The sequence below is a fragment of the Panulirus ornatus genome, chromosome 46 (assembly GCF_036320965.1).
Source record: "Panulirus ornatus isolate Po-2019 chromosome 46, ASM3632096v1, whole genome shotgun sequence".
NCBI lineage: Eukaryota > Metazoa > Arthropoda > Malacostraca > Decapoda > Palinuridae > Panulirus > Panulirus ornatus.
This window is the reverse complement of record NC_092269.1, coordinates 676122-748210: the sequence shown is the minus strand read 5'-3', so window position 1 is coordinate 748210 and position 72089 is coordinate 676122. Positions and strand designations below refer to the sequence as shown.

Sequence of the window (72089 nt, the reverse complement as noted above, 5' to 3'; positions counted from 1 at the left end):
AAGATCATTGACTGAGGTTCACTAGTGGGAGAGAACCATTAACACCATAGACAGTGGCAAAAACTGTGAACCTCACTTTTGAATTAGATGAATCAGATTTATTGACTGGATACATACATCAAGTTGTGCTTCTCACATATCATTCAGGTTGAACAATCCAGGAGAGTGTCTAAGATACCGTAGTCCAGAAACAAACGTAGAACTCCTATGTCCTTGACCAATACTAAAAACGTTCTGATATTTCCTCATCTCCCTCTCAGCCAAGCTCTCACACTCCCTCAAGTGTTTACACAAACCTGCATTTCATCAGGCATGGGACAGCCAGAGATGCGGTTAATGTTGGGAAACGATCTACCAGGAACCTCGTCTGTCACGGGCGGTGCTTGTGGAGGGAGGCTGGATGGGCCACTGCCAACCCTGGATCCTCAGGTGAAAATCCTCCTTGGGAGCGACGCGTCGATAAAGCAACACATCTTGAGAAATATTGGCCTCAAGAGGATCGTCCTTCGGAGGATGCCAGCCTCGCCAGGAATGTTTGTTATAAGGAGCGTGTTACCTGAGCTTGAAGAGGAATCCTTTTCGAGTATGTGTTGTATCGAACTGTCTGACGCTTTGCTTATGGCTTTCCACAAAAATAGTGGGCAAAACTAAGGCAGGGTGGCGTAGATACGATGAAGTAATTGTCGCGGGTGAGTTACATTTATATCTATTGTTAGTCTACCACGAACCCTTTTGACGGAGCATCTCTCTTGACCTATGAACTCCCATGAATAACCATGAATTCTTTCAGACAAAATATCCCTCTTGAACGATGACCTTTCCGGACTCTCTGTGAAATCATTTACACAAAGCCCATCTCTTGACCCATTTTCTTCCTCCTGACCAATTAAGGCAACTTCCTGACCAAGCTTCTCCATGTGACCCATCATTTCCCGTGCCTAGCGTCTGTATCATCGAAGTTTCTCCTACCAGCTTCTTCCTTGGACCTGTCTTTGCTATCGTTCCGATCGCTTTCTTACGCTGTATCTCCTCCTGCTCTGGGATTATTTTTTCTTGGCCGCACTTCCTCCTCCTCCTCCTCCTCCACCAGGGGAAGTCCAGCCTCCCTCCTCCGCCAAACCCAACAAAAAGCCTCTCACTCACGGAGACAGTTCAGACACACCGAACCTCCGGCACTGGCCGAACTAACTCGCCGTTCAAAGACAATTATGTATCTCTTCTTGTAAATCAAAACCATCTTTATCTAATTCGACGAACACACACACACACACACACACACACTATATATATATATATATATATATATATATATATATATATATATATATATATATATATATATATATATATATATATATATATATATATATATATATATATATATATATATATATATATTTTTTTTTTTTTTTTTTTTTTTTCTTTTTTTGCTTTGTCGCTGTCTCCCGCGCTTGCGAGGTAGCGCAAGGAAACAGACGAAAGAAATGGCCCAACCCACCCCCATACACATGTATATACATACACGTCCACACACGCAAATATACATACCTATACATCTCAATGTACACATATATATGCACACACAGACACATACATATATACCCATGCACACAATTCACACTGTCTGCCTTTATTCATTCCCATCGCCACCTCGCCACACATGGAATATATATATATATATATATATATATATATATATATATTCCATTCTTTACCAGGTACTACCGGACACTCCCATGTACTGCCAGGTAGTAGCAATGTACGTATAGTTACTCCCATGTTAAGTAACCTTGGCTATCCCGCATGAGGGGTGTAAACAACCCTGGGGAGCTATACTGTACTGATTACCCGTATTGCATTATTTGTTAGCAATTACCTATTTGTAATTACCTCTTTGTATTGTACGGGAGGTCTACACTCGTGTTACCTTGTCTCTTGAACTCATTTAATATTGTCATACAACTCTTTAAACACTAGTATGTTAGATATAATAGTACGTTGATATGTTAGGTATGATAGTATGTTAGTATATTAGGTATGATAGTGCGTTAGGATGTTAGGTATAGTACTGACTTTCAAGTCCCTTTTGCACACAGGGTCTTGCAGTTAATATTCTGCTCAGGAATGCTGTCAGAAAACTTGTACTCATTCCTTTGCATTTACTCGAATCAAATTTCATCAACTTTGTATCAGACAAACTTTGGAATTTGTTTAAGTCCCGCTGTATGTTGATGCAATTCTCGCACCTCTTTACCTCCTCCATGACTGACATTATCCACGAACATAACCAGGTATGACCGAGGCGCTTCGCAAGATATTACTTTTCTAAACGGAGAAGGGTAAATCCCAGATTTTTCGCTTGACTCATATGATTTTGTTGTTTGACATCCTTTTGGTATACTCCAAGAAAATGTTGCTGACTTTACAACCCTGTTTCTAACTTGCTTAGAGAGAGAGAGAGAGAGAGAGAGAGAGAGAGAGAGAGAGAGAGAGAGAGAGAGAGAGAGAGAGAGGTGTACCTACCTATAGATACCTACTTACAGGACTTGGCTTTAGGTAGGATTAGCGCGTGCTGTCAAGTGCTATGTACTGGCCGGGTGTGTGTGTGTGTGTGTCAGTGGACAGAAGACCTGCAACCCAGGCGTATGTGAAATACAATGAAACGACAGCGACCTGGGCCATGGAGGGAAATTGACAGTCACTGAAGTGTTGACAGAGGAAACAATTACCTAACTTATGAATGAGTTTGATGAAAACGCACATTCTCTTCAAGTAATCCCATCTGTGTAAGTCCTCTCTAACGTGAGTGCCATAAGCAGACCTGGAAAGTGCTTGGCTCTGGGTACGATGACCCATCCACTTGTGCTCAGTGATTCACTCTCTCTTGATGATCACGACTTCCCTTCGTGAGTCCTGCAGCCGAACCACCTGAGAAAAACGTTTTGCAATCCACACTGATGAAGCAGCAAACTATATGTGACAGGTAAACGCAGTGGATCTGATAATAATTCATCGAGTGTTTAATGCCTAAAACCCACTTAATTACGACAACTTCACCTCCTGATAAATTATCAATTATAATCAATTATCATTATCAAGGAGGGTATGTGGCAGACCTTTTTCATAAGATTCTGAAACAAAACGTTTCAAATTCTGAGAAATAAGTGAACTATCGATGAATAAACCGTCCCCTGAGTTTCTAATCATGGTTCGTGACCTCAAAAATGAGCAAAACTGTGTTCAAAACTGTGGCCTCCAGTGCCTGTGATCAACATGTTGTAGGGGAAAGATAGATATCCATATAACTATATAACGTGTTCTTGATCATATAACATGTAACTCTATGACGCGTACATAATCATATAACAACATGTAACTTTATAACGTATGATCATATGACATGACATGTAACTATACAACGTATACATAATCATATAACAACACGAGGGATAATACAGCAGACAACTGAAACGTTGGAGACAGAAGAGCCAATATGATATATGTAAATAACTTTGCATGGTAGACAGAGGATCAGTTAATAGCACAGATTAACCCATTACTACCAATGACATCTGCAGTGCACACATGAACTACCAGTTCTAGTCCCTGTAAACGTTCTTACAGTAAGGATAAGCCGAGCAGACTTCCTGCTCTGCTGGACGTAGCTCTTGCCTCGAGGACGTGGCAACAAAAGGATTATGATGAAGCATTAAGTTACGACCTCTTGCATCTTGGAACCTTAAACATTCCCTCCTGACCACTGTACACCACCTCCTTCGGTAGACATGACGAAAGTAATGGGCAGAAGAAATGCAAGCTTTTAGAGCGTGATAAGATAAGACATTTGATGACTTCACGGAATGCGAACTGACCAATGAGATCAGACATTACAGGAAGGAGTGACTGCTGTTTCCGCCGGCGTTTCTAAGATATAATTCAGAAGTTCTCGTAATGTGAGTTTACTACATGCTAAACTTTATTGGTTTTCCGTCAGAGGCCGTCTAGGATGGTTGATAAGCCAGGTTATATATCAAGACTCAGTATGCTGGAGTATCATTGTAAGGCAACATACCACATGTCGACATCCCATATGATATTTTGACGTAGTATGTCGACATAGCACATGACGCCATTCAATGTTATGTTCCTATTTCTGTTGCACAGGTGTGACAATGATTACCATGTTGGAAATACTTGTTATTGCCGAGTGTAGCTCAGCAGATCAGCAGACACTGATGTAGCCTTGACACCCATCACAGGGAAGGGTGTAGCCTTGACACTCCCACACAGGGGAGGGTGTAGTCTTGACACCCATCACAGGGGGGGGTGTAGTCTTGACACTCCCACACAGGGGAGGGTGTAGTCTTGACACCCATCACAGAGGAGGGTGTAGTCTTGACACCCATCACAGGGGGGGTGTAGTCTTGACACCCATCACACAGGAGGGTGTAGCCTTGACACCCATCACAGGGAAGGGTGTAGCCTTGACACTCCCACACAGGGGAGGGTGTAGTCTTGACACCCATCACAGGGGGGGTGTAGTCTTGACACTCCCACACAGGGGAGGGTGTAGTCTTGACACCCATCACAGAGGAGGGTGTAGTCTTGACACCCATCACGGGGGGGGGGTGTAATCTTGACACCCATCACAGAGGAGGGTGTAGTCTTGACACCCATCACAGGGAAGGGTGTAGCCTTGACACTCCCACACAGGGGAGGGCGTTGCCTTGACACCCCTCCAGCTAGAACAGTGTTCACAAGACAGTAGCTGCACGTTCGAAGTGAGGGAGGGAGGGACAGGGTTGTCTTGCTTTCAGACCTTCCTCTTCTTATATGTTACTAAAATAATCTATCGCGATACGATCTCACAAAACTGGCCACACCAACACAAGCGAAACACACACTAAGGCACCAGTTAAAGAATGGCGTGTTTACAGTACCATAATGTGGGCCAACACGACAGTTAATATGCCATTAGCATATTAAACAAAGCTTTTTCCTGATAAAGTTTTATATGGAATAATTAACATACGTTTTGTTTGTTTATATGATAACAAGGTTGACAGACATAAAGAGCTTATCTTCTTCTGTTGTGTCTATGTTAGATATGTTGTCTAAGTTAGTTTAAAAGGTTAGCATGAATGGTGTCTTCCTTTCTATACGTTGTTTTGAAGATGTTGGGTTCAAAATCCCTCACTTCTGTCTTCTAACCAACCCAGTACATGTACTTGTCATAATACACCCCTGATTACACAAGTATCCTGTGTATTACCAACCCTAAAATGTGTGAGACTGCAGCTCGGTCAGGGAGTCGAACGGTGTTAAACTTTCAAAACAAGATAAACAACGACAGTATTTACCGTGACAACTTTTACATAACTGTTATGTTCACATCAATGAACAATCATTGTATAAGAAGTTTCTATTACCACTAGTAACCATACTAATCACTACAATGGATCCAGATAAGAATTTAGATTCACAACACCATTACGAGGACAAAGCGAAGGTTGAACACAAAGAAAATGATCAACAACCGCTGTTCAGAGATTCCTAATTGCAATTTACCACAATTATCTAAATATGATGGTCAGCAAATATGATAAATTCTACACTTCATGAAAATGAACTTTATCGTTTACTTACCAGAAGTACGATCGCTTCTTGTCTGCTTCGAAAAACAACGACTTTTAGTTCGAATCCTGCGTCACTGTGGATGAACGAATCACTTTGTCTTGAACCTCCGCTTCTCACGTGTCAACAGCACTAAGGCAACTGGCTGTGGTGAAGGTTTGTATTGTTCCTCACTGAGATCGCTAACAACGCAATCTGGTAGTTGGGCAGGAAGGTAACTTATCATATCTGCGCAGGTGTTGGTGAAGGGAATTTGTACACAGTTCGTTTTCTATCGTCCTTACTCACTCTGGCGAGGATATATACATGTAATATATGATTATAGATGGTCTGGCACTTTGGGTTTTTAAAATAATTTCGATCCTGAACTAGGAAAAAGATTTCTTTCAAAACATTGTTACATATCAGGAGGAAGATGACACATAATCTTACCTGAATCTTGGGCTTATTTCCTTCTAAAATGTCACTGATCGACCAGAGTTGGTCGAGTGTTTCGTCTTCAGTTGTTCCTACGTTGCGGAGTGCATTTGTATCTTCAGTGATAAAGAGCACAACAGGAAGCCTGTCACTGGAACCTTAGGTTCTCACTACACGGGATCTGGTTCCTTCACCTTCTCCCACCCTCTCGTGGTTAACACCCCCCCCCCCCCCCCACATAACGTCGCCAGCATTCCTTTGTCTTCACTCGAATCCATTCACCTCCTGTGCCTCTCCCCATTCTGTTGTCTCTCTTCATTTCCCCCCCCCCCCCCCCCCCCCAGCTCCTCCTGGCCTTTCTTTCTCCCCACATATTCATTTCTCCTTCCCCAGCTTCTCTGCCTCCCACCACCACCACCAGGGGAACACATCCCCAGCTTCTCCGCCTCCCACCTCCACCACCACCAGGGGAACACAAGATTCATCAACGCAATCAACTTATCCTCTCACGTCACCTTGTGTTACTCCATAGTTCCCTGTTGCGTCTCACACCCGCCACACATCTGCCTCAGGATTTCAGTTAACGATCTGTTTCTTGGGATGTTTTGATGGTATTCTCATCTTCGTTTTTGTCTCCTGTTCAGTTTTCATCATTCACCTCCCCTTCCCCTCCTCTCCCAATGTGTTTTGCTGAATTTATCATTTTCTTGTAAGTTTCTCTGACGCGTAAGTGCTGTTCAGTAGTCACGCTCCGAAACAATATCTCGTCGTAGGTACACGAGCGAGGATGTACCATCTTATCCTCGTAGGTACTCGTAGGTAGGTGACCTCCTTTCACCAAAGACGCCCTTGCAAGCAGTCAGGAAAAGACGGATTTTGTAGTTATCATCAAGAACGATCCGGAGGCAACAAAACAAAAACAATTGCTCTCTATAACACGCTTGTAAGACCAAGTCTCGAACATGCATAACATTTCTGGCCTCCACATGATCAAGAGAACATAAACTGGTTTGGAAAAGTCCACAAATGGTGAACAGTGATAATACTAGAACTGAGAAGCAAACAAATTCAGATTTTGAAGAAGTTCAAGTAAATTTTTCATTCCCTCTCTCTCTCTCTCTCTCTCTCTCTCTCTCTCTCTCTCTCTCTCTCTCTCTCTCTCTCTCTCTCTCTCTCTCTCTCTCTCTCTCTTTCATGATCCGTCCTGGAATACGCAGATAAACAGACGGACAGACAGACAGAGAGATAGATGGAGAGAGGAAAGCCATCATTGCCCAAACAAAACTATTTACTCTGTCACTTGCTGGAGGTGATCATGATCAGACGCATTAGATCACTTGTACACACTGAGCGTCAGGTCCACAGACACATTGTCTCATACAGAATCAACAAGTCAGTAGAAACTGCAGTTATGACAGGAATAATAACAGTAGCGTGTTAGAGTCAGCACAAAAAAGAATAATGATGAAAAGTTTCTTCAGACTTTGACAGTATTTTGTTTACGTATTGGTTTTAGACGCAGTTCTTAACATTTCTTGAGAGGATGTTCCGAAAACAGCAACTGTATCGTGTAAAGGCATCCCGTGGGCAGGTCTGCTATCTTAAACCTTGCAAGACGAAGCAGTGAGTGGCACGGTGTTGGCCTCCTCCCAGGTTCTGCCAGGGCCTCACTCCAGATAAATCAGACAAGAAAATTACCGGGTTAAGTGGATGGGTCAACTTCTGACATCGGCAAGAGCTTTGAGAAATTGAAAGATTCCTGATGACTATTTCAGGCCCTCGACACATCTCTGCTTGTATATGAACTCTGAGAACTTAAGCTTTAGCGATGCAGTTTATCTTCCTGTATCAAGCTAAAAGCTGTGGGGAAGCTTTACAAAACGTTGAATCGGAAACATATAAAGTCTTCTTTTATTAGCCCGCTGAGAGTAGATGGTGAACAGCATAACAAGGAAACACAAGTTTCATCTTTTACTTAGAATATAACTTTCCCAGGGGCAGCGGGGCTCCCAGGTACAGTAGTGTGTGTTGTGCAATGATGGTGTAGTACAGAGGCCAGGATGGCTTCCCTCATGATCCAGATATTGGGAAGTTGTGCATCAGAAACTGTCATAACTTTACCTCGCCTGAATCTACAGACGCTGCTTTCTAAGTGTACCGCTAGGCGTATGGCAGCGTACACGATTGAATATATATTTATATTTATATATATATGTATATATATATATATATTGAATACTAGTTACACATGGACCGTCCTCCTGGAATTCGGGAAATTGTGTGTTCTAAATAGTGTGTGTACCTGTGTGTCCGCCTGGCCTGCCTGCATTACGGAACCAAATGTGAGAATTGAGCCGTAATGTATGGAGCAGCGCGACCTGCAGGACCCCATCACCACAACCACCACCACTACCACCACTACCACCACCACCACTACCACTACCACCACCATCACCACTACCACTACCACCACCACCACTACCACAACCAACAACACCACTACCACCAACACCACCACTACCACCAACACCACCACTACCACCAACACCACTACCACCACCACCACTACCACCAACACCACTACCACCACCACCACTACCACCACCACCACTACCACCAACACCACTACCACCACCACCACTACAACCACAACCACAACCACTACCACCACCACCACTACCACCACCACTACCACCACTACCACCACCACCACCATCACCACTACCACCACTACCACCACTACCACCACCACAACCACCACAACCCGCATCGGAACCAACCCACGGCTGCAGCTGTTCCTGTTGCTGGTCCCCTGCTTATGTGCAGCTCTCTCTCTCTCTCTCTCTCTCTCTCTCTCTCTCTCTCTCTCTCTCTCTCTCTCTCTCTCTCTCTCTCTCTCGACCTAAACACCCCTTCATGGGCTTCTGCAGTGCTAGGGAACTCAGCCACGTCTCTGTATAAGTGTCAGGATAACAAGAGAGGAACTACTGTCCTCTCACCAGATATTATTGTTGATAACGCCAGATGTTGTTGTTGATTTAATCACCTTGCATCTTTATGTTCATTATAACAAGGCATCCGTCACGGGCACAGGCGCCCACCCCTGGGCTACATAAACACAATCACAGGAACTTTCTCATTATCTACTAATAGATTTGTACCCGCGAAAACATACGATTGATTAACATGTAGGATCGTACACTCCTTTGGTGGAGTTCCGCTTACCACAATCTCTGTTCTGGTCACTCACTCACCACAATCTCCTCGGCTAAAGTCATGCACTCACCACATTAACCTCAACTACATCCACACACCCACCACACTATCCTGAGGGAGAGTCATGTACCCACCACACTCTCCCCAGGGAGAGTCATGTACCCACCACACTCTCCCCAGGGAGAGTCATGCACCCACCACACTCTCCCCAGGGAGAGTCATGTACCCACCACACTCTCCCCAGGGAGAGTCATGCACCCACCACACTCTCCCCAGGGAGAGTCATGTACCCACCACACTCTCCCCAGGGAGAGTCATGCACCCACCACACTCTCCCCAGGGAGAGTCATGCACCCACCACACTCTCCCCAGGGAGAGTCATGCACCCACCACACTCTCCCCAGGGAGAGTCATGCACCCACCACACTCTCCCCAGGGAGAGTCATGCACCCACCACACTCTCCCCAGGGAGAGTCATGTACCCACCACACTCTCCCCAGGGAGAGTCATGCACCCACCACACTCTCCCCAGGGAGAGTCATGTACCCACCACACTCTCCCCAGGGAGAGTCATGCACCCACCACACTCTCCCCAGGGAGAGTCATGCACCCACCACACTCTCCCCAGGGAGAGTCATGCACCCACCACACTCTCCCCAGGGAGAGTCATGCACCCACCACACTCTCCCCAGGGAGAGTCATGTACCCACCACACTCTCCCCAGGGAGAGTCATGCACCCACCACACTCTCCCCAGGGAGAGTCATGCACCCACCACACTCTCCCCAGGGAGAGTCATGTACCCACCACACTCTCCCCAGGGAGAGTCATGCACCCACCACACTCTCCCCAGGGAGAGTCATGCACCCACCACACTCTCCCTCATGATAATTAAGTACGTTTCCTAGAGAGAAATCAGTTGACTGATACGAGTACAATAGCCTTAAACCACGCAAGCCCGCGTTCGATTCCAGGATCGGGTAAGCGGTTCACAGACAACCCGGCTGTTTATCTTTCCATTCTGGACAGGACGATGAGCGGGTTCCTGACCTGCCACAGTGTGCGGTTAATATATCTCTCTTCATAAATCTATGTATGTATGCACCTAACCATCTCCGCTTCACTGTGTGTATGTAATGATGATCGATGGTTCGTTGGCTTAGCTGCTGTAAACATCAGAAAGTATACAGAGAAGTTGCCTATATCACAATGTAAAGGATTTATGAAAGGATGTGGTTGTTCTTGTAGCGGTCTGTATGAACGTGATTACTATGTGTGTGTTACGGGGAGAGAGTTAGACACTGGTATTACCTCGTCTCTGAACCTTGTACATATTTACCATGTCTTTACTTAAGCCAGGTACCCATTTAGCGTCTAGTCCCAAGGGAAGGATGAGTACCTGGGCTGGTGTGGACCAACTGCTTCAGCCCAGGATTCGAACCCATGCAGGCCCGGCCCTGGGCGTACTAGTGCTGACTCATGATCACTGTGTATTTGTGTGTGGTTATCAAGGAAAACAAAAGCTTCCAGGAGAACCTGCAGCAGGACGCTAGATGACCTCAGTGTTGGGTTTTGTTACCAGCGACAACATCAACTGTAATGTGCCAAGCTGTGGCTAGCTAGCCTCGCGTATCATGACTCCATAACCAAAGTCGAGATAAACATGTCTTCACAAGAAGATAAACAGCAACTGATAAATCTATTACAAATTTACAAATATTTCACATCCATAAGAAAGGAAAAACGATTTTGGGAGATGGCTGACCAGAGCCTCAACTGCAGATATTCACACTTGGCAACTCTAGATTTTAGTATAGAATGTACATTAGTACATAGAGGAAGACCCCAGAGGTCGTGATTATTTATTGTACGTATTATATCATTTCTTCCAAAAGCAACAAAATGTATTCGATTTCATGAACGGTCATATAAAGTTAAGATCGGAACATAACTTGTGCTTGACGACATACTGCTCTGCAACATGCAATAACGTCTTGCCTCTAAGGAAAATATTGCTGTGCAACATATAATGCCTGTTTTATTGCAGTCAACGTTTACCACACAATAAAGCTTGGCTTATGTACCGGTTCCTGCAGCTTACCATATATCAAATTAATCATTACTCAAGACTCGTGTCATGTAAAGCAATCTTACGTTTACGAATTTTTTTATTTTGGTTCGTAATACACCGCACGGAGGACGGGCCTTCCAGGCAGGTGGCCACCTTTCACTGATACACATAACACCATAGTTTCTCTGGCACTGTCATCGTCTGGCTGGTGGGGAAGGAAGCGGAAGAGGCAACATGAGGGAGCGCCAGGACAGCGAGAGAACAGATCAAGCTAGACGGGGGTGGATGCTGTACCCCCCCCCCCCCCTTTGTGTCACACTTGTGGGGCTAATACACTGGTCTTGTAAAACTATGTGGAAAACAAGGATGTCTATTGGAAGGAAGTCCCACAAGCAAGATTTGTGAAGTCTAGAATATGAGAAGAAAAGCTTCACATGCACGGACACGAATCAGTTTAATGATGACAAAAATAAAATAGAGTAGAGAGCAGAAAATGTCTTAAGAGTATTGAGCAATAATGATGTAATTTCTATAAACGTTCTGACGAAAACTTCTTAGAATATAAAGACAGATCTGAAACTGGATCATAACCTTTACACGTGTGCACAGTTGTCCACGTCAGTACCAAAGTGGGCTCTGAGAAGGGCAGCGGAAGGAGCAGCAGGCCATCTTATCATCCATCTCCTGGAAAACCTCATGTGTGAACCCACGGTGATGCAGGCTTTCGCAGAATATACATTTTGATGAAACCGGTTATTTCTATGCTTTACTAAAGCATCCTGGAGAATGACTTTTACAGAGCGTCGTAAACTGTCGTGTTCTGAGCATCTTACATCACTTGGATCAGAATTCACTAAAGTTTGTAAAGAAATACAGCAACGTTGCAGAGTTAGGAATATAAGAGCAGTTCTCCTGGGTAGGTGGCTGCAGTATATATGTGTGTTACCTACCAAACTCATACCATGCTTTCTGATGTTGTTGAGCTCAATCTACGATGCTGACACCTTTTTATTTACCGCCGTGTTATACACTATATCTGTGTTGTTGAAACGCTGTCAGGAAGATTATCTGCTCACTTCGTGTTTCAGTGTGAATCTTTAACGTTTGTGTGATCATATGACAGCCGGAGTGTGAATCTTTAACGTTTGTGTGATCATATGACAGCCGGAGTGTGAATCTTTAACGTTTGTGTGATCATATGACAGCCGGAGTGTGAATCTTTAACGTTTGTGTGATCATATGACAGCCGGAGGAAACGTGGCAGACTGTGGGAAGGTGAGCATCTGCTGACCTTCACCACAAGTGATATATATCACCAACGTTTGTTCAGGCAAGTTGTGGAGACTTATTATTATATTTTACCTGTTCATCTGAAGATGGCCAGAGGCTCTCACGATGATTCCGTGACAAAAGTTGTAATCTTATTAGTTTCATAAAGTCAAAAGACAATCTATTTTTGCTATGTTTTTGTGCGGGATTCACCAGCGCTTCTAGAGCCATGTTTGCTGGAGGTTTCCATCAACATTTTCCTGAAGCTTATAAACACGTGCACCTGGGTTTGCTCTGTGGAGTTCAGGATGCGTTACTCTGATGTAGATATCAAATTATGATGCCCCCTGCCCTCTCCTTACATCCCTTGCCAGTCACATGTGAAATGATATGTTTCTTGTTCCTCAAAATTCTTTCCCCATCCCTGTGTTCAGATGGCTTGGTTTTAGGATGGTTTATTTACATGAGTTTGATAAGGCTTGTGTTATTTGTAGGTCAGTGTAGGTTAGTGTTTTGTCTTCCAAACACTTGGTGTTGTTGATGAATCTAAGTCTCGTTACTCCTGTGCTGATGTATGATAATATTTATTCGTATTTCCACCGGAAAAGAATAACGTTAATTCATTTAGTTCGTCGAGGCGGTCAGCTCAAATGGTCAGTTCTAATACAAAAAAAACTTTGTTTTATAAGGCAGATTGTCGACTACATTTTGGCTCGAGTTTCATTTGACAGTAGTCGTAGCGACAGTAGTCGTAGCGACAGTAGTCGTAGCGACAGTAGTCGTAGCGACAGTAGTCGTAGCGACAGTAGTCGTAGCGACAGTAGTCGTAGCACTCTCGGTGGTTCTTTCCTGTGTTTGTAACGAAGGTGAAGTGAAAAGAATTTTGTAATAACCTGAGGAACATTACTGTAAAGTTGATAGAAGGATTGATCCCGTTGCCTCGCGCTTAGTACATACTTTATGCGTCATAAATTGCTCGATATCTTGAACTAAAATAATCCTACAAGTGCGTTTCGCCTCTTCTATTGCATGAGAACAAATTCCGTTTTCATATCTCAAAAGTATATCTCGGAGCGTCCTAGACTCACTAGGTCTACCTAGCACGTCTTCGAGCTACACTCAGAACTCCTTCATCCTATAGGATGACGTTCCCGGCTGGAGGATGGCAACCTCCGTCGTAGTCAGGATATAATCTGGAACCACTGGATGACTGAAGGTCCACTAAGACCCGACAACCTCAACGCTGGCAAGGGAACAGTCGATGGTAAAGATTAAGTGAGTTGTACACGACCCACGACAGCTCTGCTGGCCTCCTGCATCACCCACTGAGCCCAAGTGAACATATGCCATAAGTGAGAGAGAGAGAGAGAGAGAGAGAGAGAGAGAGAGAGAGAGAGAGAGAGTCTTGTCATCAAAACAAGGAGGGACTACATGAACGTGTTGATCCTGGTGACGGTGGTAGGTACAAGGTCGCTACACTCATGATGATGGGTAACAATATTTACCTTCAGGAATGAACTTGGTTCTCCCGCGCGACGTAGGCTATTATCACGCTACCTACATCCTACACTGTATACTATCCTGGAGTCATTATGAAAGTCTCTCTCTCTCTCTCTCTCTCTCTCTCTCTCTCTCTCTCTCTCTCTCTCTCTCTCTCTCTCGTAACACAAGTAATCATGCATAACCATTCATAATCATGAAAATAGATATACATATATATACCCATACACACAGAAAATTACCCAGACAGTGCGTATATAGAGACACATCTGTGTAAGCATGTTCACTGAAATAATCGTAACACAAGAAAAGTTTCCCACATATATTCGGTTCAAACATTCTTTATGACATTTTTCATATAAGCAACACTTCAGGAAATAAAAAGATAAATCACCAACTCCAGTGCAGACCAAACTACTCGTGTGATGATCTGGAGAAAACCTTCAACACAGTTTCTCTCATTTCCTCGTCTCCAGTTTGTGGTCTTATGTACGAGTCCACCGTCTCGACCTTCTGAAGTTCAAGGTCATGACCTCGAATATCTCATTATGATCCCGAGTATAACAGGAGACGACCCATCTAGCACCGGCAACAGTCGGCCACACAAGCTACATCTTAGATAAATGATAAACGTCTTCTTGTTGTTATCTGTAGCGATCGTGGAGTTCTGCGGGTCACACCGGAACCAAAAATATTGTTTGAGTAATCTCAGTAAAGCTTCAGGGTGGCAGCACGTAGCGTGTTGCTGTGTGGGGAGGATCTGTGATGAGAGGAGGGTGTGGGAGACGTCTTAACCCTCCATGAGACTTAGCTTAGCTAGTAACTTGTCACTATGGCAAAGCGAGGCTCACACCGGGAGCTCCTTCGTTATGGAAACCAAATGAAATATCGTGTAACATGATGAACATCAAACGAGGAATCACATAGCGTTTCTACCGGGATTTCGGTGATCTTTACCGCAAAACGTTGAATGAAATAAAAGAAAATTATTCATCATATACACACTGAAGAAATCCATAGTGAAATACGAGTACGTAATTGTCATTATAAAATCATTCATCCATAAAAATGCAACTGTCTACAAAAATCTTATTGCCAAGGTTTGTAGCTCTCAGTTTATTGATTCACACACACACACACACACACACACACACACACACATACAAATTATTTACCTAACAAACCAAAAGTATCTATGCACCAACCGTAGACGAGCGTATCTTACAGGGATGCAGGTGCAACTGCTTCGTCAGCAGTCGACGTGTGCTAGTATACGAGACGCCCGTCTGCTACGCCAGTTGACGAATGGACCTCCTCGTACTTGGCATCACGTGATCCGAAATATCCAACATGTTCTCGGTTGCTACTGCCGGCCTGCCGGATCTTGGCGCGTCGGCAAACGATCTAACTTCACGAAACTGGGCAATTAGCCGCGGCACTGCGCTGTGATGTGGTACGGGAGTGTTGGGACACTTCAACACTTGGTCTGTATATTGGTCTGCATTATGTAACACCTGACCCACCGTAAACACTCCGTCCTCAAGCAGCAAAACCATTTTCACATGAACACCTGCTGTCATCCGGACACACTCGCTCACCTTCACAGAAACACTGAAGTGAGGAGGAAAGAAGAGGAGGGAGGGAGGGAGGGAGGGAGGTGGGGGAGGTCGTTCACGTAATTATCAACTGTCACGTTGGCCATTTAAGAATAATACGAAGAATGAGGCGGTTTTACCGTTTGTAGTATAAGTGCACGGAGATTGTTGGCTCACCCTCTGTATGTGTATATATATGTTATGTACTTGATCGCCGTTTCCCGCGTCAGCGAGGTAGCTCCAGGAAAAAGACTAAGAAAGGCCCATCCACTCATACACATATATATACATATACGTCCATGCACGTAAATATATATATATATATATATATATATATATATATATATATATATATATATATATATATATATATATATATATATGCACAGCTTTATGCGTATGTACACATGTACATATTCGTATTCGCTTGCCTTCATTCATTCTCAGCGCCACTCCACCACACAGGAAACAGCATCGCCACCCCCTGCGTCAGCGAGGTAGAGCCAAGAAAACAGACAAAAAAAAAAAGGCCACATTCGTTCACACTCACTTTCTAGCTGTCATGTGTAATGTACCGAAACCACAACTCCCCCATCCACATCCAAGCCCTGCAGACCTTTCCATGATTTACCCCATATATTTCACATGTCCTGGTTCAGTCCATTGACAGCACGTCGACCCCGGTATACCACATCGTTCCAATTCATTTCATTCCTTGCACGCCTCTCTTTTCTCAAACATACTACCTGTCCCCCCTTTCTTCTCTTCTTGGTTACATCCACACACACTGACAACCCAGTCTGAGCCTTCGAGGAGAATGAGCAATACCCGCTTACCTCCTTCTTCCTTTTCCTCATTAAGAAATTGAAATACATGGAGGGGAGGGATTCCGACCCCCAGCTCCCGCCCCTTTTAGTCGCCTTTTGCGTAAAAGACACGCGGGGAATACGTGTGAAGTACCGTGTCTTACCTCAGTTGCTGCTTATAATACCTAAGTTCTACACTGAACTACACACACTACTTTTGATTTGTGCTTATACAAGACAAAGAATAGATCACAAGTACCTCACATATAGTCCTTTATTATAGGTACAAATAAATGTTGTATAATTCCCACCTCCGTTCTCATGTATGGCACACAAGTCAAATGAAAAACAGTCATTACCTTCGTCATCTTTCATCCACAATACATGGTGTCATTTATGATAAACATTACCTTTTTGGTTTGACATTAACAGTTGGTAATACATATATACACAAGATGATAACTTTGATCTTATAGATATAGGAAATTAACATGATTTAATAAAAGATTCTATAATATATATATATATATATATATATATATATATATATATATATATATATATATATATATATATATATATATTTGTATACGTGTGTTTGTGTGTCTGTTTGTACTGAAATATACAGTGTTGCGGTTTCCTGTATTCCTGTGCCTGTTCGTTCCTTCCCATAGCCCTGCACCGGTTCGTCTGACCTAAGTTTTGTTGCACATACATCCTACGTGGCCACCTGTCGATCAGTCTGAAGGAAGGGAACACATACATATTTCATCAAGTTATGTATAGTATACAGCAAATGTTATAGGATTATGATATAACACCTTATACTAAGACAGTGATAATTATATCAGGATATATATATATATATATATATATATATATATATATATATATATATATATATATATATATATATATATATATATATATACTTTGTATTTTGATATCTATGAAAATATGGCAGCTTTCAGGTCGGAATGTTAGATAGTATCGAAATTGACTAACATCAGGGATACCTTTCAAAAAAGAACTCGTCACTGTTTTCAAATTGTTCGAACCTTCAATCGAAACAGTTCCGTTGTCATGAGTCACCATTATGTGTACAGATGATTACAGTCTTTCACTTATATTTATATGGTTCACCACTCTCAGGCTGCTTAAAGTTTAGGTTACAACATAGTAGCTTCCCAAAGCCTGGGTTTGTGTGATTTGTACGATACATAATGAGTTGCTGAATTGGTACAGCAATCATCGTTCATATTCACTAAAGGGACGTGTCCTTGTGAGTCTCACCATTTCCAATGGCTTAGCTTCTATATACACTGCATTGTTTCATGATCACTTCACCGGTTACTTAGCACTTCCAGTTTCAAGAGCGTCAGCAGCTACACCTTCACTGTTCACTGTCTTGCTGTGTTAACCAGAGTCACCAGATCAGCACAGGTCTGTCAGGTCCTGATCTGTAGACGTACCTGAACGACGGATACAGCTAAATAAACTATTACTTTTATTGGATTTATTTTCCGAACTTTCTGTATTATCTCTCCAGCGAGACACTTCGTTATCAATTATAAACACCGAGTCATCATTGGGGTCGGTCGAGTACTCATTTGAGTACAGATGACCGCCACCCTCGTGGGTATGACCACAGTGGTAGAGACCTCTCTCACCGTGGTAGTAGTTGGTGTGGTTGTGCAGTGGGTAAGGGGTGTGGTTGTGGTGTAAGCGCGAGTCGTCAATATTCCGCTCTTTATGTGCTGTGTGGTCATTTTGTTGGTGGTAGGAGCCATAACTGTCGTAGTTACTGTGGTGGTTGTGGTCGTTCTGTTGTTTACGGTGATGGTTGTGGTGGTGGTGGCAGGCCAGGCGGGCAGTGTCGTCAGCCAGGAGCCTGATGGTCTGGGTGCTCTGCGTCCGGAGCTGCTTGTCGTCCAGGTTGTCGTGGTCACAACTCCACGAGTGGCGACGACCCAGCACGGCAGACGCCGACACCCACATGCCCGAGCTAGTCTCTAGACACATGAAAAAGAAGAGATATTTTAAACTATTTCTCTTTTTCTCTCTCAGATACTACACACACACACACACACACACACACACACACACACACACACACATGGAAACAACCATAAAATCACTGCCGAGGAAAATATTGTCGTAGTGAAAGTATCCAATGGTCTTCCACAGGGCCGCTGGTGTTTCTGATTTATACAGATAACTTGCCACAAGGCTTCCAATCATACCCGGGGATGTTTGCAAATGAAATTATAATCACGTGATTTAACGATCTATCCGGAATGAGACATACTTAAAAGATCCCTGAACTAACTCTAGTTATGGTCTTACATATGGCTCATGAGATCCAGGTCCAGGACTGGCAGTACTCACCACACAGGTCCTGTGCTGGTTTGGTCCTCCTGGAGGCTCGGGCCGAGGCTGAGGACGTGAGGCGTAAGGTATGGAGTCGTTCCTCTAGCGGACACACACGGTACTGCTGGGACGTAAACACCGGAATGGGCACTACCGATAGCGTGGCTAGATCTCGCCCGTCTCCTGGGAGGATGACAAGATCAAAAATGCCATTCTGGTGCCAGAAAATGAAAGTCATGGTAATCTATAGATCATAAGACGATGGTAGTAATACTTAGTTAAGACGCTGGTCCCTGAATATATTTCCTTTGCCACTATGTGTTGAACATGTGGCTCAAAATCATTTTGTGTTTTTCACCAATAATTCCTACTGCGACTGGGATTACGATTCATGTGGTACGGAGAGAGAGGTTTACACTCGTGTTGCCCTGTCTCTTATTCTTGTACGTATGTACCGAGCATTTACACGCAAATACACCCCAGCCTGAGCCAGTTGCCCATTTGTCGACCAGTGTGTGTGTGTGTGTGTGTGTGTGTGTGTGCTGGAAGAATGCTGTCAGCGGTGATAGTACCAAAGTACCATCATTTGTATTCATGAGAAATATAACTGCTTCCCACAGCCAAAGCATCAGGAAATAGGGAGACAAAGTTTACGACTTGACAGTTTCCTCCAGCAGCATAGATGAGCCCAAGGGACTCACAGATGGGTGAAAACCTCAGGTTTCTGTCTACTGATCCAGTCAGGAGATCACTGGAGAAAAGTTTGGTGAGGCAGGGTCACTGGAGTGGGTAGTGGCGACTGTGATGCAGAAGTTTTAGAACAAGTTTCAGATGTCATGATGAGTAGTTAGGGCTATTCTTTTCCAGCTATAGACTGGATTTATCGTCCAGATTAGCATATAGTGGTCAAACAAGGCATTCTCAACAGGGTTCTCTCCCAGTTTGACGACATTACAATGTCAAGATGGGCTGTTGTGATGACATAACTGTAAATAAAGTTGATATTAAAAATAAAGAGACAGACTTACTTCAACAAACGAGAAAATAGCGTTGTCAAGTCTACTGTGATCAAGAAGGAACTAGGTCAACCATGAAGACAGATGTACAAGAGAATCAGGTCATGGCAGTACTCATCGTCCAGCTTACCGTGGAAGGACGGGTTGCACTTAGCGGTGGTTTCCGAGTGGCTACATCCTGACGAAGGAGCCTCGCTGGACCCCTTGAAGACCTCAACTATATTCTGGCCCTCCACTCCGTCCTTGGTCTCTTCTACCTTCTTGGACTCCTGCTCTTTACTCAGGCTATCCTTGGAGGCAAGCGGGACTGGAGGCGACACCACAACTACTACCTCTTTGCTGAGGTCTGGGGCGGCTTCTCCTGTCGGGGACAATAAAGGTCTTTGTAAGTTATGTTCTCTTCCATATCTATCTGTCTGTCTGTCTGTATGTCTTGTATTCAAATGAAAGATTTTTCTATCCTTACCATTAAAGTGCGTCTTGTACTGGATCTTCTCGGGTGGTTTATTTTTCTGCGAGGGTTTCTTATTTGATCCTCCGGGCGGGTGGCTGGAGCTCTCCCGGGCCAGCAGCTTTGACCCCATCAGAGAGAGACGCATCCACCGCCATGCTCGCGTCGAGAACACCTGCAGAAAGTGAGGTTCAAACCGTGTCACGAGACCCTCAGCTGTTCCACTATGATATCAAAAATATGGTAAACAATCTTGTATAGGAATGCACCAGCCCCGGATAATGGTGCCCACTCGGAGCACAAGGCGCAATCCTACTCGAGAAGAATCGTGAACTTCCGTAAATCCTTGACCCAATGTAGCAGTCCTACTCTCCCATGAACCTACCTTCCTGCAGATGATGTAAGCCCAGGGGTCGATGATCTGGTTAATGGAGGTGAGGCGGACGGCGATCAGGTCTTGGATGTGGTCCGCCTGAGTCCTGTGGGGCCACAGCTGGTTCAAGAAGAGACGCATCTGAGGGGGAAAAGAAAAGGAGGCCTGTGTCAAAGGCAAGTGTTCCTCAAGAAGTAGGGAAAATATGTTCCAGAGGAGGAGACACACAGACGAGGGTACAATGTGGGGACTAAATGAAAATGCGAGGATTCCATACCTGTTGGTGCGAGAGCAACAATATATGAAGGAGAGAGAATGGTATGCATGCGCGGAAGACAGGAAGAGAAGTATCCGAGGAAGAGACTTAACATATACTGAGCACGAGACGTATTAGGGGAACAGAAGATGATATCCTTATATCTATATGATTCCGATTAACAGAATAAGATGGGATTCTTTGATCGAAAATAAATTGAAAATCCTTCGACCCAACATTCCTATTTTCATTTGGACCGTCTGTTGGCTTATCAAGAGAATGCCTGGAAGTGAGACCTCCGGTTATATCAAACTTCTTACATCAATAGGCGACCAAGAGATGATGAAGACGATAGTGATGACGAGGAGAACGATGACCATCTGTAGTTCGAGTTCTCTTTGCCTGTAGCTGCGCTGAGGTGCCGTGAAGCTGCTGCTGCCCAAACACCGCTGTCGACAGAGCCGCAGGCACAGCAGTGTGGCTGTGGAGGAGCATTACCTCAGTACCTTTCATTATGTGATAATCCTTTCCCAGCACATCATACTGTTACCAGCCTCCACAGCGCCCCAAGCTGTCAAACTCCTTTCTTCATTTTGTCACACACTCTCCCCAGGTCACACACCCTCCCCAGGCCACACACCCTACCCAGGCCACACACCCTCCCCAGGCCACACACCCTACCCAGGCCACACACCCTCCCCAGGCCACACACCCTACCCAGGCCACACACCCTCCCCAGGCCACACACCCTACCCAGGTCACACACCCTCCCCAGGCCACACACCCTACCCAGGTCACACACCCTCCTTAGTATCTTATACTACCACACTCCTTCATTACGCTGAGCTTATTACACAGCCAATCAAAATACGACTGAGTGTGTCAGATCGCATAACTAATCATAGTTCTATATATACTCTTATTGTTAGATGGATCATAATGTGACAAAGTATCGCATCTAAACTTGTCCAATATACTTATGAGTTTGACATAATAGGACATATTATGCGAGCTCAAGATTTCTGGTGTGGAAACAGTTACGTAATTCACAATCTAAGGGTCTGTCATTTGGAACATCTTTACCAAAATCCAACATGTTTTCGGCTTTCGTGACTGTAAGTGTTGACGTATCAGTCTTAACCTTAAGGTTGCGAATTTACGACAAAATAATATTACAGTGACTCCTGCAGCAGTCACTGCATGACACTTGGCTGTACTGAGATACGGTTTGGAAACATTTGCCCTATGTTTACACACACACACACACACACACACACACACACACACACACACAACACAATGGTCTGTACCTAACAAATCCAGGTGTATGTTATTAGCTCTGGAGAGGAACGAGAAGAAACCTGTTTCTCAAAGGTAAACCAAGCAAGGGGGACATGCTGGCCAGCTGGCGGCGGTAGACGCAGGGAGGGAAGCATGCACAGATGTACGGGAAGAGGCAAACGAGCGGGAAGCAATCACACGAAGAAAGGCATAACAGAAGGCAGAATACCAGAAATATATACCAAAAACAAAACAAAGAAAAATTCCGAAGAAAAAGAAACACTCGTGAACGTGCATAACTGTGTCCAGAGATCAAGCACATGTCAGCCAGATCATGCCAGGTGGTGTAGCCATGCCGCTGGACGACGGAGAATGAGACTTCTCCAAGCTGTAAGTGTTGGGAGGCCGTCATTGTGAGGCAAGCACAGGTGAGGTGAGTAGACGGGGCCGCGCGCCGCACCCGCTCTCCTCACCCTGACAACACCCCGGACCCGGCCAGCAGGCTCTTACCTTCACAAAGGTTGCCTCTTCGAGAAAACGAATTCTCCAGTAAGGCAACTGCATGATAAAGATTTGGACCATTAGCGTCTTCATCACTTAATCTTATTTAAGATATAACCTCAACCCCACTAATGTCATAAGGACTACCAGACTGAAGGAGTTAAATCATAGTGCTGAAGAAGGTGATAGTAATTCATAGAAAGGTGATATTACCGTACTCAAAGGGTTGTTATCAGATGTTAGGCTATCGTCACCGGGATGTTGCTATTGTAAACCAGTGGTTAGTGTAGCGTGCCCAAGGGTTTGTTACAATACACCAGATGTTAAAATGTCACACCCTGAGGGTTACTAGCACAAACCACAGGTTAGAGTATCGCACTCATTGGGATGATATTGCACATCAGAGGTCAGAGTATCGTAACCAAGGAGTTATCATCATACACCAGAGTATGGTACATTTGAGTTGCTGTCATACACTAGTTGGAGTACTTAACGCAGGGGATTGTCAATGTACAGCACAAATTACTGAATTGTACCCAAGTATTCCTATCGTACACCAGATGATAGAATATCGTAATTAAGGAGTTGCTATCATACACAAGAGGAAAGAGCATCGTACCCTTGGGTTGATATACACCAGAGGTTAGAGTATAGTACCAGGGGTTCCTGTCATACACAAAAATGTGGAGTATCGTATTCAGGGGCTTGTTATCATACATGTTGTGATATAGTGCCTAAGGATTGCTATCATTCACCATAGGTTAGATTAATGTTCTCCAGACGTTTGCAACACAGTTGTCGGCCATACAGTCAAAACGTGAGATCACGACAACAAACAAACACCTTCTGCAACTTAGTTCTGGAAGATGATCAGTGATCATGCAGCGTGCGTAACCTATGAAACAAAACATTTGCTTTAAAAAAGGACGAGGTTTGCCATGTCACTAACTTACAACATCAGGTTTGAGTGGATGTAGGCTTCAGCCACAGTGGCTCATGGTAATGGAAGATAAATCATGCACGTTCACTGTTTGACCTCAACATGAGAGCCGATGGTGCAGTATTTAGATACATAAAAACATGTGATTTAACAGTGATTACATACTACATTAGTTAAAGATATTCACTGTGACAGTATTCGCAATCATGCTCTGTAAGTGAAATATCAAGTTATACGTTGCGAAATATCAAGTTAGATATAACGCAACGAAGAATAAGGCAACAGTGAATCTGTCTAGAAAAAGAATAACATCTATGGATAACCTGAATTACTAGGAAAACAAAGCATCTAGGAAAAGAATATGACTCAGGGACGGATTACCACACACCGATGCACGGATGACATGTCCTGACGAGAGTCGCTGTGTCAAAAAATGACATAACTAGTTTAGTTCACTTGTACATCCATTAGTTGCGCTTGAAAATCGTTCATTAGTTACTACTTTCCGTGATAATGTGAGGCTGTCATGATGTGAGGTTGTCATGATGTGAGGCAGTCATGATGTGAGGTTGTGTCATGATGTGAGGTTGTGTCATGATGTGAGGCTGTCATGATGTGAAGTTGTGTCATGATGTGAGGTTGTGTCATGATGTGAGGCTGTGTCATGATGTGAGGCTGTCATGATGTGAAGTTGTGTCATGATGTGAGGCTGTGTCATGATGTGAGGTTGTGTCATGATGTGAGGCTGTCATGATGTGAAGTTATGTCATGATGTGAGGCTGTGTCATGATGTGAGGTTGTGTCATAACGTAAGGCTGTCATGATGTGAAGTTGTGTCATGATGTGAGGTTGTGTCATGATGTGAGGTTGTGTCAAGATGTGAGGCTGTCATGATGTGAAGTTGTGTCATGATGTGAGGTTGTGTCATGATGTGAGGTTGTGTCATGACGTAAGGCTGTCATGATGTGAAGTTGTGTCATGATGTGAGGTTGTGTCATGATGTGAGGTTGTGTCATGATGTGAGGCTGTCATGATGTGAGTTCACTGGACTGTGTCCTGCCGTCTCGAATGACAATACAGAGCTTGAATACGAGCCTTCATGAGATCCTTCAGAGAACATGATTGTGAAGGAATGTCGAGTCCATGGAGGAAGAGTGTTTACTCTCCTACCACAAAAATTTCCTCAAAATACATCTATGTGAAGCTAAGGTGGGGCATTCAGGAATATCATGACACAAAAAACGATTCTTTGCTTTAATAAGGAAAGGAAGACACAACTTATTATAAAGAGTTTCTCTCAGTGTCTCATTTTTTTTAAATGTTTGCTGCCATGTTTGCCACTTCTCCAAGTTACACTGATATTACTTACTCGTCAAACTCTGTCATCATAACACTTCACCTCACCCCAGGAAGTTATCTAGACGGTCATTAACAAGCAGCACGGCAGTTCATCTGTCATGTCTTCTGACTATTTAAGTCGTAGCGAGTAATTGCCAAGATACTTTCTTGGTTGACTCATATGACGTCATTGGCATAATCTAACTGCCTGATAACTGAACGTTAGTCAGTTTGTTTTTCTGATCAGCATTTCGATGGAAGGAAGAGAAAAATGGGTGAAAATACTTTCCATAACAGAGTCAATGTAGCTCGCCTGTACCTTGCTTTACCAAGTGAACGATTAAAATCCTCAGCCAAAGAGAAAGTTATAAATGAAAATCTAATACAAAGATAAAATGACTGTACTTAAAATGAACCAAAGTGAATGAGAGCAGTTCTACAGTCGTGTACGTACGTACATAGCCGGCGTCTCATCAAGGCTTCATAACAACCGTTGCGCAGGTAACACATTATTTAGCATTACTATAGAAAGCATCTAACTTACAGTGGATACTGTATAACGTAGAATATAATGTTATTAATATAAAGTAAAGCATGATAAAGCCTAGCTTATATGATAGTTTATATGATAAGTTTATATGATACATACATATATCTTGATAATCCGGGGAAGGGAAGGCAATGTTTATGTTGCGTTGGGTTAACTAACATAAGTTTACAAAGTTAAAGAAACATAATAACGACTACAGAAGCTTAACATTATAACTCAAGTAAAATGCATAAGTTATGTAAATCACAACAGTCCGTCCATACAACCATGCATGTGTGTATGAAACAAGTCGTCACTGTTATAAAATCTGTTTAGTAAGAATCTGTAAAGTTTCAAGACCACATTTATGTTTGTAGAGTTACTGAACAAGAGGCCGGTGGACTTGCATGTGTACTTGTGTGTCTGGGGAACTTACTGATGACGACGACATTACAGAAGACCATGACGATCAGGTTGATGAGGGTGAAGACGCCGAAGATGTTGGTGTAGATGCGGGCGTGGAGGGGCGATGAGCTGGTGACGTGGATGTTGACGTAACACCAGGACCCGGGGTACTGCAGGCCGTACTGACCAAACCCGAAGAGCGGCATGGCGCAGAACAGCACCGAGAACAGCCAGATCCCCAGTAAGAGCAGTCTGCAGGGACGGAGAACAGGCAGAGTAAACATCAGATTAGAACAACACCAAGAGCATCTGTAAGATGGTCGTCACAAAGTAGTAGTCAGAAAAGAAAACATAACAGACAACAAGGGAACAGTGCCTTACACAGACACACCAACATTCAAGAACGAATTATTCAATAATTAGAAAAATGTATAATGAACAACTATGTGACTATCATTGTCTACTTGACGAAGAAATGTCAAGAAGCGCTTGAAGGTGGCCCCATCAGCCACTAAGTATAGAACATTAAATTCTCAATTCAGGGTCGCTCAAGATCCCTCGCTGATGTATCAACATGATCTGGAAACACGAAGGAATTCGAAGTCCATTTGTGCAAGAAACTATTCGTTTGAGTACCAGTCATTTTCTTTTTTTACTGATGGCTAAACATTAACCCAAGAAGCCATATTCATCTACAATATCAAGGTTATAGACGAAGAAGAGCACACACAGACATACGAACACAGACTTAGGAATGTGACTTGATTCCCAGACAACCACAGAAACACTTCATCCATCCTTGCTATCCTGTGTCGGTCATGAAGCCTTTACCAACATCACAAGCGACACCGACCCGTCAGAAATGTTCGCACTGAACCTCATCACATGATAGCTTTACATATTCAGTGATATCTTACATACATATGTGAACGTGCGTATGTATACGTCAAGAAATTATGTATCTACCAGCGAGACTCGTACCGCCTCTCGTATGATAGGGTAAACAGAGGCATTACCACCAGATTACAATGTGTTGTACAAGAACTGGGATATTCGTCCTGCTCCTCTTGTGTCCCGCGGTGACCATAACAGGACAAACCGGGATTTAGTTACGACAGAATAGACCGGGTGGTCGTCTGCTGTATCCGGTAGTGTAGCGGCTTGGTTGGTTGCCTGGTGACCCGTGTGTCTAATCATAAGGACAGCGAGCCTAGTCTCACTGGTGAAAGAGCTGATATATATATATATATATATATATATATATATATATATATATATATATATATATATATATATTTATATATATATATATATATATATATATATATATATATATATATATATATATATATATATATATATATATATATATGCATGCATGTCGATTTCCTATGGTTGGTATGCTCGATTCCAAGGAAGACGTGTCAGGGAAGGGCGTGAAGTTGATCCACCATGAGAGCAGAACACAAGAGGAAGGAACACAACACAACAACATCCAGCAATATATGTGTTCAGAATGTACTAACGTTCCTGCTGTGGTTCAAGTTGATGATGTCAGATTGACATTGTTCAGCTTACACGCAAGTGCCAATTGGCCTTGTCACATACGATCAAGTGTCATGACACTTTCCATCCACTTGCGTCATGCCTCACTGAGGCTATCACGTTTCTGTGGAAAATCGGATCATTATGAGGGTCATGCCTTCCAGACCTGACGTGTTAAATTAGTATCTATTCTCGAGATGGCTTCGGGAATTCAAAGAACCAGCATAACTTCAATTACGACTTGCGGAAGTCTTCAGAGTCTTGCAGGAAATTAGACATGAAAAGCTGTTGCATATGGAAAACCAAACTCTCAGGATTACCGTCTACAAGTCAAGTTCCAGGTATACCTTAAGGACAAGTTCATGTTCTCTGTAAAGAGAAGATAATGATTGGATTTGCATAAGGCATAGTAACCTTTTTCCTAAACATTTCAGAATAGAAATAACACACACACACACGTGTGCGTGTGTGTGTGTGTGTGTGTGTGTGTGTGTGTGTGTGTGTGTGTGTGTGTGTAACTATCTGAAAGAATATAATGAAATTTCAAAAACTTCAAGTATTATGATGAAGATGACAACCAGAGGTCAACCTGTCCTCCACGTCTCAACCTACCGTTCCTCCCGCCTCCACGTCTTCGTGTTCTCTCTCTCCTACTCTAACCCTCTCCCTGTGCCAGAGCTCTACCTCCCCCCCTCATACTCTACTATCACCTTGTCTTTTTTTTCTCCCTTACCTCATCCGTGAGTATCCTTCCTTATTTTCATCTACCTCTCTAATATACTCTCCCCGGGTGTTTCCACACCCGACTCTTGACGGTGGAAAACTTAGAAAGGAAAAGGGAAAGAAGAAAAAGGTGGAGTATTCCAAGAATTTGCTCTTCATGGGGTTGGTTGTTACATTAAAACTACAGGAAGCAGCAGCCGTCGCCTACCACAGGTCCAGGTCTGAGTGGTTGGAACACACGCAGACAACATACGAGAGCGGTAGCCGAAATACTTCCTATGGAACAAAAAGAAGCCAGCAAGATCACAGTCGGTGGAAGGGAATGACTGAAGAGAGGAGTTATCAGGAGGGTTGATGAGGCAGAAGGTAGAGTCCACTCTGGCTAAGAGGCTGGAGGAGGAACCACCCCAGATACGTGAGCAGTACGCCATATGAGGACGCATGAGATTCCTCCAGATATGGGATAACTGCTCACATAAAACATTACTAAGGCACCTGCACAGCACCTGCATATTATGAGAAGTAGATTTTGTGGTGTTGAGGATGAGGGGTGTTCAGCATACAGTGCAGGATACTGTTCTGCCTAACATGTTTATGATATTGTACAGTTACGAATAATTGGAAATGAACGTGATTTAGAAAGAGAGGAAAATAAATGAAACTTTTTGAACCACTGCTACCCATTCTCAGACGTTGCACAAATGTGAATTAAGAGAGGAAATATTTTCAGTATGAGCATAAGAATGAGATTGTAGCGAGGATGGAATCTTGCGTGAGGAAAATGTAGGAAAAGGAATAGATACAATGGGAGGAGGTTGGGTGAGGACGAGATGTGGAATCATCACAAGTAGTGTTAGAGAAAAATAAGGAACGGAAAAGGGTGGCTCTATGAGGTGAATTAACTCTTCAGTGATACAGTAACAAGTCTGTTGTAGACACAAGCGTTCGTGATCAGCATCTTGCCCTTAAGATGGAGAAGAAAAAATCACAAATAACCACTTTCTCATAAGACCTCTTTACTCAAGAGGGATGGTGTACCCTTATGTGCTGAACCGTAAATTCTAGGATAGGGAAAACCGTGAAAAGTGATCACTTACGTAAAAAGGAAAAGGGTTTTAGATACAGAACACCACTCCAAATTTACAGATGGACAGCATCGATCACATATTGGTAAATGCACCGACATATAAACCTCGTGTAACACGTGAGGTAGTCGTGTGTATGGAGAGGCGGCCTCCCTACCCTAGTGGTAGATGGTTACTCACTTGGTCCTAGAGGGCGTGATGTTCTTGTTGTAGTAGTAGCCGTGCCTGATGCCCAGGAACCTCTCGATGGCCATGGTAGAGACCAGGAGATGCGTCACCAGGCTGATCAGCATCATGGAGAACCCGTGGAAGTTGCACAGTGAAACCTGCAGGACAGACAGAGAGCGACACAGGTCAACACACACTGCCAAGTTATAGAACCCATAAACTTATTCCTCCACCAACACACCAACACCTATAACCAAACTCTTCAAAAGGGAAGCTTTCAACTCGCTAAATAATCCAAGAATAATCCTCTCCATTTTCCTTCTTTCTATCTTTTGTATTGAAGACCTTCGTCAGTGACCAGGGGTTTTCACTCAGTTTTCACTCAAAAAAACAAACAGTGACAGAAAGATAAACAGACACAGACAAGCAGACAGACTGAGATGGATGTGTAAACAGATAAAAAGAAAAGTTAGAATGACTCTACAGGCTGTACACAACTGTACACAACTCTACAGACTGTACACAATATAAACAAGTATGATCAATCATTAGGATGAGGTCTTCTTCCCCTGGCTGGGTTCTGGTGACCATCAGTTACGGGTCCAGGAGCCGTGAAGCACGAGGTTGTTACCCTCAGCCAGGCATTCTATCAACCTCACAAGCAACTATTCTCAATATATATATATATATATATATATATATATATATATATATATATATATATATATATATATATCACGTTATATATATATATATATATATATTTTTTTTTTTTTTTTTTTCATACTATTCGCCATTTCCCGCGTTTGCGAGGTAGCGTTAAGAACAGAGGACTGGGCCTTAGAGGGAAAATCCTCACCTGGCCCCCTTCTCTGTTCCTTCTTTTGGAAAATCAAAAAAAAAACGAGAGGGGAGGATTTCCAGCCACCCGCTCCCTCCCCTTTTAGTCGCCTTCTACGACACGCAGGGAATACGTGGGAAGTATTCTTTCTCCCCTATCCCCAGGGATATATATATATATATATATATATATATATATATATCACTATATCTCATGTTCTCAATATACATATATATCATTATATCACAAATGTTCGAGTTATGAAAATATCAGGTTTGAACCAGTACATGACCAGGTTTTAACATTATATCAAAAAATGTACAGGATTTTGGTAGGTAGATGAGAATAATCCTGTAATCATATAATACAGAAACACATCTTTTTCTAATCCTTGTTCGTCTTGTAAGGCTCCTCTACCTCCAGGGGGGAGCTGAGGGCGTCATAAGTCTATATGCCACAATACACTTGAGATGAACTCATAAAGATGTCGACCTGAAGTTCAAAATTAACCTCTGACCTGTAATCTACTCAGTTATGCGATGGAAGAGAAGCCATCAAGGAAACAAACTTTCTTATCAGCTTATGATTATCCGTCTTGCCCTCACCACGACGTATCGGAGAGACAGATCCTCACGCACGATACACGATGCCACTCGCGAGGCCACGTTGCAGGCGACGCTTGGGAACATATGTGTGTGTGTGTGTGTGTGTGTGTGTGTGTGTATGTGTGTGTGTAGCTAGACAAACTGCCTGCGGTAAATACCCCTGGAGACAACCACAAAGCCAATACTACCATCAAATACCGAATGAGGTGGTTACACTACATCTAATCAACATCAACTTGGTTGGGTAAAGAACGCTTGAAATTCACTGTTGATTTTATACTGTATATTGTATACGAAACGTGTGAAATACAGGTCTTAGATCTTACTGTGCTGCCTCTGTATGATCATAAACTGAGACCTTAATCTTATACACAAACTTGGACTGCTCAACCAAATATCTCATCCCCGAACATCCAAGGACCTGGGTCCTGCAGGGGACGATAAGGCACAAACTTGCATCCTGGCTGTCATAACTTGTTACAAGAGGTGTGCTAACTACGGCAAGAGGCTCGCCTGACACAGCGAAAGTTAGGTACAAATAAGCCGATGTTTACTGAGTGTGTGGAGATAAACCGCTTAACATTTTACGGTTTTAAGGAACACGAGTTAAGGGGAGACGTGGGGAGGAGGGTTAAGGGCGTGTGTTGCCTTCCCCGGGACACAAGGAACGAGATACTGTTTTCCTGAAGGTTACAGATGTGTCATTATCATCAATATCATTACTATTATCATTATTATTATTATTATTATTATTATTGTTATTATTATCATTATCTGCGGTAGTTGTAGTAGTAGTGGTGGAAGTAAAAGTAGTAGTAGTAACAGTAATGATGATAATAGTTGTAGTCATAGTATTACTATCAAGAATATCAGCATCAGTAGCAGCAGCATCAATACTAGAAGTAATGGCATCAGGAGCAGCAGCATTACTTGCTGTAGTAACAGCAGAATTAGGAGCAGCAACAGCAGTATTAGGAGCAACAGAACAGCATTACCAACGTCAGTAGTACAACAAGTGAACTTTCAGTACTGACCCCACCAACCCAACTGCCCTTGACGTAAGCAGCGAGGGCAGGGGCTGTAGTGATGACCTTGCCGAACAGATCCGTCCAGATGAGGGTGCTGAGCAGGACGAAGAAGACAGTGCGGGAGTGCTGAGGTCGCGTGCTGGTGTACAGGTAGTACAGTGCCCAGATCTGTCCTGTGGAATATAAGCAAAACTTTGATGATGACCTGGGAATATCCTGGGACCTAACGGTGGGGACGTTAACTTTGCATTATATACAGAGACGTACAATAATTATAATCAAGAGAATGTCCACACGTATTCTGAGAGAGGACCATAGTTACACAGGACTAAGTTGGAGAGCGATAATAACTAGTGGCAGGAATCCAGAGGGAAGCTTCCAGATTTTAAAGACCAAACACTTCTGGGAACAGTTTGATGGGACAGCATGGTCACGAGCACCAACAAGCCTTTCAGTTTTGTGGACATACGTAACATTCACCAGAGACTGGAAACATTCGCCAGAGAATGTTGATCATTTAGAATACAGGTGGACCAGATCTACAAGGGAGGATTCCTATATGAAAAGATGAATTCCGGAAGTACTTAACAGACAGTAAGATCAAAATATTAATATCTGCCTACGTCACTGATGAACAGGAACTCCCAAACCTCACCAGATAGGTACACTACCACGGAAAATGATTCAGACTTTTTTGAATAACAGTGACTCTGTCGCAGCTCTGGGACGGACGTAGAAACAGCGAGGTTGTCACAGCTCTGGGATAAGAGAAGAAACATTAACTCTCCTTGGCAAGTCCCACTCACCTGTGACGCCACTGAGAGATAGCAGGATAGGCGAGACTATAGTGGCCCCAGGCTGGCTGTTGAGAAGTGTGCAGGTGACGTTGCCCTCACACAACACCGTCATCAGCGTAGCGTTCATGTCGTCCTGGACCCTACTGCAGCTACAGGACAGTGGCACCTCCTCCCCGACCTCCTCCGGCACCTCACTTGAGCCTACGTCCATCTCCGGCACCAGCATCCTGACGGCGTGACCACGTGACGGCCAGGTGTGGCTCCTGTCGTGGTGTGGGACAGTGTAGTAGGTGGCCATGTGTGGCTCCTGTCGTGGTGTGGGACAGTGTAGTAGGTGGTCAAGTGTGGCTCCTGTCGTGGTGTGGGACAGTGTAGTAGGTGGCCATGTGTGGCTCCTGTACGACAGTCTGGTAGGAAACTGCGCATGAAAATGAGAGCCAAGTCTCCTAAAGTTTGTTCTGGTGCAGATGCGTGTGTTTGTGTGCTTCCAGGCATCAAAAAACAATGATTTGTGTTCAATCTTAATTTGAATGTCGTAATAAGGAGTTGACACCCACTTACCGCACAGGAAACATACATTCATCATTAGATTAATTCATTTCGTCTCATTAGCAAGTTTAGCTTACATCATCTAAACTCTGGCACTGAGAGTTTATTGGCAGTTTGACATCTGGTCAAGTTACAGATGCGTTCGTTAATCCAATAATGATTTATATTGTTTCATTTTGATTCAAAAGTTTTCACGTATCCTGTTTGTATAGACACCACTAAGGTATTACAGGTGCTGGGAAATGTGAATTAAGAAACGGATATTGACGGAACTTACAGGAAAAATTCTGATAATATTTCTTTTTCCATAGAGTCATGGACCGTCTAGGTAAACTTAATAAGCAACCTAAAGCATTACACAGGACGAGATTGTCAGTACTTCATGAGAGGAATTATAAAACGTATATTTTCTGTACCGTTTGACGCTATCTACTCCACGTGTTTGGAACAGTGAGAAATAGAAGCACATTGGGACGTTTTTATCATAGTATTATGATACTATCCCGACCATCTGGCCGCCACTAAGGTTCGAAATGGTGACGTCATCAGTGCCCAGATCTAATTCCAGGGTGTCACTGTTGCTGTTGTTATGTCTATGTTGTACACTGAGTCGGTTGTACCCACAACATACCACAGATAAAGTCAACCTTCACAACTACTCTAAAATTCAGAGGAATTATCACTACGTGCATCTCTTGTTGTTGATGTGATCACTTGATTAATTCGTTTACATATATTGGAAATTGATTATTATCATGCAACAGATTAAGGAGAATAGAAAGATAATGATGATGTAAATCTGGAACTACAAGAAAAAGGAGTTGATGATGGTGGATGATGTAGATTATTTACACATACAACGATTCCTATCCACATCAAGGCTAACTGGCAGCCCCAAGTGTTCTTATTCTGAGGCGTGTGACCTCATGTTGCACAAACCTCCTCCCTCCCTCCTCCCCGCTCCTCCTCAGTGTTACAATGCATCTTCCTCTGTGCTGCAAGTGTGTATGGTCCATAGGTCGTGTTTCAGCGAGATAGAGAGAGAGTGAGAGGGTAAGAGCATCAGTCCTCCATTGGTAACCTCATAATTTCAGGCCACCGACACCAGCAGTGCACGTTCCAGACGGGAAGCGACGCCTTACCCTCCACCGTGGCTCCCACACTGTGCACACACACACACACACTCAGCTGAGCCACAATCCCAAGCTTTTTATGTTTACTAAGAACTGGTAGTCTATGTGATGGACGGATGACCTTGACGTGACCTCTTATGACAAGATGTGGCATGAGATGACATGTTACTGGGAACTGGCAATATATCTGATGGATTCATGTCCTTGACGCGACATCTTGTGACTGGATGTGGCATGAGATGTCAGGCAACATATTATGATAAGACATAACAATATCTACGATGTGTGAGGCATAGGAGGCGAGTATACAGGGTCATGTTATGGTTATATGGACGTCGAGATGAAATTAAGAGACGTGACTTAGTATCATGTCGATAAGACATGACTAAAGATAACACATATGAAAACATAACGTTAAAACAAGTGAATTATAATCTATGATAATTCCTATACCAAAATCCTGGTTGCCAGGATCTTCCCTAATAACCCGTAAGTTTAATTACAATATGTAAATTACCGAATACCAACGATAATTAAAAGTTTAATGAATATAAATCACTTAAAATGCACTGATGATTACTGAGAGTACGGTAATGATGCAAATTACACTAATGATAATTGAAAACACGTCAGTGATGATGGAGTATACGTAATCACACTAAATAATACAGGACAAGCCTAACACTATGTAGTGATAAATACTATTCAGAATTCTCTAACAACAACTGGTAATGTAAACACAACAGATGATGAAATAAAAAGGAAAATGTTAAACAATATAGCCAATACCGACCTTATGGAGCATGACCCAGATAGGTCAAACATGACCCGAGAAACAACATTTCACTGCAGAACTGATTCCCTGACTGACACAAACTAGATATACAAACAGCATAAACATGACACTTTGAACGAAGCATCATTCGGAAGAGTCTCACAGCTTCTTTCCAGCGATGTACGTGAAGCAGAACGGGAAGTTTTCTCAGTTTGTTTACGTGCTGTGGGCGGGCAGTAGTGAGGAGTGAGTGACAGAGGAACATATTTCTAAACCGCTGTAAGTGAGAGGAAAGTTGTTACATAACCTCAGAGTCTGCAACCAGAGATGAGTGAAGAGGCGCTCTGCTTCGTGTAACTCCTTCCTATACAGTTTACCGTATGAACTTTTCTCTCATTGGTCTAATTCCCTCATTCTAAAGTGCGCGGTGAGAGCTTGTTTCTGATTAGCTGTATGTGCTGCTTTTGCTAATGACGAAATGCTATTATATTTTTACGATCATGAAACGTAACCCTTAATTTTTAAAAGAATGTATCTAACGTCATCGAGTACTTCATTTGAAGTTCCTAAAAGCAGGTTTCCACATAGTATATTTGTTACAAGAACAGTTGGGACGAGTTGACTGTAGTACATGAGATAAAGACCAGACTAGCTGTTACGATCCTTTTCCTTTATCAAAAACATATGTCATTATATATATACAGATACGAATTATTTTATTACACTACGGTATATACAAGGTCACTGAGGCTTATATCTGTATTTAAGATGACTGGTCGACGCCCGGAAGGGTTGTTGGTGGCGTGGTGTGAGCGGGGCTGGGGGCCAGCAGGTCTTCCACACTTTCTGCTGAACTGTTGTTAAGTTCAGAGGTTGAGAATTCATGCATCTAGTTCTACCATGATTGACACTGAATATCAGTCCATATATGGAAGATTTTTGGCCAAAGTTTCGAGAGTATATCGCTTAAACCGTGGATATATGATCATATTTATACAAAGAAGATAACACCGTAAACACATATATAAACGTATACAAATACACAAAAATTATACACTAGAGCAGAGGTGCACAGGGACATACACACAGATATATGTACACTCGCACACACAAACCATGTACGTGTGTGTATCTGTCTCTGCGTACATGTGCTTTTGTTCATGCGTAACTGTGTGTCTCCCACTCTACATCACCCACCCGTCCCAGGGAGGCTTGCCAGAGCAGTGCTGAGGTTCACAGCTTGACCCTTAACTTTAGGTCACTGTGTATAAAAATTCTCGAAGTAATAACGTCCTTAAACACCATGTTGGATTATGTCTACACTCCGGTCGGCGTGATTGTGATACCGAAATACAAAATATGATACGAATGAACACAAACACACCAACACAAACATACATCATACAGTAAAGCCCTCCTCTTCTCTCGCCTCTTGTTGTAACATTGTATAAAGTGTTTTCCGTAACTGTTAGGGGCAGCAAGTGACATAATATGAAACATGTTTGTGATTAATGATGTCCAAAATTAATTCCTAGATATTTGTAATGATGCAACGGACGCAGCTGTTCTGTGTGTGTGTGTGTGTGTTTGTGTATGGAGGCCTGTGCCTGAACTGGGCACCAGAACAGTTTTCAGATTTCGAATTTCAAAATGTTATTCCTTCGAGAAAAGGTTTTTATCCACAATACGGTAAGTTTCCTGCACTACAGTATACTCGTTAAGTTCTTCGCTGTAGGAAAATGATACTTGTAGGTAAGCCTACTTTGCACGTTTGTAACCATGCATATGTCAGGGACGGTAAGAAGTACAATGTAAAGGTTTCTGTAGCGTTAACTCTGGCAACCCGGATATATGGATAGTTTACCTCTGCTGGGGTAAACCACAGGAACGGTAGGGTTGTCAGGAGACCTTTGTTTACCTTCCTTTCAAACGTCCTCAAATGATGATCACTCACCAGGCAGGGAGGGACTTAGATACGAGATGGCGGCCGCCAGTTTTCCCAGAAAGACTTATGTAGGTCAAGATGATGCTATATCCCAGGACAAGAGCGTCTGCTTCAACAATAGTCCATTCTTTGGCCCATCTATACTCTACGGTGTGGTTGACCCATGGGAGGCCAACGGTGTGTATGGTATGGAAGGTGTGAGGATACTTCCCACATTGAACCATGTCACCAACTATCCAGCTGACAGTTATTAATAAAATTTAAGCAATTATTACATTAGCTAATCTTGGATTTTTACCATAATATTATTCTTTATCAAATTCAACCAACTGGAACTCATAGAAACCTTCCTGTTTCTATAACGTTGCTATATAACCCAGGTAACCCGTTATAGAACTAACATAAACTCAGCTATGACAGAAAACGTTGTTGCTGCACCGTCACCTAAATATTTGAATCAGTCGGGTCAGTCGAGAGCATCATCAGAAAAGGCAACATACAGCTCAGTCATGATGGTACCCTCACTACCTCCTCTTTTATTTACATACTGAGAAATATATCTCTCACTAGAGTGGCTGTCGAACTGCTTTTCCGATAATCACCGTAAAGAGTAATGGTAGGCAACCATCATCATTAAATCATATCTTCCTCTCAGAGTTTCGATCAATATGGCTCAACTGGAAGAAAAAAATGAATGAAGGCGTCTCTCCAGACCTACCATTGACATCTGGTCGAGTTGTTTGGTTGTGAGCAGTAAACCTGGCAGTAAACCTGGCAGTAAAGTAATTATGATCTACACTGAGGCGGGGTTTGAACACGACCATACCACATGAACCAGTGTGTCGTGTCAGCTTGGTCGATGTCTACGTATGCTTGATAATGGCTCCACTTCACCTGTTTCGTGTACACCTTCATAGTGAGTATTACTCGTCCACCTGGTGCGTAATGCATAGATTATGAGTCTCTCAGGATTTCACTGTAACAGAAGAAGAAAGTCACAAAACGCTCTATACGATGCACACTTCAGCACTCGTCTGGAACCTACTCCTTCCTTAGAACAGCACCTTTCCCATCTCGCTGTCGTCTCATATACAGATGACAGGAACCACAACTATGATCCGTCTTAAGAGTGGGACACCAGCAGACACAACCTTCCCTCTGAGATCATTATAACAACATGACGACCACACGAGCGTAGCACCGATATCAATGAATCACGCAACTAAGGTTCCTCATGTTGACCTGCTCCTACGTTGACCTGAACTTGAGGGTCACAGAACAAGAGGAACCATGAGGAGCAGTAGGCTCATCCCTGTGGCTCTGGCCTCCAGAACCTCACCTCTCAACCGTTCGTTCCTACCGCTGTCTGCTCAGAATCTGCCACACAGCAGATAATATTCAGGAAATCTGACCCCCAGAACTTGCGAAGTCATTAATTCTGAGGTGGCTTTACATAATTAGTTTCTCAGACTTGTTTTTCAGATACATTGAGCACATAAATATCCCAAAAGGGAGGGAAAATGCTACGTTTTTAGCTAAAGATACAAATGAAACATCATATAATAACGCGGTAATTCATATAGGAAAAATTGTAAAACTGAAATGAATTGCGATGAAATATATCAAGTGTTAGCATAAAGAAAATGCCGGAGTAGGAGCATTCTCTCCCTCCCTTGATATTTTTTCAAGAACTCAGTTAATTGATTAGTGTAAGAGAGAGAGAGAGAGAGAGAGAGAGAGAGAGAGAGAGAGAGAGAGAGGCAAAAAGAAAGAATCGTAAAAAGAAAGAAGCATAATCATGATATAAAATTATAGGAGAAGAAACACACACACACACACTCACACACACACACACACACACACACACACACACACACACACACACACACACACACACACACACACAAACAAACACACACACACACACACACACACACACACACACACAAACAAACACACACACACACACACACACACGAAGCTTTCTTACATCGCTCTGGTGTATAAGTTATCCTCACAAAAGATTGATTCTATTTACAACATCCATTTCCATATCAACACCTTCGTCGCCAAGTGTGTATCTCTGAATAGAACATTTGCATAATGGAGTTCCGGTGTTTCCCAGCTGGCCTGCAGCATTAAAGGTCTCTTAATCTTATTTCTTCAAGATGCAGTTCTTGGGATCCAGTTATATAAACTAAACTTATCTCTCCCATTATGAATGATATAAGGAAGTTCTTAAAAGATGTATACAAGCAGGAGTAGGATTGGAAACCATAAAGACACATAATGAATTCGCTGTAAATAACTAGACAGGTGTGAACTACGTTATATTACCTTCATTTGTTTAAGAGATTCTGGTCAGTGGGTAACACTGCATTAAAGATAAGACAGATTTGTTTGCACGACAATATAAAGTAAGGATGTAAATTGCTTAAGATACATGTGGAAGTTAAATGTTTGAGAAACGTAAACTATCTTAAAGAAATAATGATTGGATGGTTTGGCAACCGTGTTGTGATTAGCGTCGCTGCTTCTAAATGACGCGGGTTCGTGTTCAAGTTCGAGGCAACGTGACTGACTCACAGCCAACGCAGGTGCTTGTCCTCCCTTGTGGAAGTGTTGGTTACGATACCTGGCGTAAACTGAGTAAACACAAGAAACAGCTAGCATGTAGAAAAGACAGAAGAATATATATATATATATATATATATATATATATATATATATATATATATATATATATATATATATATATATATATATATATAAAACGAACAATTATCGTTATGAAAAAAACAAATATTCCTGCTGATCAAGGGCGGGACCAAAACCTCAGACGGATTTGGGAAAGTGCGCAACCACCTTGTTTATGTTGTCGTCAGCAGGGGCGTGGTGTGTGGGGAGAGCAACACACACTGAGGTGCTTTGAATACAATAGTAAGCCAACACCTTCATTATTAGCCAGAGTTATGGCCATAAAGATTGAATCATTGTTAGCAACACGTTCTGATCACAGTGACCAGTCGTGGTTAGGTGCAAGTTGACCCCAACAGCCCGGCCTCTCAGGGTCAAGGTCTTCCCTAACACTTCACATCTGACGTACAATATTGTTATAACCTCAAGTGATGTTGTCACAGGTTGTAAGAAGCCTTCACTGTATTTTTTCCATCATATATCCTCGATATCTTGACGGACAGCAACGTTCATCACTGGATTTGGAGACGTGAACGAAGGCGCTGAGGCACAAGGGCGTGGCGGGCTGTCATACGCGTCACATTTTCATTAATTATGAAGACAGGATTTTCTGGCGCGCATGGAACCATAGGATGGCAGTCATAAAGTAATTTTCATACCTCAATGGTTGAGTCGGTATAATTAATGGTGTGTTAATGAAAGAGGTGCGTCTGGCGCTGCGGACTCTCGCTTGTGCTGTACGATGCTTCTCTCCCTCCCTGCTCACTGGGACAAGACTAAAGCTGAAGCTTAATGAAACCTCGATTTGTAATTAGCTAATTAGGATTTCATCTTGACCTTAATTGTAACCACTAATGTGCAATGATGTTTGACTTTATCTTTCATATTGACCAAGTTTTGAGTCACACTCTCGGTGGGGGATCATCGATCACTTCTGATTCCGAGTCTTTTTGATCCGGAATTCATTTCCCGAGTGGTTCTCTGCTGCAGGTGGCGCAGGCGGCGGAGACACCGGCAGCAGCAGCTCTCATGACCAGCAGGAGCCAGACCGCCAGGCATGGGAGGGTAATTATCATCAGAGCAGCACCGTCTATCACGCCGGGGAGGGGCACTGGCACGGAGAGGAGGGGAAAGGTGAAAGATGAGGGAGAAATTGTGGGTATTAGAGGAATGGCAAGAGAATAAGAAAAGGAGGAAAAGGGTGGGAGGGAGAGTAGGAAGGGGTAAAGGTGGAGACAACAGACACAGCGGAACAGAAATATGAGTGGATGAACCAGCGAGTGAGAAGGAAAAGACGGCGTATGATGAGGTGGAACAGGGACGGTGGCGTTCCATGTTTACCCCGTCCATTATGTTCACCCAGGAGCGCCACGCCCTTCCCTCCACACCACCAGCAGTACCACAATTCCCCCACACCACCAGCAGTACCACAATTCCCCCACACCACCAGCAGTACCACCACTTCCCCACAGTAGTGCCACTTCTCCACAGCTAATAATGGAGGGCGATCGCCTCATCTAGACCGCTAATAGTCTGTCCTGATCACAAACTGATGACGTCACCAAGGGCATCAGCGGCCAATAAGAACGAGAGAAAATAATGACGTGTAAAAATAATGACGTGTAAATACACCAAGACAAATAATCACAGCCTCCCAGACACACTCGCCCCCATCACCAGCAGCCTGGGGTATGCTCACCAGCAGCCTGGGGTATGCTCACCAGCAGCTTGGGGTATGCTCACCAGCAGCTTGGGGTATGCTCCCCTCACAGGGAAGTATACCCCAGGCCGGTGGCGTTGCAGGGGAGTATACCCCAGGCCGGTGGCGTTGCAGGGGAGTATACCCCAGGCCGGTGGCGTTGCAGGGGAGTATACCCCAGGCTGGTGCCGGTGCAGGTGCCAGCAGGGGTATACCCTCCCCACCTTATCTGCTCACATTCTCAGAACACGAGTGAGACACACCCACTCAGAGCACCACTGTCCTCGCCCGCCGCCACTGAGGAGCCCATGCAGTGAGGGAGAGAAATCCCCAGAGGAGCCCACAGAGAGGAGCCCACATAGAAAAGCCCACAAAGAGGAGACCACAGAGAGGAGCCCACAGAGAGGAGCCCACATAGAAAAGCCCACAGATAGGAGCCCAAAGAGAGGACCCCAACAGAGATGAAAGTTTGAAATTAATCAAAATTTCAAACTACTGCCTCAGACATCAAGGGTTGTTGTACCTTTCAAAACGTACCTGTCAGTGGCTCCTACCCTCACTTTGCTCATCCATACGCTCCATCACCCTGACCTCCATCACCCTGACCTCCATCATTCTGCCCTCCATCACCCTGACCTCCATCACCCTGACCTCCATCATTCTGCCCTCCATCACCCTGACCTCCATCACCCTGACCTCCATCACCCTGACCTCCATCACCCTGACCTCCATCATTCTGCCCTCCATCACCCTGACCTCCATCATTCTGCCCTCCATCACCCTGACCTCCATCACCCTGACCTCCATCACCCTGACCTCCATCACCCTGCCCTCCATCACCCTGTCCTCCAACAGTATTCTTAAAGTTAAAATTCCTGTACATATGATGCTGCTAGGAACAGTCTGTTGTTGTTGTTCTGTGAGTGGATATGGTGTATACAAACTCGTAAACCATCATCTCATGATAACTGGATGACTGAGCCAGGTAGTGTTTACCCCAGTCAGGAAGATGTAATGGCAGATAAATGAATTGATGGAAGGTATTTGAACAGTGTTTTCAGGTTTAAATATGTGTGTTAGGGGGTACAAAACAGTTTTACCCGCTTGGAATACAAATATTAGGTGTCTAGTACTGTATTCAGCAGTAATTACATACAGGTGTACAGATGAAGACAATATATTGCATTGTAGGATATTGTGATCAGAGAGTATGAAGAGAGAGAGAGAGAGAGAGAGAGAGAGAGAGAGAGAGAGAGAGAGAGAGAGAGAGAGAGAGAGAGAGAGAGAGAGAGAGAGAGAGAGAGAGAGAGAGAGAGTTGCATGTATACATGTGTAGATACACGACTATATACTGGGAAAACCAACATAGGAAGGTCATACGGATATTTAGAATAATGTAAACAGGATGTAATTAGCGATCATGAGAGACCGTGGTTATAGGAAGAGTTGATAATAGAGATGAGGGCGTGTGAGGCCAGACGAAAGATTTCAGGCAGACCCATAAACACAGACAGACCAGAGGGAAGGGAAAGCCCATGATGGCAGGAGATACAGGACAAACTCGTACACAAATGTGGTAATCTTACTTTATCTTTCGCTGCCTTTGACGAGGTCATGTAAGACGGCCTTATTTCCAATCTCTCCGAAAGTGTCATATTATCACGTCTTATCAATATCTTCATATCACTTCTAATGCCCACTCTCCACAATTGTATTTGCGAACACTGATAAAGAAGGAACATGTCTGGTATACGAAAGCTTGCCTGTGCCAGCCGACTGCTAACCATAAATGTTACTTGACGTGGGAGAGAGACGTGTCAGGGGACGTCAGATATTTATCTATATCTCAAGACAGAGATGTTCCTCAGTGATCTGAGGAGGGAGACATAACACTGTAATGTTAGGAACTCAAAGATCAAAATTATTTTCTTGAGCGAATTTCCTGCTGCAGCTTTTGCCATCATCCTTCGACCAGACCCACAGAGAAGGGTGAGCAGGTGGTTTGCCTGCTAGCCACCTCCCTGATCCAGGACTCGAACACGGCCCGCATGATTCAAAGTCTCACATGTTAACCACTTAACTACGGAAACACACGATTCCATATTTCATCGCTAATTCTAGTGGCACTGAAATTACCACATTTCCCTGAGCTGTACATTAATGTTATTACTGGCATTAATAGTGGATATAGTAGTAGTAGCAGTAGTAGTAGTAGTAGTAATAGTAGTAGCAGTAGTAGTAGTAGTAGTAGTAATGGTAGTAGTAGTAGTCGCAGTCGTAATAGCAGTGGAAGAAGCAGGTTTAGTAGTGATGGTGTCAGTTCTCAGATCAGCGTCGTATCATATGATACATGAAGGACCACAGTCGTACAGAGGTTACCAGCAATCACGTTAATGACTGTGTTCAGAAAGATGATTATCAGGATATTTTATGACTTCAAGTTTTACGCAAGATTCTTTTGGGCAACGTATATATATATATATATATATATATATATATATATATATATATATATATATATATATATATATATATATATATATATATATTTTTTTTTTTTTCATACTATTCGCCATTTCCCGCGATAGCGAGGTAGCGTTAAGAACAGAGGACTGGGCCTTTGAGGGAATACCCTCACCTGGCCCCCTTCTCTGTTCCTTCTTTTGGAAAAAAAAAAAAAAAAACGAGAGGGGAGGATTTCCAGCCCCCCGCTCCCTTCCCTTTTAGTCGCCTTCTACGACACGCAGGGAATACGTGGGAAGTATTCTTTCTCCCCTATCCCCAGGGATAATATATATATATATATATATATATATATATATATATATATATATATATATATATATATATATATATATATATTTACTACCATAAAATAGGTCCTGGGATTATATATGTATATATATATATATATATATATATATATATATATATATATATATATATATATATATATAATCCCAGGACCTATTTTATGGTAGTCTTCTAGTTTCGGTGATGCACTGTACTCAGGCACAGGAAAAAGATGGACTCCTTTGGGGTGAGAAGTCCCTCAACGATAATGTACTCCTTTGTGTCCAGTAAAGATGATACAGCGTCACTGAACGTGACTATTCGGTCTCGGTGTAGCCACAGGCAAGCGGAGTTCGGTATACCAACCCAGGCCTCAATTTCCGGCTACCAACATAAAACATCAGAATTATTCAGACAAAACCTTTAGGGAAGATTGAGACTCCAGTACAAACTTGAATTCCAGTACTCTTGGAAAATATGGTGATCCAAGAAGTATCATAAGATCTACAATTCTCTCATACTTACAAAATGTCGAGAAAATCTTACACACTCAGTGAAGTTCACGGGGGAAAATTATCCCAAAGGCGGATAGAGAAGAATTCCAGTCAGGCACAAGCAAATTGTACCCAACACTTACACAATATTTCACAACTGCGTAAGTCTGCAGAGCTACACCAGTTGCCGGGCACCACGCACAGGTGAGGCACTTCACACACTGGTCTACAGCTCTCACGAGTGGCTATATATACTTGTCTATTCCCTCGTGACGTCAGAGCCATCCGGGCATCCTCCATCTTTGAAGAAAATGTTATCCTTCCTCCGTGTCTTGTACGAACAGCAATTTCTATCTTGCTAACTTCATAAGGCGGCGCGGAGTCTTCCACGTCAACCCTGCACACACGGCTTGAGTCTATCCACGTCTACCACTGTCAACTGTGAAGTTCGGTGGTAAGGTTCGAAGCGGAAGCATGAATCGTGATGTGTGTGGTGTGTTTACACCATCCGTCCTCTCACCATGAAGCGGTTAACTTCGCGGCGAAAGAGAGAGAGAGAGAGAGAGAGAGAGAGAGAGAGAGAGAGAGAGAGAGAGAGAGAGAGAGAGGGGTGGGGGGGGTGGGGGGGACTTATGATACAGTTTTAATCACAAGTTCGTTAGCTACTCTGCCAGTTCTCGTCATCTGAACCGTCGTTAACCTGGCTCGTGATTGTTTCTTCCTCTTTGACATCCTTAGTGGCACTCCCACATCCCCCAAAAGCACTGTAGTAAGTCGTTTCATGTGTCGGGAGCCACGAACGTGACTCCCGGGCAGGCACGAATCAACTGGGTGATAATAGTTTGCACGATGAGTGAAACGTGGCACAACTTTACGTTTCACAGTTTATATTTGTGTGTGTGTGTGTGTGTGTGCCTATCTTTCATAATGTATCGCATCAAGCAACTCTCCCCCACTGAACTCATTATCAAATACGATTCCATCAATCTTCATAACACTAGAAAAAGAAGGTTCGTTGTCCTCATCATTTGTGTGGACAAGAGACCAAAGTGACGAGTGTAGTTATCTAACTTTGTCACAGAGTATCAGAGAAGGGTTTCTACTAACATATTATGAGTCGTACGTTACAACTGAATTAAAAATTGAACGACAGATTGTCATCTAGGACAAACATCGTGTCATATACGATCGGTCATCAGTAACATTTGCTCTGCATGTTCCGTATGGTTCGGAAGTGATCATAGGCAGTGAAGCGGATTAGGACTGTGTACTGCCGGGCCTGCGAGCCACCGTGAGCAGCAACGTGGGTCAATACAGTGTAATAACATGGTCACTTAACCAGAAGTGTTTCCTCACAGCCAGCCACCACATGATGCCCATTAGCAGGACGCGGAGTGAGTCAAGAGACTTAAGTATGTGATGCAGAGAAGTGTGTTGACGTGTCATGTGTTAAAGACGATAAAAACCACAACAACAGTGAAACACAACGAGTGTCCACATCAGCTCAGGAAACATTACACTGAATAAAAGAAACTTTTAAAAGCGGCTCCAGACCTAAGAATTTCCGTGATAATAATCCTTGTGAGACGAGCTGTGTGATCCCACAACACAATCTTTGCCATGCATCGTACGTCATGAACATATTCTATAAATCTTCGTCTCGCTCTCTAAGTTTATGATCGGATCTCAGTATCACAGACAGCAAGAATATCACAGACAGCACAGAGGATCACAAACAGTTCAAAGCATGACAGACAGCCAGTACAAAGCAACACAGATGATACAGAGCATCACAGATAGACAGTAGGGTGCATGACAGACAGACAGTAGAGAACATCACAGTCCGTTATGATGAACAGGGAAAAGATATTCTGGGAATGGTTCCAAGTCTACATCGAAGAACAACTTAAGATTTGGCTTCAATGGTTCAAAAACGTTCATTTGAAAGGTCGTCATCCAACATATAATTTGTGACTCATAAAGGTGGAAGTCTGTACAAGTAAGCGAAAAGATGCAACATTACTTGCATCTCTTCTTTAGTGTACATGGGAAATTAATGACTGATAAAGTTAGTTTACTGTACACACAAATACATGATGCATTTTCAGTTTCTGTGTTTGTGCTTTTATTTAACTTGTCTGTCTGTCATCACCTCACTACTTGACCTCTCGGGTTTGGTTTTGGTATGACACACACACACACACACACACACACACCAAAAAAAAATAATAATAATACATGATGAAAATAAAAACATAACGCATTTTTTTTCCATACTCGATCGCAGTTTCCTGCGTTAGCGAGGTAGCATTAAGAACAGACGAAGAAAGACCTCATCGCCAACGTGTAATGTACCGGAACTACGTCTCCCTGACCACAACCAGGCCGCACAGACCTTTTCTGTCTGTGTACCTGTACCGTACACAGTTGAGGTATTACAGAACTGGGAGATCCCACCAATAACCAAGTAGCTGACAGTAAGAGGTGAAGATGAAGGTGTGTGTGTGTGTGTGTGTTTGTGTGTATGTCGGTGTTCTCGTCACTATACTGTTCACATGTAAACTGTGTAGATGGTTACGGCCGAAGTCTGATGGTTGGTGCGTGAGACGTTAATCACCTTATTATGGTGTACGTACAGCCCTCACTGGTCCACTCCATGAGTACAGGACACTCACCTAAGGAGAGGGCCAGGCTTTCATGACCACCCTGGCCCAGGATCGATCCTGGAGCCTTGGAATCTAGAGCTACAACGTCCATATCATTCACTAGTGTCGCCGTTCACAACGCGACTCATTACAGGAAAATTTCATGGGGAACTGATCTGCCTCGCCCGGTAGGTGAGGAAGCTACTGTGTTATGATGCACTGTGTCTCATCTCTGTCATATGTCACTTTTACAAGCTTTCCTGTCACACATTCTCCTCCTCCTCCTCCTCCCTCCCTCTCGTTCTCACTCACACTCCCCACTCCTCTGTCTCCTCCCACTCCCACATCTCTCTTTTCCCACTCCTCTATCGCTTCCCACTCCCATTCCCCTCTCTTCTTCCTCTCGCATCCCCCTCTCCCTCTCTTTGCCACCCTCCTATCCGTCCCCCTCCGATTCCTCTCTCATTCCTTTTCTCGCTCCATTTCCACTCTCACTCACTCGCTCTCCCTCCCCCGTCCTCACGACTGACGTTGGCTTGACTGCTGTGTTGGGGAGTGCCGACAGTGAGGATGGGAGAGGAGATGCTAGGAGAGAGAGAGAGAGAGAGAGAGAGAGAGAGAGAGAGAGAGAGAGAGAGAGAGAGAGAGAGAGAGAGAGAGAGAGAGAGAGAGAGTTAGGAACGTGGTTGGCTTAGAAATGGAATGGGGAGGATGGTGGTGACGGGAGGGAGCGTAGGGTGGAAATGGGAAGGAGGTGTAGGATGTGGGTGGGAATGGGGGTGATGGAGGAGCCAGACGGGGGAGAGGCGTGGCAAGAGGACAGATAAGAGAAAAAAGCAACATCTTCAGCGTCTCAGACACTGATAAGAAAGACGTAAAAATCAAGTAATAAAACAGAATTGCGGAAATGAAAAACCAGATAGACATGAACGAAAGATAGACTTAATAAGATTCTGAGCGATGGTTGTGAGCTGAAGCATTATATGCAAATCACTATGAATAATATAAAAGACAGCAAACATTAGTATTTCTTCAGGATCAATGATACCAAATCAAAATCACTCGGAGAAGTCTTTAGAAATAATCATAGATTATCCCATTAACCATAGATTAACCCATAAGAATAATCATAGATTAACCCATAAGAATAATCATAGATTAACCCATAAGAATAATCATAGATTAACCCATAAGAATAATCATAGATTAACCCATAAAAAAACATTTTTTAGCTTTACTGCCTAATTAGTCATCGCCACCAGTTTACTGAAACAAGGTCATGAGACTACAGCTCTTTCCACATTGTTGTGCTTATAGTGAAACTTGTAATGTTGTAGTTCAGTACATTACCGGAACACGATACAGTAAGACGCAGGTTCGGTCAGTACAGTACCAGCATAATAGTACAAAAATTCAAACCCTGTAAACAGCACATGTACAGAACACCACGAATGAAAAGTGACTCAGTGTCATCTGTTCTTCCGTTAACGGCAACACATCAGCTTCTGTTGTTCATACTGTCATCAGGTCTGAGTACCTGATGGTCCTCGTCTCGAGATCATTAGTTCTGTACTCTGCTGAGTTTGTAAGATTTGTTTAATCTTGATACTAACTGTTGTTAAGATTCAACAAGCCTTAGCCTGGCATGGATCCTTGTCTTCCTCTCTCCCCTTGTTTTCTGAGGACGTTTAGCACTTTATATACTTCCTCCTGAGCACTTGGGGGGTAATTGCACACCATGTACAGGCGATCACTCTTATCACAGAAAAATGAACAGCACATGTGTGAGAATAGTTCGGTGCAAATGTACATGAGTTTTGAAGGACGATTCCACAGTTTCTCGTGATACATATCCACTGTCTCGTTTCCCATGCGTATCTTGCGTCCCTCCTGCGTCTTGAGAAAATCTATGAAACATTACGATCATTTTCGCAGCTCATTTGTCGTCTGTATATCCTGGGACTACACTGTATCTCGGCCAAAGTAGGACACCATACTCTGGATAATACATAAAAAGAGGACAATGATGATATACGGTTCAGGAAATGAAAGCACTCCTGTCTGAGCGAATCCCTAGGGATCATAATTAAATAGACGAAGAAGAGCGTTGGGCCGAGCCCCTGGCGCCGTCGTGGGCGTGCCCTTACTGCCGACGTCACACCTTTTTTGGCCAATGAGAGACTCTGGCTTACTCAAGGCCGTTTGAGTATGCCAAACAAAACGTGTTCCCTCCTTATTGACGTCATTGCGGGATTGGCCAATTTGGAACAACCAACTCGCCAATATCATTAATGTATTTCAAAGACACATACAAACCTATGACATCATAATAGGCGAGGCTTATCGTGAGGCTCGGGTAGCTGGGATAGAAATGGTGTTACAGACGATCAGAGATGGGCTGTGAGTGAGGGGGGACAGACGTGCCTGTATGGTGGTCACAGCCCCGCTGGTCACCTTCCCTACTCACCATCACTCACTGTAGCCTCAAGCACGACAAGTATATTGAAGAGTCGTCCTCATCTCTCGGTTTTTATTTGTTCATAGTTTCTTTCAACATCTCTTTCACTCTTTGACTTATCACAGAAGCTGAGAAATGTTTTCTTCCTTTAGCTAATCTTCAAACTTAATCCTGATTAGATCCATGTATCACTGATACAATCATTATGAAATCAACACCATCAGTTACAACACATACATGAAACATAATGTGACAATGTAACCAACAATGACAAAAGTAAAGATAAGAGTGACGTATCAGCAGGAGCAACACAGAAACAATTGCAACAAGAAAAACACATCACACAACATCAGTAGAAAAGCCAACATTTGTGGGTGTTTGCAGCGTCTCTCTTGAACAGTTATCTTGGCCCTCAAGGTTCAACAAGCACATGTTCACTAAATCTTAGTCACAACACTTCTTCACTATACCTTCGACTGCACTAGTCTTTGAACTGACCTCTACGGGTCAGTCAAAGGCCAGGGTTAGTTTGCTGAGAAGAAGAGTAAGTAGTATAGATAACGAAAAGAATAAGAGCAAACTGAACAAAATCAATATAGTCTCCGGCATACGGAGGTAGACATGATAACAATAATCTCTGCCTCTCACTTTATAGTATAAAAAAGGGGCCATTTCCCAATTTTCCGAAGAATATTGTACCAACTAATAACTCACTTATCTCTATCAGGACTGAAGGAAATACAGTCGAAATAACATTTAAGAAAATGAGAAGAAAGTCATGTCGATGATAATGAGTCAGAAGTCTTCGAGTGTCATGTGAACAGAAAACGTACATTGTTGAACCGAAGGTAATCTTTCTCCGTTATGCGAGGGTTTCGCTGATTACCCGGGTCCAGGAGGTAAGATATGACCGTCTTCCCTGACTGTTGAGTGGAGGAACTCGTTTTGGGAGTTGAGGTCCCTCGGGAAAGTTTCATGAGGATTCTTGGAAGCTCAACGAGCTGGAAAATGTTAAAAGGACAAGAAAAATAAGAAATGTCAACATCCCGTGGTTGGTTCCACCCAGGTGTTCCATTCGAGGGTAGTCTATCATTTGGTCAGTCAGTCTTCGTCAACTTTCCGACCTGTACTGTAACTGATATGATCATGTTGGTGGCACGAGGAATAGAGGATGTACAGAGGATCCTTGAGCCAATAACAAATTGCGCCCAGAATCGGAATCATTTTCCCTGGTAATGTGTCACGTTAACATTCCACAAGAACTTCAGTGATTATGTTGGCTCTCAGACGACGTCTGACGGGATATGAAATGTGTCTGTTACTGAGGTTCTGTTGCCATGTCTTGCACTACACAAAATGTAAGACTATTTCTTCGTTGTATTGTATGTTCTCTACAGCAAGGTAGCATCACTACAACTTGAACCAATTCGGTGAACGTCAGGTATCCACTTACTGACAAAACCCAAAAATAAGGATAAACACCTGGGTTGGTTGTTAAGGCCTGTCTACACGAGCGGGCCTGATCGGCGGGCTTGCCCGTTAACGGGCATATTTGACGGGCAAACGATCAAATTGCCCGAAAGCCCGCCGAGCGAAATCACTGAGCTAGTGCCCGGTTGCTGGAGTTTCTACCCTGCCAGACGCACAAAATCTTTTTCTTGACAATGCTAGGAACCATGGTTCTCGTACCGCACTCCACCCGCTACTGGCAACATCGTCGGGCAGGCCCGGCTGTTCATCACTTCGGTCGTGTGGACAACATTCACGGGCAGGCCCGCCAGAATTTGCCCGTTAACGGGCAAACCAGCCGATCAGGCCCGCTCGTGTAGACAGGTCTTAAGCCGAATGCCTGAAACAAAGACCCTAACAATTCACAGATAACAACACTAACCACTGCTCTACGGAGACACAAATCCTGTAGCTTCAGTGAGGTAAGACCTAAAAAATCAGTTGTTCTGTCGTACAGATGCAGCGAAACAAAGCTCCGTCGACATTAGAGGTCGGATTAGTCGAACTTACAGAAGCTAACTTGCTAATCTTGAATGTTTATGTTCGATGACCCAGGAAACCCTTGCCTGGAGCTCCCTGAGTGATTGATTCGTGAGACATCTGGCAGTGAGTTACCTCTGTATGGTGGAGTGATGCAGGTCACACACAGACATGTCGTCTTTTTTAAATCTTGATTGTTATGGTCTGTTTCACGTCAGTGTTTATATTCCCATGCCTTGTCTTGTTATATTCACACATACAATAGAAGGAACAGAATGTGGTTTACATTCTAATGAGTCTTTCTTTTTATTGTTGTTGTTTTTATCAGATAAACACTGTACTGTATAAGATACAACCGAGAGTCTCCTGACGACCCGGATAGAGCTGCAGCCAGATTGCAACCCGGATGTGGGTGATCATGGAAACAAGAGTATGATGCTTACGAAACTGATGAGTTTCTGTTATGCCTAGAAATTCTGTCAGAAGCTGGAAAAATGAGTTTCTTCATCGGTCCATGTTTGATGACAGATATTAATGATTATGTACACGATACTGTTGTCATGTTTTGTAACATTACGATGATAGTGCTAGTTCTCATGAACTACTGGAAAGTTATTTCGAGTTGTCTTCTTTATCTGAGTGTAACACATTTATGATAAACAGTAAGCTGAATTATCATCGACTCAGCCATGAAAAATTTGCACCAATGTTCCTGAATCTTCTAGATCACAGAAGCAGCAGCATATATACCGACAATGGACTCTGGAGATGTGTTCACAAATGTTATGTGAACTGCGGTTCTGATCTTTGATTATGAATAAAATTATCTCCTGTCTGCTCTAGTATGGCCCCTCTGGTATATATTTCTGGAGTGACCTCTGTATCAGTTTGCTATTTCCAATGAAGAATTTCGTGACATGTTCACCGACTAGTGGAACAGTAACACACGAACCATACACCGGCAGGTGGCAACCAACACACAAACCAACCAAAATACACAGGCCAGCTTCACTAGGGTGTTAGGGTGCTAGGGTGTTTATATTCTAGCACTGGGTGAAGGGAAAATTAACATACCTAGGGCTGGAAGAAGTAGGTAGGCCTCTTGATATTCTTGTGTTTCCATGAACTTGTTCTATTCAATAAGAAAATCTAGGGCATCTTTTCTTCGTGCACCAAAAGTCTCTGACCAGCTGGGACAAGAATATACAAGTAACATCTCACTAGTAGAGCCTCCAGCACTCGTGTGAAACTTGGACAGAAAGGTCACAGCGAGGGAGGAGACGTATGTACGATCCTATTCTAGGATTCTAAGACACTGTGACAGTGTCAGATCACCTCGCATAGCCATCTTCGTGTAGGGGTGGTATGGTCGGTGGGTCTTCTTCGTGGTAGGGGTGGTATGGTCGGTGGGTCTTCTTCGTGGTAGGGGTGGTATGGTCGGTGGGTCTTCTTCGTGGTAGGGGTGGTATGGTCGGTGGGTCTTCTTCGTGGTAGGGGTGGTATGGTCGGTGGGTCTTCGTGGTAGGGGTGGTATGGTCGGTGGGTCTTCGTGGTAGGGGTGGTATGGTCGGTGGGTCTTCTTCGTGGTAGGGGTGGTATGGTCGGTGGGTCTTCTTCGTGGTAGGGGTGGTATGGTCGGTGGGTCTTCTTCGTGGTAGGGGTGGTATGGTCGGTGGGTCTTCTTCGTGGTAGGGGTGGTATGGTCGGTGGGTCTTCTTCGTGGTAGGGGTGGTATGGTCGGTGGGTCTTCTTCGTGGTAGGGGTGGTATGGTCGGTGGGTCTTCTTCGTGGTAGGGGTGGTATGGTCGGTGGGTCTTCTTCGTGGTAGGGGTGGTATGGTCGGTGGGTCTTCTTCGTGGTAGGGGTGGTATGGTCGGTGGGTCTTCTTCGTGGTAGGGGTGGTATGGTCGGTGGGTCTTCTTCGTGGTAGGGGTGGTATGGTCGGTGGGTCTTCGTGGTAGGGGTGGTATGGTCGGTGGGTCTTCTTCGTGGTAGGGGTGGTATGGTCGGTGGGTCTTCTTCGTGGTAGGGGTGGTATGGTCGGTGGGTCTTCTTCGTGGTAGGGGTGGTATGGTCGGTGGGTCTTCTTCGTGGTAGGGGTGGTATGGTCGGTGGGTCTTCTTCGTGGTAGGGGTGGTATGGTCGGTGGGTCTTCTTCGTGGTAGGGGTGGTATGGTCGGTGGGTCTTCTTCGTGGTAGGGGTGGTATGGTCGGTGGGTCTTCTTCGTGGTAGGGGTGGTATGGTCGGTGGGTCTTCTTCGTGGTAGGGGTGGTATGGTCGGTGGGTCTTCGTGGTAGGGGTGGTATGGTCGGTGGGTCTTCTTCGTGGTAGGGGTGGTATGGTCGGTGGGTCTTCTTCGTGGTAGGGGTGGTATGGTCGGTGGGTCTTCTTCGTGGTAGGGGTGGTATGGTCGGTGGGTCTTCTTCGTGGTAGGGGTGGTATGGTCGGTGGGTCTTCTTCGTGGTAGGGGTGGTATGGTCGGTGGGTCTTCTTCGTGGTAGGGGTGGTATGGTCGGTGGGTCTTCTTCGTGGTAGGGGTGGTATGGTCGGTGGGTCTTCTTCGTGGTAGGGGTGGTATGGTCGGTGGGTCTTCTTCGTGGTAGGGGTGGTATGGTCGGTGGGTCTTCTTCGTGGTAGGGGTGGTATGGTCGGTGGGTCTTCTTCGTGGTAGGGGTGGTATGGTCGGTGGGTCTTCTTCGTGGTAGGGGTGGTATGGTCGGTGGGTCTTCTTCGTGGTAGGGGTGGTATGGTCGGTGGGTCTTCTTCGTGGTAGGGGTGGTATGGTCGGTGGGTCTTCTTCGTGGTAGGGGTGGTATGGTCGGTGGGTCTTCTTCGTGGTAGGGGTGGTATGGTCGGTGGGTCTTCTTCGTGGTAGGGGTGGTATGGTCGGTGGGTCTTCTTCGTGGTAGGGGTGGTATGGTCGGTGGGTCTTCTTCGTGGTAGGGGTGGTATGGTCGGTGGGTCTTCTTCGTGGTAGGGGTGGTATGGTCGGTGGGTCTTCTTCGTGGTAGGGGTGGTATGGTCGGTGGGTCTTCTTCGTGGTAGGGGTGGTATGGTCGGTGGGTCTTCTTCGTGGTAGGGGTGGTATGGTCGGTGGGTCTTCTTCGTGGTAGGGGTGGTATGGTCGGTGGGTCTTCTTCGTGGTAGGGGTGGTATGGTCGGTGGGTCTTCTTCGTGGTAGGGGTGGTATGGTCGGTGGGTCTTCTTCGTGGTAGGGGTGGTATGGTCGGTGGGTCTTCTTCGTGGTAGGGGTGGTATGGTCGGTGGGTCTTCTTCGTGGTAGGGGTGGTATGGTCGGTGGGTCTTCTTCGTGGTAGGGGTGGTATGGTCGGTGGGTCTTCTTCGTGGTAGGGGTGGTATGGTCGGTGGGTCTTCTTCGTGGTAGGGGTGGTATGGTCGGTGGGTCTTCTTCGTGGTAGGGGTGGTATGGTCGGTGGGTCTTCTTCGTGGTAGGGGTGGTATGGTCGGTGGGTCTTCTTCGTGGTAGGGGTGGTATGGTCGGTGGGTCTTCTTCGTGGTAGGGGTGGTATGGTCGGTGGGTCTTCTTCGTGGTAGGGGTGGTATGGTCGGTGGGTCTTCTTCGTGGTAGGGGTGGTATGGTCGGTGGGTCTTCTTCGTGGTAGGGGTGGTATGGTCGGTGGGTCTTCTTCGTGGTAGGGGTGGTATGGTCGGTGGGTCTTCTTCGTGGTAGGGGTGGTATGGTCGGTGGGTCTTCTTCGTGGTAGGGGTGGTATGGTCGGTGGGTCTTCTTCGTGGTAGGGGTGGTATGGTCGGTGGGTCTTCTTCGTGGTAGGGGTGGTATGGTCGGTGGGTCTTCTTCGTGGTAGGGGTGGTATGGTCGGTGGGTCTTCTTCGTGGTAGGGGTGGTATGGTCGGTGGGTCTTCTTCGTGGTAGGGGTGGTATGGTCGGTGGGTCTTCTTCGTGGTAGGGGTGGTATGGTCGGTGGGTCTTCTTCGTGGTAGGGGTGGTATGGTCGGTGGGTCTTCTTCGTGGTAGGGGTGGTATGGTCGGTGGGTCTTCGTGGTAGGGGTGGTATGGTCGGTGGGTCTTCTTCGTGGTAGGGGTGGTATGGTCGGTGGGTCTTCTTCGTGGTAGGGGTGGTATGGTCGGTGGGTCTTCTTCGTGGTAGGGGTGGTATGGTCGGTGGGTCTTCTTCGTGGTAGGGGTGGTATGGTCGGTGGGTCTTCTTCGTGGTAGGGGTGGTATGGTCGGTGGGTCTTCTTCGTGGTAGGGGTGGTATGGTCGGTGGGTCTTCTTCGTGGTAGGGGTGGTATGGTCGGTGGGTCTTCTTCGTGGTAGGGGTGGTATGGTCGGTGGGTCTTCTTCGTGGTAGGGGTGGTATGGTCGGTGGGTCTTCTTCGTGGTAGGGGTGGTATGGTCGGTGGGTCTTCGTGGTAGGGGTGGTATGGTCGGTGGGTCTTCTTCGTGGTAGGGGTGGTATGGTCGGTGGGTCTTCTTCGTGGTAGGGGTGGTATGGTCGGTGGGTCTTCTTCGTGGTAGGGGTGGTATGGTCGGTGGGTCTTCTTCGTGGTAGGGGTGGTATGGTCGGTGGGTCTTCTTCGTGGTAGGGGTGGTATGGTCGGTGGGTCTTCTTCGTGGTAGGGGTGGTATGGTCGGTGGGTCTTCTTCGTGGTAGGGGTGGTATGGTCGGTGGGTCTTCTTCGTGGTAGGGGTGGTATGGTCGGTGGGTCTTCTTCGTGGTAGGGGTGGTATGGTCGGTGGGTCTTCTTCGTGGTAGGGGTGGTATGGTCGGTGGGTCTTCTTCGTGGTAGGGGTGGTATGGTCGGTGGGTCTTCTTCGTGGTAGGGGTGGTATGGTCGGTGGGTCTTCTTCGTGGTAGGGGTGGTATGGTCGGTGGGTCTTCTTCGTGGTAGGGGTGGTATGGTCGGTGGGTCTTCTTCGTGGTAGGGGTGGTATGGTCGGTGGGTCTTCTTCGTGGTAGGGGTGGTATGGTCGGTGGGTCTTCTTCGTGGTAGGGGTGGTATGGTCGGTGGGTCTTCTTCGTGGTAGGGGTGGTATGGTCGGTGGGTCTTCTTCGTGGTAGGGGTGGTATGGTCGGTGGGTCTTCTTCGTGGTAGGGGTGGTATGGTCGGTGGGTCTTCTTCGTGGTAGGGGTGGTATGGTCGGTGGGTCTTCTTCGTGGTAGGGGTGGTATGGTCGGTGGGTCTTCTTCGTGGTAGGGGTGGTATGGTCGGTGGGTCTTCTTCGTGGTAGGGGTGGTATGGTCGGTGGGTCTTCTTCGTGGTAGGGGTGGTATGGTCGGTGGGTCTTCTTCGTGGTAGGGGTGGTATGGTCGGTGGGTCTTCTTCGTGGTAGGGGTGGTATGGTCGGTGGGTCTTCTTCGTGGTAGGGGTGGTATGGTCGGTGGGTCTTCTTCGTGGTAGGGGTGGTATGGTCGGTGGGTCTTCTTCGTGGTAGGGGTGGTATGGTCGGTGGGTCTTCTTCGTGTAGGGGGGGTATGGTGGTGGGTTTTCCCGTGGAGGGGTGGTATGGTCGGTGGGTCTTCGTGGTAGGGGTGGTATGGTCGGCGGATCTTCAGCAACCTTTTTGAGGAAATCTCTCAGGTTGAGAACCACCTGGGTCTGGCTGAGTTTCGTCTTCGAGTCAAATGGTATTTGTTGCTGTTGTACACACACACCTACACACACACACACACACACACACACACACACACACACACACACACACACGTACACATGTGTGTGTGTGTGTGTGTGGATCTACCCCCATCAATTAAAATTACGGCTCCCAGACCACTGACACACATACCACACTCACACTGATCTCAGCGGATATCATCTTACCTCACTTTATGTAAACAGTTTTATCATTATTACAGAACACTTAGGAAACAAACAAATTTATTCTAGTATGATATTTAAGAACATATAAACGTTTTCGAGTACTTTAACTAAATCCTCTTATATCCTATGATACATACTATGATACATACTATGATACATATTATGATACATACGATGATACATACTATGATACACATTATAATACATACTATGATACATACGAAGTCTAGTGATGTAGAGAGAGGTGCCTGCAGTATGGCTGAACACACACATGAGAAGAACGCAAGCTGTGGGGTGGTCACGTCACGTCAAGGAAAACCCTCACTTGAATTGCAGTAATAAACTCTAACAAGAACATCAGCATAAAGAAAACGAGGAATGCAGGCATGTTGGGGTGCAGTAACAAAAATAATCATAAAGAGAGAAAATGAATAGAGAAACAGATAATAGCAGTAACAGCAAATAGAGAAGCAGATAATAGCAGTAACAGCAAATAGAGAAGCAGATAATAGCAGTAACAGCAAATAGAGAAGCAGATAATAGCAGTAACAGCAAATAGAGAAACAGATAATAGCAGTAACAGCAAATAGAGAAGCAGATAATAGCAGTAACAGCAAATAGAGAAGCAGATAATAGCAGTAACAGCAAATAGAGAAGCAGATAATAGCAGTAACAGCAAATAGAGAAGCAGATAATAGCAGTAACAGCAAATAGAGAAACAGATAATAGCAGTAACAGCAAATAGAGAAACAGATAATAGCAGTAACAGCAAAGATGACAGAAATATTAAAGATAATATGATGATAACAATGATCTGTGTTGCGAACCCTTCCGTTAATCTATCAGTTGCGATAGAAATATGTAATTGGTTTTATAGTTAATTAGCTGGCAACCAAATTGATAATAATGATAATAATAATAATAATGATAATAATAATAATAATAGTAATAATAATAATAATAATAATAATGATAATAATAATAATAATAATAATGCAGGTACCGCCAAGAAACAGACGAAGAAAGGCCCACCCACTCGTATATATATATATATATATATATATATATATATATATATATATATATATATATATATATATATATATATATATATTCATAGCATACAGAGACATATACATATATACACATGTACATATTCAGACTTGCTTGCCTTCATCCATTCTCGGCGCCACCCCGTCTTACAGGAAACAGCCTCGCCACCCCCTACTTCAGCGAGGTAGCGCCAGAAAAATACACAAAAAAGGTCACATCCGGTCACAGTCTTTCCCAAGTTGGTGTAGCAGGTGTAGGTGCTGGTGGTCACACATCCTGGGCCAGGTAGGGCGGGAGAGAATATGCTTCAGGAAAACAGTGTTTAGCTCATTGGTTGTCGGTGGGAACGCTTACCGCCTACCATCTTCGGTGTCGTGTGTGTGTGTGTGTGTGTGTGTGTGTGTGTGTGTGTGTGTTTCATGGAGAATATCATCTTTATGTTGAACGTATAAAGCTGATTTTTTTATAGTCGTTGTTCAGTAGAGAAACATCGCGTTATTTCGTAATGTAGATGTTCCCTAGAACCTTGTTTATTTTCTTGATGTTGGACGTAATGTAGTAAGTCAGTGTCGTGTATTATCAATATTTCACGGAATAATGGAAACTCTTTCCTTTGATGTATACGATCCCAGGAGGAGACTGCCTCTTGTAGCAACGTTGGCTCGGTAACTGTAATGTTACTCCATTACTCGACCGTGTAATGTGGGGTCACGTCGGCCGCAACGCACGTCCAGCATCTGCTGGGAAACACTGTGTATGAACTGATGAGTCCACTTCTGGCGTTAACTTCGGGAAGATTTTGGGCATCATGCAGAGTGTACCGTCATGCAGGATGTAGCGTCATGTACCTCTCCGAGAAAATGTTTAATTTCCTGCTACAGTGAGAAAGGATTGACAACGAACAAGCAACTGGGAGTTAACCCTCATGACTGGCGGTGAACGGGTAGTCTGGAGTCGGTCGTCGACGGCGAGGACGTGAAGGAAAATCCTCAGACGATTTCTCGTTGATGTGGAAGACACAGTGACGCAGATGCGTTGATTAACTCAAAGTTGTTACGGGAAGCAAGAGAGTTTAGCGAGTGTTGTGATGAGGGCGGGGAGGCGAGGCAGACCTCACTAACAAGCAACTCACGTGCCACACTGAATAGTAATGTTCAGTGAGTAACACGAGAGGAAAATGATAATGTTCTCAGTATGTAACACGAGAAGATAATTACCATTTGTCACAGGGAGAGTTCAGTGCGTCTACGCATCACAGATTTTGAACATTGTGCAAGACACGTACACACCTGCCGAACAGTCTGTCTAGTTATCCATCCGTATATCTATTCAGCTGAAAAACTTTTTATCATAGAAAATTTTCAAGAAAGAAAAGGAGTAGTGAAGTAGAAATAACTGGTAAACAAAAGAAGGAAAAAAGTATTAAGCCAGCGCTTGCTAACACGGACACCCCAAATGATCTTCAGTAAATTCTATTGGAATCTTAATTTCATGACTTCGAAGAATAAGACAATTTTTCTGTGTTTTTTCATATCATATATCTCGCGTCCATTATATATCCAATACTCAATTATGAAACCTTGCAAATTTATATATATATATATATATATATATATATATATATATATATATATATATATATATATATATATGTATGTATGTAAGGGCGTCCCTCCAGTAGTGTAGATAAAATCAACAGTTTCTCTGCAACTTGCCGTACTTCCCTGAGCGTAATATTTGCACTCACTCGGCTGTGACTGTTGTGGTCACAGCAGACATATATTGAGCGTAGGGCGGACACACTCAGAGGAACCTGTCTTGAGGGCAGGTGTGTGAGTCGAATCTTATGATGACGTTCATTTTGGTCCCCCAGGTCCGTCTTAACCATCACCCTACCATACTACCATAAACCGCCAGTCCATTTCCCTGTCAGCATCTGACGTGTAGATAAATCTTTTCTTTGTAGTGGAACTCTTGCTCTTGACACTGGGCCACATGATGAGTATGATACAGCCACAAAACACTTGCCCGTCCGCTCCGTCTCAGGAGAGACGATGCCACACCCTCCCACAGTAATCAAGAACACTTCACATTCTGACTTGCCTCACATTCATGTGACATTCTTCTTTAAATATCTTCATTCCTCGAGACCAGTAGATCATGTCTCTCTCGGTAGGAAACCACCTAATTATAACCACCAGGTTATGGTTGTTCATCTGTGATCTTAGATATTATTTCTTACGGACGCAAGGCTCATAAGGAACTGGTATTTACACTTACAGGGTTTTGCAAAAATAAAACTCTGAGACATGAAGATTTTGCCTCTGAGCGATTCTTGAACATGATGAAATAAGAATTGCACTTAATAACCTGTGAAGGTCCACGAGGTGTTCCTGTATATTTCGAAAAAGGAAAATACCAGTAGTCAAAATTCCACAAGCGCAATACCCACCGCATGTCATTTGTCTTTTACGCCCACCGAGATTCGCCTGTGCCTTACAACACTCTCAGACAAGAGAATGAGCCAATCGGCAACTGGGATTCCCGTCCATGACTCCAGATGAGTTCGTAGTGAAACCCAAGACAGAGGCTTCGACCTCCCGGATCATGATGCCACTGCACCAGCTGCTCTACCCTTCCTAGTGGGGGCTCAGGTCTGCTACACACTATGGCTTCGATAACTCGTTATTAAAGTTTTAGAATCAACTTAAATGATATATCTCACATCAAAGATATCATCACCAGAGAACTATTTACTGCAACATATATCTTAAAAAATTTCAAAACCCCGAGTGTTGTCTGTAGAAAGGAACCTGTGGGTCTGCTAGTCTGCCTGAGGGAGGGGAAAACACTCGTCCTTAGGTCGTAAGGGATGTGTGGCAATCTAGGAGACACGGGCTAAGTATGGCTGAGTATTTTGTGGCCTCACGAGGGAACCACCTCTTGCTCTCTAAATACCGACGTCAGTACCTGGTTCATTCGGTGTGTGTGTGTGTGTGTGTGTGTGTGTGTGTGTGTGTGTGTGTGTGTGTGTGTGTGCTCCATTTGCAGTAGGTAACACCGCAAGGACAAAGTCAACTTTGACAAATCTGTTTCATCGTCAGCGGACGAAAATGACTCAAGCCTCGTTGAGGACTTTCTGCCCCATTGGCGCTTACCTTACCCTGCTCCAGCGTGGAGCACAGCCTCGAGGCTGCATGAACCTCAGTAAAGGCGACCTGGGTACGCATAACTAACGATCCATGAATCTATAATGTACAGAGTAATAGAATAAACAACATAAAAACGGGAAAAAGATGCACATTTGATCAATAAACTTCGCGCAGTCTTTTCAAATGTGCTTACCTTCTAAGTGCGTTCACACGACACAGTGTAGTTACGAACTGACGAGAGGCGTCGCTAAACTTCTGTCCAACTGTTTAGCTAGACTGTAAACCTGGGCCCGACGGCTCTCCCTGCCTAGTGGAGCCAACACCCCCGTACACAAGCTTTCAATATTCTTGACGTTCCATGTAATAATATGTCGCTCACCCGCAGGAGCAGAATTGGTTTTGATTCGATTGATTTTTTTTCTCACTGAAGCAATATCACTGCTTGAACAATGGTGGATAGATCAACATTACGTTAATTGCCTTTCAGAGAATTTCAGATCCTTCGTTTTTACGAAATTATCATTTTGATGCTCTGATGTCATACAAACATATAAACTATTATTGTCACTATGTAATACATATGAACAAGCTGATTAACACTATGTATATTACAACGCACATTTCGATTGACTTTTTCAAGCCTAATATGAGAATTTCTATTATGAACTCTTACAGATCTGTTTGATGCCAGCAAGTCCAGTACCAACGTTGAGACGTGTTCTCCCGCCCTGACCCGTCACACTCCCTATCATCAGACGGCCCAGCTTCCACCATGATCCCACCTCTCATCTACCAGTGACCTTTGGAAGCAACGCAAGTCTTGGTTACTGACACAGTAGCTCCAGCAGAAATTGTGAGACATTCTTGAGGGAATTGTTTATTTTTCAACCAATGGTTATCCTGAAAATTTCTTATTATATTAGTTAAACGACGAGAGAGAGAGAGAGAGAGAGAGAGAGAGAGAGAGAGAGAGAGAGAGAGAGAGAGAGAGAGAGAGAGAGAGAGAGAGAGGAAGGTGACCTCCCGTGAATCTTTGTAATACATTGCCTTACACCAAAGCAGCCAGGCATGCTGTACACATCACCACGCTCTAGGTACTGAACTAGACTAGGAAAGGTCAAGTGTCACACTTCCATGTCTATCTATCGCATTATCATCAAATGTGGTTCTTATATGAAGAAAAATAATTGTAGATATGAAAAGATCTCTAGATCTCTGCAGATATAGCGACATCATTTTATATATATATATATATATATATATATATATATATATATATATATATATATATATATATATATATATATATATAACAACAATAAGGTTTTTTTTCTTTATACTGTAGTGTTTCTTCATCATGAATATAACTTTGACACCGGTTCATGGAATGTGACTAACTGAAACTTTGATCAGAATTTCTCTCGTTTCCCGAGCCATTCCCGTAACTGTTCGCGGATCAAATACTAAATGTTCTCATTGTTATATTCTGAAAGACCTCTCGTTCAGGGGTTGGTCTTGTTGATGTTTTTCCAGATAATAAACTTACATAAACTAAGTTCCATTTGCTGCGTCAAGGATGAACATCCCTCAAGGCCACACGGACGCCGATCCCTCTGTGGTTTTCTTAGAAGATAAAAGTCCTATCATCGAGTAAACTCCTTCAAGCGACTTAACATGATGTGCTCATGATATCAAGTTCATTCCTTTATTCTTCATATATGTACGGCGTTCTCTGTTTCAACTCTCCTACAACAATATTTCCTTTTGCCTCACCGTCTCTCACAGTTCTTACGCTATACAACAGATTCTCAAGCCTGTTAGTGTTACCCGCATAATGTTGCAGTATGTGGTGGTCTATACTTCCTATGTTGTCTCCAGCAACATACTCATGACATCAGTCATCAAGCTCTGCCACTCAAAAGTTCAGACGTAACTGGGAGGCAACAGGTTTACTGCTCAGGAACCAATAATGCATCAGGTCTAGAAAACTACAAAATACATTTGTATCATAATTATGTTGTGTATTCAAAAGCAGCGTAACTCGGGATTCAAAAGCTTCATAATTTAATCGTATATTTGAAATACCTGAAAAATAGATAATCAAACTATGTAAACTATCAATATATGGCTTACTGTTACCTCACACACAAGTTCTGTTATGGACACCCATGGTGTAACGCTTAGCGTTCCTGACCGTGACGCGTTCATGGGCCGCCCAGGGTCGATCATAGCATAGATTCGAATCCTAGTTGCGGCAATCGGTCCACAGTCAATCCAGTTATTCATCCACCCTTAGGGGTTGGTCGATGAAATGAGTACCTGGCTCAGGCTAAAACATATACATATGTGTGAGTGTGTGTGTATGCGTGTGTGTGTGTATGTGTGGGAGAGAGGTTGTCTGGACTGTGGCTGTGAAGGGAATAATGAACACAATAAGAACAAAGAGACCATCACACACCGCAGAGGAGGACAAAGTTGCCAAAGTAATTTGCAACTATATATGTCTTCTTTTAGTCTCAAGTTCTGATATTGCCAAGGTCAGAAAATACGTTGGATTTCGTTATAACTCTGAGGAAAGGACTCAAAACACCGTCCACCAATCTCTCAGTAATGTAGCAATCGTTTCGTATGTAACAAGAGTTTTCCTGCTACGTTATGAACAGCGGAATGTTATTACAGGTTCACATCCCAAACACGTTACAAACACTGGCGGCGTCGTACAACGAGACGTATTTAACCCACAAGTTCTGCCACGAATGAAGAAAAACTAAAGTTGCTGAACTGAACTTTCACTTCAGCTACTCGTGGGCTGTCGGGCGTCACTGAGAGTAACCTGCTTACTCACTCATTCACCCTAGTGCTGGGGGATGGAGATCCCAGTACCCCAGTAGTACTGGGTCATAGGAATATTGCATCCCAGTACTGGTGTATGGGGAACCCAGCATCCAGTACTGGTGTATGGGGAACCTCGAGGAAATAAACTATGATGCTGCATTCTCTTAGTTTAACATGAATATCTAGTTTCGCTAATCACTGTGATAAATCTTTGTAGTTTACATTGTCAAATGTTTGAGTTAATTTAAGGAAAACGGTTTACATTCTCACTGCTCACTGCAAGGTTCCATACCTCATGTTGCTAAGTAAACTAACACGAGTTTGTGTACTTTTACTTGACAGAAATCTACTTTGGGCTTTGTCAGTGTTAACAGTCGTTGGTCAAGTGTTCTTGGAGAAATGTTATCATCACACTTTCATACACTCTGATTATGATAAGTTAACTGGTTCAAACTGCTTTACTCTCACCTTTTGATCCTTATTTGTTTACATGTGTTATATTTTGTTTTGTGAACTGAGAGAGAGAGAGAGAGAGAGAGAGAGAGAGAGAGAGAGAGAGAGAGAGAGAGAGAGAGAGAGAGAGAGAGAGGTGGGGGTGGCTGGGGAGTGACATGCTACACAACATCACTACAGAGAGGTTGATCCACGACCGTAAACGCCCGCCACTTCCTCGTTCCTCCTCACCATGTAGTTAGCGCCGTCTGCCCGGGACTGTTCGCTGACCTTGGTGAGCAATCCCTCGTTCTGAGAAACCCTGATACTGTAAACCAAACAAAACCAAGCAAAAAGCTGAACTTTATACGTTCTCTGGTGATGACGGCAAAATGGTTTTGTGGGAAGGGGAACGTTGCTACTTCTCAGTCCATTACTACGAAGCTCATGTGGAGGAAGGTTCATTGAGGTTGTTTGTTAGTTGCGTGGGAGACGAGTGAAGTGGGGAGTTAGGTGTAGGCAGTTGGGGAGGGGGGAGCACTGGGTTCCAGGAACAGTCAGACAGGCCACACAAGATACCTTTCTTTATAAATTTTCTGTACATCGTCACATTCAAAGTTTTTCAGTACAATCGTCAGTCCCAAACTTTTGATTAACTATTCAGGTCTGTTTACGGGCAGAACAATTAAGTTAGAACCATTTCTTGATATAGAAGTGTACACTGTGGTCTGCTGTTTATAATCATCATCGTTTACTGAGGCCAGAACACTCGAGTGTTCGCTATACGAGACGAGATCCGAAGCTACCAGTTTTTTTTTACCCTGAGTCGCCATCGTTCACCAGTGAGATGACAACTGAAGCTAAGTTTCGAAAACGATATTGATTTTCCTGTCACTTTGTACCCAAGTTTCATATCTCAAGATGAGTGGAAGGAAATAGATTTCTGTCGGTCACATACGAACGCACGGAAGGTCAAGCACGAGTGAGTTGTGCCGGGCTGGTGTGGGAGGAGGCCGGTGGGACTCTAGTAACCTCCTGGGATTGTTTACCCTGTCTCACGGTGACAGCGCCAGCGGCAACACATGTGCTGAAAAACCTCGCAAGGAATGTGAGACGAGGAGAGAGGGAGTTGCCAGCTGATGGCAGTGCAGACCCACGGCTGAGGCCGCCATGGAGCCGGCCTTCAGGAACAAAATTTTCCTAGAGTCCAGTTCTGCGTACGGGTTGTGCACGGCTTTGGGTCGAGACATGGGTCACGTGGTACGGTCCAGACCACACTCAAATCATTCTGGTTTCATAACTTTTGCGAGAGTTTCCTCCCGTAGTAAACAAGTTCACGAAATCAACTTTAGTTTGCTGACGCTAAGGTGTGTATGTGTGTGTGTGTGTGTGTGTGTGTGTGTGTGTGTGTGCATGTGTGTGTGTGTGTGTGTGTGTGTGTGTGTGTGTGTGTGTGTGTGTCTCACAGTATACTACCAGTGTCTCTTTTAATACTGACCTCATCTGCACTTCAGCTGCCCCCGAGGCCTTGGATCTGTTTGTGAACTTGTCTTCATTAATTTCATAAATTAGTCTTCTGAATCCTTCACATCAAAGTCAAGATTATGAGTCAGAGTTTATATATATATATATATATATATATATATATATATATATATATATATATATATATATATATATATATACATATATGTGTGTGTGTGTGTGTGTGTGTGTATTTCTAAAATGACAGTTTAGTTTTCGTTTAATTTCCAGGAAATGTTTTCAAAAATGTCATGTAAGATTGTGCACGAGTATGTTGCTTGTGTGTGTCATGTTTTGTGTAATGTTAATGGCTATCGAGGGCACAAAAGTTAATCTGTAACTTTTACACGGAAAAAAAATTCTCTGATAGCCAGACATGCTCAGACAGGAGACAGCGAGACCCACACTGGGTGGAAACTGATGAAAGCAGAGGGAGATAATCTGAGGAAAAACATGACTACCATATGGAAACACAGAGGAGGACAGAAGACTAAACCACATGCAGGGATAACATTCCAAACCAGGACACGAAAATGAAAGGAATGGAAGCAGAATATGGACGAATGAGTGCCATATAAACAGACAAGCCAGGATATAGGAATGCCATCAGACAGACAGACATGCATTGAAAATAAAACAGACTACTACACTTACTAAAGAAAACAAATAAGACAAAATTATGAAGCCGTATAGGTATGGAACAAGTAGACTTACTGAGACAGTAAAGCAGGCAGACGAACTGATAAGAAGAGAAGGAAGATATAAAGAAGAAAGATTAAGGACTGATGTGTACTTCCATACGGTTGGTGGGTAGCGCTCAGCAACACACACCTTGATGAAGAACACTGCTCCTCTGCCACCACGCACATTCCATGAGGGTCAGTCCAAGGTTCATCTGGAACTTAACCATAGCACAAGTTTTCCTTTCCATGCTTCTGGAGTTGTTCAATACATTTTTTCATTTTCCTTGACGTTAGATGAAATAGTTTTTCCAATTTTTTGTGACGGACTCTCGTATATTACGGTTGATATTTTTATAGCATATTCCCACGTAGTGCTACAGACCTAATAGTTCAGTATTATTATTATTGAGATGCCTTCACATCCGGTACATAACTCCAGATTTCCTCAATTTGAGAGAGAGAGAGAGAGAGAGAGAGAGAGAGAGAGAGAGAGAGAGAGAGAGAGAGAGAGAGAGAGAGAGAGAGAGATTATGTAAAGAAAGCAACACATATAAGAATGAAATCAGTTCAAAATAACGAAACTGGATCTTGTCACCACGATTATTTACACTACCTATGGACAGTGTTGTGAAGAAGGAAACTTTACACCAAGAGATACCAGTCAGTCTGGGTGTTAGGAAGACCTGGTGATATGTTTTAGTGTTCCTTCTTGATATCCAGCAGGTCGAGTCCTGGACTCTGACGACGAGAGGTAAGACCAAACTGGCGGCAGCAGAGATGAAGACTACCCGATTAATGCTTGAGTAACATCAGGTAATGAAGTACAATAATGATAAGACACTACAGAAATGTCGAAACATATCACTGCTCGCAGAATTGATTATGACAAATTAAGTCGGCTGGAAAATATGTAAAGAATGGGGACAGTTTGACGTTTGAGTGGACACACGAGGAAGGAAGTTCGCTGGGTATATGGAAATGAAAAGATAACATACAACAAATACTTACGAAATTCAGAAGTGGAAGATTAGACAGACTGGAAGATGGAGTGTATGATGTCGAGAGGAATAGTCCCTGAAGATGGTCCAGACACGTTACCCCTACCTGTTGGGTTGAAGTGAATATATATATATATATATATATATATATATATATATATATATATATATATATATATATATATATATATACATATATAATTTTAATCATACAACCCCAGGACACTCGTGGGTCTTATATCTTGTGTGTGTAATTACCTGCTACGACGTGTAGTGTGATGAAAGGGAGGTTAAGTTTACACTCGTGGAACCTCATCTCTTGAACCTTCTCTGCCATCACACAACTTTCTAAACTTCAATATGCCATCCACGCTTGCTCTACCAGTGTGTGTGTGTGTGTGTGTGTGTGTGTGTGTGTGTGTGTGTACATTTGTGTGAGCATCACATCATGAAATGGGAAGGACTGCCATATAATAATGTATATGATAAAATTTGTGAAAAAAAAAAAAGGTTCTGTGAGAAACATACTGTATACATGATGATGGTAGCGAGGATTGAGGAGGTGTGAACTTTACGTAGATACATGCAAATTATGTCAGAGATGTGGACTATCAGAACAGAAGGGCATATGAACAATAATGTTACTTTGATGACTGTAAGTACATTAAGTGCGTAAATTACACGTTGAAACTAATGATATCGAGAGTTAATGACAAATTGTCATACAGCTGGTGTCAACAGGTAGTCGGTGTTGTTGTCACAGTAAATGAGTAAACGTGAGTCACAAATATGATCAAGACCAAGTAAAGAATTACAATAATGATGTAAGTAAAGAAACCACAAGAAATATCGACTCCAGCAGAGGACAGTAGTGTAGGAACATAACACTGTGAATATGGTGAGATTAATATGCATAATGATAAAGATCTTCTAAAGATAATTAAATGATGCTACAAGTGACTAACCATGAATTGATAACCAGGGAGAAACGCAGCCCGGCAGAAACTGTTGAAGAGTTGACGCCCTCAACTGTGTGACTACAGGCAGGCGGGTCGTTAAGACAACACCCTGATAACTGTAGCTAGAGTTGCTGGTGTCTACGGTCGTCACTAAACCCAACACAAGGGAAGGGCAGACCACGAAGACTGTATACTGTGTTCTGAGTCATCATCACAGATTGACATGTAATATTTATTCATGTGATGATCATATGTGTGGCACCTCAAGCTCACCTCACACCACTCTACAGTTCCTGCTACCAAACCAGTTTTTTTCCTTTTGTCTTCGACAACTTTTGAAGTAAGTTCATGCGAAGAACTTCCATCAAAGTTTTAGTTTTCAACAATTTAATATTATCGTTTCCTTCCTCAGTAGTACAAATGTCGTTCAACTGCGAGTTACACTAACACACTTTAGAACAATATTTCTTTTCTAACTTGATGAAAAGTTTATCAGAATAAGAGAGATCAAGTCAGTCTTGACAAGTTTACAACACAACGACTTTGCAGAGCGAGGATGAGGCTCTGTCACCTCGAAGCATACGATTTGAGCCTTTATGTTACGAGCAATTTTACTTCACACCTTCCGCGCTGACGTCTGTGGTCCAACTGAGGGCAGGAGTGTAGTGGAGACCGCCCTAGGCGGCCGACCAGTCAGGCCACGCAACGGATGAACCTCCTGGCTCTAGCCTTCCCCACATGCACCAATAACAACCCTCCTCTCATTGTTGCCAAGACAACAATTATATCAACATCTGTGCCACATGTAACTTATCTTGGGATCCTACCACAAGAGGTACTGAAGAGGAACAAAAAAAGTTTTAGTAATAGAGGCTGCATGTGAAAACGCAGTTATAAAACTTTGACCTCTCTCTCTCTCTCTCTCTCTCTCTCTCTCTCTCTCTCTCTCTCTCTCTCTCTCTTAGATAGCAGGTGGTGGGCAGCCACGGACGGGGTAGGTACATTACCAGTACTACCCGCCTGGGTATCGTGAGGGTTAGAGACAGCTGCGCTGAAAGCCGGCACTTCAGTGGCTCTCAAGTGCCATTCCTTTGGCCCAAGTTGCTGTCTTTTCTTTTTGCCTCACCCGGGGGGGGGCTGGCTTTCAATCCACAAATGCAAAGTCTCTCCATGTTCCACACCACTGCACAACACCTAACTCAAATGACTCGTTCTTCGTGACAATATAGTTTCCTACGGTGAGCGCTACGCGTAGCCTTGACATAGTCTCGCCGCAAGCACTTGTATGTCAGGAAATAATCTTCCATTTAACGTCGTTTCCTCTACATTTCTTTGTGTCTGTTATTTAAACAAATACTTCAGCGTTCATAGTATGTTTGATTATCAACGCGTATATATATATATATATATGTATATATATATATATATATATATATATATATATATATATATATATATATATATATATATATATATATATATATATATATATATTTTTTTTTTTTTTTCTTTCAAACTATTCGCCATTTCCCGCGTTAGCGAGGTAGCGTTAAGAACAGAGAACTGGGCCTTTGAGGGAATATCCTCACCTGGCCCCCTTCTCTGTTACTTCTTTTGGAAAATTTATATATATATATATATATATATATATATGCAACGGCTGTGGCAGAGACCTAACACTGCTAAGATTACTGCACCACAAAAGGTGCATGTAGCCCCGGGCGTGGAGGGCGTGTCTTCAATCTCTTTCAACAATAGTCGTGGATATGATATGCAAAATCTAAGAGATATGATTTATATCTATGATTAGATGGAAGTCTCAGAAAAACTTCAGGTGAGTAACGCGTATCTTGTAGGTGTATGAGAAATGATATTTTAGGTAGAGGAGCAGATTGGCGGAGTTATAATTTGATGGTCAGTCTTGTTGATGTTAAAAATGAGTGTTCAAGGTAATACCTGGAGGCTCTCATGAAACATGATCGCGGTAAACACATGGCTAACTGCTAATATACAAACTCACGATTGTTAGATAGAACATTTAAGTGGATTAGATTATTTTAATGAAGTAGTTGCGTTTAGCCATACATTGTTAGAGATGTGGAGGCTATTGTGAGACAGGGAGAGCTTGGGAGAGGCAGAGAGTAGGAGGTTATACACGCTGGATCTCATCCGTTGAAACTCTATACCATCAAGCAGCCTCCTAAACTTTTCTACATTGCCGGACACATCACGTACAGGAGATATACCACATATAGCAGATATATCACACACATCAGTATACCACGTGCAAGAGATACGTCATATACAGAGAATACATCACGTGCAGAAGGGAGACCTATCGTCTCTAACGTTACAAGCGATCTAAGGTATTCGGACATTCAGCCCTGCTAACATCACTTCAGATCTCTTGTTCGTTTTATAGCAACACTGTAACACGCTATCATCATAGTGTTTCCGAATGTCACCACCAGATGTCTGCCGTAACTACCCTGATATCTGCGCTGTAGTAGACTACAAACGCTTCTCACATATGTGTGCGCTCGACTTGACAAACAAAATTTAGTCTATTCGTTCTCAAGGTCAAGTCTCGTTTATGTCGACGTAATGTAATTTTCACAGCAAATGTTTATTTCGAGACAGTGTGTTGAAATGGAGAACTAATATTTTTTAGGAGAAGAAATAATAGATGTCTAATGAACATGCTACAAAAA

The 72089-nt window shown here is 43.7% G+C and overlaps 1 protein-coding gene across 2 annotated transcripts; it reads right to left on the bottom strand.

Moving 5' to 3' along the window:
- Window positions 1–16771: 16771 nt before the first annotated feature.
- Window positions 16772–70043, bottom strand: LOC139763034 (uncharacterized). 2 transcript variants are annotated; one of them, XM_071688573.1, is made up of 12 exons: window positions 69385–70043; window positions 68430–68525; window positions 32769–33022; window positions 31969–32135; window positions 29501–29646; window positions 25999–26219; window positions 21294–21454; window positions 20730–20858; window positions 20360–20519; window positions 20024–20254; window positions 18896–19060; window positions 16772–18519 (listed from the first exon to the last, which is right to left on the bottom strand). In XM_071688573.1, exons 3-12 carry the CDS (start codon window positions 32983–32985, stop codon window positions 17942–17944), a joined length of 2175 nt encoding a protein of 724 aa, XP_071544674.1. In that variant the 5' UTR covers window positions 32986–33022; window positions 68430–68525; window positions 69385–70043; the 3' UTR covers window positions 16772–17941. The 2 variants fall into 2 exon arrangements, with proteins under 2 accessions (XP_071544674.1, XP_071544675.1); XM_071688574.1 differs by lacking the exon at window positions 68430–68525.
- Between the last annotated feature and the right edge of the window lie 2046 nt (window positions 70044–72089).

Bases quoted from the DNA above. Each gene is read 5' to 3' on its own strand.
- LOC139763034 (XM_071688573.1), bottom strand. From the start codon at position 32,985: ATGCTGGTGCCGGAGATGGACGTAGGCTCAAGTGAGGTGCCGGAGGAG. The intron at 29,647-31,968 runs GTCAGTACTGAA...TCTGTCCTGCAG, and splicing joins AGGGCAGTTGGGTTGGTGGG to GTTTCACTGTGCAACTTCCA. The intron at 19,061-20,023 runs GTAAGCTGGACG...TCATCCTCCCAG, and splicing joins GTGCAACCCGTCCTTCCACG to GAGACGGGCGAGATCTAGCC.